Here is a 72089-nt window from a genome sequence, read left to right as displayed (position 1 = left end):
TCATCATTCACACAAGGGGATCTTGTGTCTCCAATCAAGGGTCTTGGTTGGTATGGGTATAAATTCATTATATTTTGTAAAATAGTGTATTGTTTACAATATTGTTGGTTTTTGTAAGATACATCTTTGAATATAGTGAAAGTTATTACCCTGGTTCGGGGAACCCAAGCACTAGCCGCCTAGAATGAGTTTCTAGGGCAGGTGAAGCTTGTAAAATTCTTGTGTTGAATCTTTGATTTTGTTCTTTTTATATTCAAGCTTAAATCAAGATAAAATCAATCTAAATATGAAAAAGATAGGTTAGACAAGAACTTGGAGTTTACAGATACGTACATTTTTGGAACATGGTAGTGCAATTGAGTGGGAGCGCTAAACATAGATATGGAATCTATAGCTTCTATCTAGCACATAGAAGTGAAATGATGATTTCCTTCGAGCTTGGCTAAACAGAGATAAATGGTTGAGTACTCATTTCAGTGATTATGTTTAGTTCAGTGAAATATCATTTATAGGTGGCTAAGTGTTTTAAGGATAAAATGCATTGAAGGGTGTAACGGTAATTTAATCCCTATACAATGTAAATCATCTATAGAGGATCATTGATTATTGGGATTATAACAATGGATAACTGATAGTGTATCTATATCGTGGAACATATAGAGCATTCTATATAACTGAGAGTGCAATCCCAAGTTCTATGGTGGATGCAACAAGGAATTAATAAGTCAGTGAATTTACTTGGTAAGTTCTGGGTCTGCTTATTGGAAGCTCAGATATGTAGGCCCATGGTCTCCATACTAGTTGAGACAATACTACTTGTAAGACTCAGTAAATTGATTTTGATTAATCAATTATAATTCTAAAATTAGACTATATCTAGTTTATGAATTTTCACTAAATAAGGGCTTAATTGTGAAGAAAGAGTTTCTAGGGTTTATTTGTTAATTAAGAGACTTTAATTAGTCTAATTAATAAATACATTAAATGACAATATTATTTAATAATTAATTTTTAGTTATTAAATAATTAAAATTGGCATTTAAGTGGTTAAATTGGAAAATTGGCATTTTTGAGAAAATAAGATGGAAAAATGAGAAAATGGCAAAATTGTAAAGTGGGGCCCATTATCCATTCTATGGCCAGCCACTATGTATGGATTTTATCATTTATTTTTTTCATTATTTTAATACCAAATAAATCTAACCTAACCCTAGGTGGTTTCCTATAAATAGGTAGTGATGGCTTTAGGGAAAAGATGATGCATCTCATTCCTTCAGATAAAATTTGAGCCTTCTTCCTACCCTAGCTGAAACCATCTCCCTCTCTCTTCCTCTCTTCTAAATCGAGCCTATAGTGAATGAGTGAGTGCCCACACACATCAAGTAGTACTCAATCATAGTGTGTAAAGTTGTGAAGAATCCAGATTCAAGAGAAGGAGATTCGGACTCAGATCTTGGTGATACTCTGCTACAGAAAGGATACAAGGGTAAGAGATCTGAGTGGAAGGAGACATTATATTCCGCTGCAACCACTGTAAGGTTTCTTATACTTTATATGTGTTTATTTCATACTGTTTTAGAAGTTCATATTTAGGATGTTAAATAACATATTTGTTAGTAAATCTAAGATCTTGGTAAAATAATTCCAACACTGCTCTGGTGTAAATAAATCACCCGAAGAGGACAATGTAAAAGATTCGAGTGAGAAAGGTAAGGAGCCAAATAGAGATGATATAGAAGGGGGAGACAAAGGAGGAATGGATCCTTCTCCCAAAAACAGTAAATGATATACTGTGTTAGTTTCCATGTTATATCTTTCTTTAAGCTTTTATGTATTAGCAGTATTTGTGGTTAATCTGAAATTTGGTTTATTTTGAAGTAGTAATGTGACTTTACTCCTTAATTAATTGTGGAAATAAAATTAAAGTAAACAATTTTTATATCACAAATAAGTTCAAAATAAAAATAGACTTTAGATAATAGACACTTTTACATTGATATAATAGTAAAACGATAGAGCAAACTTCTTATAGGGAATCTCATTAAATGGCATAACAAAAAGTTGTTCAACGACCATATGAGATGAGTTTTAAAATTAGTATTATATATAAAATATCACTAAATGAAACTTAACGGATGTTCAATCAAGTTGTATAACATAAGGGAACTTCTGTTAAGATAGAGGGCTACTGTCTCTAAACGGGGATTTATGTCGCGAAGGACATCCTTTTGGAGTAGGGTTTCTTGGTTCTTCTTTTGGATGGATTGGGTAATGAGGTATGGCGACCTCAGTGTAGTCGAGAATTTCATCAACGATATTCTCGAATTTTTCTCTAGAAGTGTTTGCATCTTGCATGGCATGGGCAAAATGGTACAAGTGCTCCGCAAGTCGCAATGATTCCTGTCTTGCCTCGGTTGCTTTTACATGTGCTTCCCTGATAAGTTTTGCATGTTCATGTAGAACACCCTCCAGCCTAGCATAGTTTACACATCCAGAAATTGATGTTGAACGGAGTCTAGGACTCCATGAAGGTGTACCTAAGGCTCTTGTTGGAGAATGGGGATGAGGAGGGGACTTTTCAGGACTTGCTTCGAAAGGGTTGAATTTTGAGTAAGGGTCCATTTTTAGTAGATGGTAATAGCTAATACAGGGTTTCAATAAATGCCTAGTTTCATAATCCAAACCTTTACTTATATAGTGGTTTAGTTGGTTGATGTACACGTATTGATGTTCATGTACAAGTAATGATTCGTTTTTCTGAATTATAACCATTTAATAGTTAAACAATGTGTACAATATAAATAAATCTCATTAGTAATATCTGATAATATCCCATTAGTAAAATAAATATGATGTGACATATATATTTTAAAAAAAAACTCGAAGTACGTTATTATAATAAAATAATGATTTGTATAGTTAAAATAAAAATAAAAGCATTTAAATTAGAAATAAAGAAGGAGGAGATCATGAAGAAAATCAATTGATAAGTCATAACCATGCAAAAAACTTTGAGTACCTTATTGAAATAAGTACAGGGGTAAATTTGGAAAAGTAAAAATTATGATAGGATATCAGCTTCTTTGATAAACTTAATGCCAATTCAAAATTGTTAAACTTAATGTCAATTCAAACCCATCTAATAATTACAATGACAAGTACAGGGGTAAAATGGGAAAAGTAGAAATTATTATAGGATATTGGCTTATTTAATAAGTCAACTATTTAATAAAAATTGACAAAATATTCGTTGTGGTGAGAAGATGAACCTTTTTGTGGTACATAAAAAAATTATTTTTTTGGCATTTATAACCTCTTAAAAAAACTTTCACATAGGTTGTTAAATAAATGTTTCCACGTAATTTGGTTAATCTTTTTTTCATATAATCGAATCATTTTAATTCTAACCTATTTTATAATTTCAAATTTTAATAAGAATCGGGTCATATCAGTATATCATAACTTAAAAAATACTATTTTAATTATTATAACACAAAAAAAAACCCCAAAGTAATATCAGTAGGTTTCGGGTTTTCATATAATAACTTATTAAATATGTAAAATAAAAATAAAATCCCATAATATCTGCAGGTCATCATTTAGTGAAATTGATTTGACATAACACTGTAAAAATCCTTACGTGCGTTATTGAAAATATAGGAACTTCCCGCCATTTCACCTCAGTAATTATACAATGGGGGGTGCAAAGGAAATTCTACAGTGATAAGACATCAGGTTATTTAGTAAGTCAATAATTTAATAAAATTAGAATAAATATTCGTTGTTGGTGAGGAGATTAACTTATTTAATAATTCTAATTTTTACAAAAATCAGGTCAATTAAGAATGGATACGTGTAAAAAATTAGTACAACTTCTCATAAATAAATTTTATTAAGTTTTGTTGGAATATTATTTTTCCATCAATTCATATCAGTAGGATGTACTATCTAGCTTCATAACATAAAAAGTAGAAATTTAAATATTATAACACAAAACTGTGAAGATAAATATGTCCGAAAATAATGTTTGAATTTAAAATCAAATCTCATAATATCCAAATATGCAGTAAACATGCGATGCCTTACTGAAATTTTGATGTCACGTACTATGTACAAACATTGAATTACGTTATTTTAAAACTTTAACTTATTGAAATATGGAAGGTCCAGATTATGACGTACCTTGAAATACGTTCTTAGAAAAAATAAATCTACATTATTTCTCTGTTAATATGAATGAAACATTGATTTTTATTTAATTTTTTCTTTTTTTCTGAACAAGGGCAGAAACTAGTAAGTTAGTAGTTTATTGTTTATTTTGTTTGATGAATCAATTAATTTAAGTTGATACAAAATTAGGCACCACTATGTGTGATATTTTTATTCGTTTTTTTTTTTTTTTGTTATTATTATTAAATTGGAATCAATGTTGCTACTGAGGGAGGCTAGTTTTTTTAAGAACCACTTTGGACACTTTTTGGAATACACGTGAAAATTGTAAAAGAATATCATGTTATTTTATACTCCAAAAATACCAATAATTTGCAACAAAAAAATACATATTTTGGACAATAAATATGTGGTGTGGTATAGTCCACTTTACTCATAGAATCATTTTAATACTAAACTATTTAATAATTCGAAATCATATAAGAATCAGGTCATATCAGTAGATCATATCCAAAAAAAAAAAATACTATTTTAATTATTATAACACAAGAAAAAAAATCCCTAATGTATATAATATCAGTAGATTTAGGTTTTTGAATTAACTCAATCATTGAAGGGAATAATGTCCACAATATTATGAGCATTGTCTGCCCTTAAAGTTTGCTCTGTGGCAGTTGTGGTAGTTTTTTTCTTTTTAACTTCTTTCTTTCAGTTTTCTTCATCACGTTCTCCTTTAACTCATCTCTATCCATGAATTATATACATCTCCTCTGTATTCTTCAGCGTTTTTCTGTGATTTTCATTGATCTCTTTCGGTTACCTATGGATTCTTTCCATTCTGATATCTCCCAAGCTCTCACTGAAAAGGAAAAAGAGGTCGTCAAATTCTCCAACATCTCTGCTCCACTTCCCCGAACTCAATGTAACAGAGTTTATTGCAAAATCTTCTCCAAAAGAGGCCATAACCCGAAGCAGTTTTTTAATTTTGTAACTAGGAATTGGACTGGCAGATTTCCAGTGGAAACTTCCTCTTATGATACTGATGTCTATATGATTTCTTTTGGTTGTCATGGTGATCTTCTCAGAGTCCTTTCCAAAGAGCCATGGCATTTTCAAAACCAACACTTGGTTCTCTGCCTTCCAAGTGTTCTACAAAATGCCTCTTTAGAATCTTTTACTATTACTCCTTTTTGGATTCAGGTTTATCGACTACCTTTTCTCAGCAAATCTGAAGATCTTGCTCGGAATATTGGTGGATTGATTGGTAATTATATAGATGTGCATGAGGATTCACTCAATGAGGGATGGGGTCCATTTTTAAGGATTCGTGTTGGGATCGATGTCTCCAAACCACTTCTGCGTGGCCAAATGGTGGCGTTTCCTTGGATTAAAGATGAACTTTGGCTTGAATTCCGCTATGAACGTTTACCGGATTTCTGTTATGAGTGTGGGATAATTGGACATGTTTTTGACAAATGTCAAGTGTACTTAGAGAAAATCGATGATGGTAAAGAGCCTGATCTTGCTTATGGCCCCTGGATGGAAGGTTCTCCTCTTCCAAAATCGCCTTATGATCGTTATAGGCAAGACTTCTCAAAGGCAGGTCCTTGGCCTTTTGTTACTCGGTTGGTTAGGAACACAATTTCTCCTATCATTAAGCCCCCACGACAGCCTCCTGCTCTTCCCCCGAACGTTACTGATCGAGAAAAAGGAAAGGAAATAATGCTTCCTAAGTTTACTGATCATGAGTACTCCTCTTTAACTCCATCCTTTGCAGCACTCTCTTGTGGTCTGAATCATGTTTCTACTGATGGGAACTCTCTCAATGATGCACCTATAACTGAGAAATGTATCTCAACACCACTTCCTAGTTCATCTTCAGTCAAGAAGGCTGCTCCTCCACAGTGCCAACCAATGTTTTCTCCGCCTGAATCATTTGGGGTTATATGTCCTACTACTACAACAATGATCCCTCTTTCGTCAAATTTTCCATCTAAGCCTGCTATAACTACCTCTCCGACAGTGGTGTTATCTACTGCTACTCCGCCAGCCTATTTCCATTTAAGTGAAGATCATTCCTCTGGTTCCTCCATGATGACCATGTCATTACCATCTGCCACTGCCATGTTTGCTCCATCAATAACCTCTACATCTCCGCATTTTGCTTCAGCAAGTATCACTCAGCAACCTGAAATTTCTCCATCTGTAGGAAATCGAATGGAATCACTTTTCTCCAAAAGACAATTAGTCTCTTCAAGTGGCAATGTCCGTCAAGTGCTGAAGCGTTGTAGAACAAGAAATGTTCCTTTTACTGATATCACCAATCTCAATGTCTCATCTCCAAACCTTGACTCTATCTCTGGTTCTTCCAACAACCCACTGACAGAGGAAAACGAAGGAGAATTTTTGGCGAAGGCTGTCTCACAGCCTCGCCAATCACCATGATTATACTCAGTTGGAATGCTCGAGGCTTGAGCAATCCGAGAGCGTTCCGTCAACTACGTTTGCTCATTTCACAGAAAAAACCTGATGTAATATTTATTATGGAAACTAAATTAAGTATAGGTTCTATTACTAGATTTAAGAATGCTTTTCACTTTCCAAATGGTATTGAAGTGCCTCGGGTGGGATTAGGGGGTGGGCTGTTGTTTCTTTGGAAAGCTGATGTTAATGTATCTATTATTAACTATGGAATAAACTTCATTGACTGCTATATCTCTGTTGCTGATGGCACTAACTGGCACTTCTCTGGATTTTATGGAGCTCCTAATGTATCACAAAGAATTTTCACTTGGGAACTTCTGAAAAAATTAAAAGATTCGGCTCCACTTTTGCCTTGGCTTGTAATGGGGGATTTCAATGAAATTATTTCTCATGATGATAAACTCGGCGGTGCTATTCGTAATGAATCCCAGATAGATGCTTTTCGTGACACGGTTGATCATTGTAACTTGACAGATTTGGACTTTGAAGGGGAGAGATTCACTTGGCATAACAATAATTCTAGAGGTGCTAATGTTAAAGAACGACTTGATTATGGCTTCATCAATGACAAATGGACTGATTTAATGGCCACGCCTGTGCTTAAACATCTGGATTTCTATGCTTCAGATCATCGTGTCTTGCTGGCGGACATTTCTCAATCCAACATACAGCAAGTCAGACCTTTTAAATCCCGTTTTAGATTCGAGAAAATATGGCTGAAAGAGGATGATTGCTTAGAGATTATTAGCAAATTCTGGAATAATCTAACAGTAAGTGATCCGACTGCTCTAACTTTGGATAACATCTCTTCATGCGCCTTTCACTTACAATCTTGGCATCGACAAAAATTTGGAGACTTACCGAAGAAGATCAAGCTTTCTCATGAAAAAGTTGAAGCACTTCAGAACTCTAATCACACTGATCATGATCATTTTTCACAACTTCTTGAAAGCGAGAAAATTTTAGATGATCTCTTGGCACAAGAAGAGGACTATTGGCACCAACGTTCGCGTTCCTCATGGTTAAAATCGGGAGATTCTAACACCAAGTATTTCCATCAAAAAGCAAGTTCGCGGAAAGCAGCCAACAAGATTACTAAGCTGACGGATTCTAATGGTATTGTGCACTCTACTTAACATGGTATTTCTAATATCATACAAGAATATTTCTGCAACATTTTCTCCACTGAAGGAGTTCATTCGGCTGCTATTCAAAATGTTCTTGCAACAGTTCCTTGCCTACTCACCATTGAAATGCAGGAAGCACTTTCGACACCTTTCACTGCTGAAGAAGTTTACCAAGCTCTGAAATCCATGACTGAGGATGGCAGTCCTGGTTTGGATGGCATGTCTGTCATGTTTTATACTAATTATTGGCAAATTGTTGGCGAAAGTGTTACTAAAACAGTGTTAAAAGTTCTCAATGAAGGAGGTGATCCTTCCTCTTTCAACTCTACTCTCATCACTTTAATTCCCAAAGTAAAGAAGCCAACAACTATGTCTCACCTTCGGCCTATTAGCTTGTGCAATGTGCTATACAAGCTGGTTTCCAAAACCATTGTTCTAAGAATGAAGCCTCACCTCAACTCAATCATCTCTGAGTCTCAAAGTGCTTTTTTGCCTTCCCGGTTAATTACAGATAATATTCTTGTTGCTTTTGAACTTATTCACTCTCTCAAGCACCTTAAGAGAGGCAAGCAAGGATTTGCTGCAATTAAGCTCGACATGAGTAAAGCTTTCGACAGAATGGAATGGCACTTTATTAAGGGCATGATGCTCACTATGGGGTTTCCTTCTCTGTTGGTCGATCTCATAATCAGGTGTATCTCTACAGTTTCATACTCATTTCAGATTAATGGAGCTGTCCAAGGCAATATTATACCTCAACGTGGTCTACGACAAGGAGATCCCTTATCTCCATATCTCTTTATCATTTGTGCTGAAGGTTTCTCACGATTACTACAACATGAAGAGTGCAATGGTTCTTTACATGGTTTCCAGCTTTCACGCCATGGTCCCACAGTCTCGCATTTATTTTTTGATGATGATAGTCTTCTTCTCTGTCGGGCTAACAGCTCCTCTGCAAGATCCATTCAAAGAGCAATTACCACATATTGCCAAGCATCGGGGCAGCAATTGAACACAGAGAAATCAGTCCTTTCTTTCTCTCCTAACACAAGGGAATCGGCTAAAGTTCTATTTCAGCAACTATTAAATATGCAAACTCAGCCATGTCATGAAAGGTATTTAGGATTACCATCTTATTCGGGTCGAGACAAGAGTATTCTTTTTGGTGAAATTAAAGACAAGTTGTGGAAACTTCTTTCTGCTTGGCAAGAAAAATTGTTCTCCATAGGAGGCAAGGAAGTTCTACTCAAAGCTGTTGCTCAGTCCATTCCTACATACGCCATGAGTTGTTTTCGGCTTTCTAAAAAATTAATTGACCAAATCGAGAAAATGATGAACAAATTCTGGTGGGGATCAAATGCAAATGGATCGGGAATACATTGGAAAACATGGAATGCTCTTTGCAAATCTAAAGGTGAAGGGGGTATGGGATTTAAAAGCTTCGTCCACTATAATCAAGCTCTACTTGCAAAACAAGCATGGCGCATCCTAGATAATCCTTCCTCACTTTTTAGTCGATTGTTAAAGCAGCGATACTTCAAAGATGGAACTTTCTTAAATGCAGGACTTGGGTCTTATCCTTCTATGACATGGAGAGGAATTGTATGGGGTAAAGAGCTTCTTCAACATGGCCTTAGGTGGAAGATAGGCAATGGATTGCAGATTAAGTGTGCGACTGATCCGTGGCTGCCTAGCCATACATCTTTCAAGCCATTGTTGTTTAAAGGGTCAGATTTCAATCTTACTGTAAGTGAGCTTATTGATTGTGATCGACAGTGGCATATGCCGAGTCTCAAATCAAATTTTCTAGATATTGATATTGACAAGATTCTGAGTATTCCTTTGTCCACTTTCTCTCACGATGATAAAATAATTTGGCATCATGAAACAACTGGGATCTACACAGTCAAGTCAGGTTATATATTGGCTTCCAAGTTTGCTGACCAAGAAGCTCCCTCTGTTTCATCTCATTCGACTCAGTTGTGGAAATATTTTTGGAAGCTAAATATTCCTTCTAAGGTCAGAATTTTTTTATGGAAAGCTGTTCAAGAATGCCTTCCAGTGGCTGCCATTCTGCAGAACCGCCATATTGCAGGCTCAGCTATCTGTTCCCTCTGCCGTGGCAACAATGAATCCATTGTCCATGCTCTTTTCCTTTGTAAAAGAGCTAAGAAAGTTTGGAGAGGATCCTCCTTTTCGATCGATAGAATAATTCATGAATCCTCAACTTTCAAGGACCTTTTCTTTAAAGCTTCGGAAACATGGCCTCAACAAGAATTGGAACAATTTGCTTGTATTCTATGGAGTATATGGACAGAGAGAAATAAAGAATATCATGGAACCAAACCTAAACCTCATGAAATGCTCCTTGTTTCTGCTCTTTCATATTTAGGGGAGTATCAAGCATCTCGACAGGCTACTCCCACTCATCTCAGGAATGAGGTTCACAGAAATAATGAACCTACAGTAGCGCCTAAGTGGCTCAATCCTCCTTCTGGTCGACTGAAGCTTAATACCGATGCAGCAGTAGATAATGTGAACCGTATTTCAGGTTTTGGTGCAATCCTACGTGACTCTGATGGTCAAGTGGTGGCTGCAATGTCTAAGCCTCATCCTGGTTGTTTCAAACCTGAAGTTATGGAAGCTTTGGCTCTTAGATATAGTTTGCAATGGCTTCAATCAATGAATTTACCTATACACTACATTGAGACTGATTCTCTCTTAGTGGTTAAAGGATTGCAAGCTCGGAGTCTTAATGTTTCTGATTTTCATAGTGTCTTAAATGACATTACTATTCTTATGTCCAATTTCCCTGGAGTGCAGATCTCACATGTTTTTCGATCTGCTAACACCTTTGCTCATATTTTAGCAAAGTATGCTCTTTCGGTGGACAAAGAATGTGTTTGGATGGAGGAAATTCCACCTCCTCTGATGACTATTGTATTATGATTTCATTTTAATATAATAGTTTTCTTATCTCAAAAAAAAAGTAGATTTAGGTTTTTTATATAATAACTTTATTAAATAATGTGTAAATTAAAAATTAAATCCCCTAATATATGTAGGTCATGATTTACTGAATTAATTTGACATAACACTGTAAAAACCCTGACATACACTATTGAAAGAATTGCAACTTCCGGCCATTTCAATTACTGTAAAAACCCTGACATAAGAACCAAATCTGACCTTTAATTAATGGGGAAGGTATAATAATTCCTGTAAATATCTCCTACGGGAATATAATCTCAATCTTCGAGTGGTGAATAAGTTTCGCTAACAATTTTTTTCAAATTTCTTCTCTTATTAATGTTCTGGCTCTAGGAAATCGAACATTGAAAGTCGTACACCACATCAAATTTAAATTTACACAAATAAGGAAGTCATACCCAATACAACACAATCTTGACTTAAGCTTTTGTCAACTTTGCCATTCTTTGTTATAGCCTTGAAACTGAAAAACACTTTAAAAATGACATTGTATTTCCAATAAAGTTTTTAAACAATGAAGTTGATATGACATATGTTTTTTTAAAAAAACCTTCAAGTACGATTTTAAATAAATGTTACTACTTGTTTAGTTTTTCATAAAAAGAATCATGTTAATACTATTTTCCCATCAATTCATATAAGGTCAAATCAGTAAGTTGTACTATCTAATTTCATAACCTAAAAAATACTATATTAATATTAAATATAAACACAAAACCATAAACAGAAACATGTTTAAAAATAAAGTGTAAATTTAAAATCTAATCTCATAATACCCAAATATACCGTAAACAGGTCATGCCTTACTGAAATTTAGATGTGACGTACTTTGTACAAATCTTAAAGTATGTAATTTAAAAACTTTCAACTTATTGAAATATGGAAGGAGCAGGTGAAGACTTACCTTGAAATACGTCATTAGAAAAAATAAATCTATATTATTTCTTTATTAATTTCAATGAAACATTTATTTAAATGATAAACGTTTTTTTTGTCTAATCAAGGGTACAAATTTATGTGATGTTTGCATTGAGGTAATAGTATTATGATGTTTTGTTTGACACTGTAATATAGATTGTAATGAAATAAAGTAACTTGTATATTTACGAAAATATCCTCACTTTTAATACTTTTAATATTTTAAATTTAAATAAAAGTGACAAGAAAGGGCAAAATAGTTATTTTTTAACAATGTAATCAACATCACAAAGTTTTAAAAATGAAAGCAAACAAGCAAACAACATTACAACATTACAACTAGGCACCATTAAATGGAACTCAATTCTTATGATCTTCTCCCTCGCGACCCGATTTTGTTCAAGTGTCTGGCGCGCCCATGGTCGGTACCTCAAATATAAGAATACTCATCCCACGATGGTATTGTGGACCACGAGAGGTCGAGCCTCAGTTGGGTGGTAGGTGTGACCGTGTTGGAAGTAGTTCCTCCTTACCCAGTCCACCCATTCAAAGCCACTAACAAAATTAACTGAAATTAAAATAGATAGGACATTCCTACAATTTTTATCAAATAAAAACTAATAATAGAGCGTTCAACTAAAAAGATATAAAGAGTTGAGTTAATACTGAAATGTTTATGAGATGATTTATTGGATTGTCAAAATTACATGTTCCAGCTACAAAACACGAAAGTAGTACATATCAATCCTTCTTTTTACAACTATTTACTTCACTACAACAACAATACATATTTTAATATTTTATATTTTATCCTATACATAATCTATAGATAGCGACTAACTTCTGTAGGCAAGAAAAAAATACTAAATTAACGTGTGAAGGAGGAAGGAGGGGTAGAGGGATATATATATAGTACTTGTGAATCTCATTGTGATGTGTGGTCTTGTCACAATATAAAAAATAATATTAAATAAACTTGATATGACTTAAAGGTAGATCTTGAATTAAGTTGATATTTTCAATCCCTTGAAAAACGTAATTTTAACAAACCCAATAAAATGGACGGTTTGGTTAAATTTGAATTGAAAAATTCAAAATGTAAATATGTTAAATATTATTTTCCCAAAACATCAAGAAATATCCAAATATGTGTTTCACATGTAATGATAAAATCCAAAATGTAGCAACTGAAGGATAATATTTTTTTATTTTTATGAGTACCACTTTGGACACTTTTGTCACTACTACGATTGTACATCGGCCCCACTAATTAGAGACTACTATTCGAAAGCGGTTAGTGATTTCGTTACGAAATTAGTGACACGGATACCCTACAACTATCTTGATTAAAGACTTTGTGTCCCGGAAACCCTTAACACCTACAGTGATAGTGTCACTACTGCGACTGTACATCGGCACCACTAATTAGAGACTATTGTTCGGTAGCGATTACTGATTTCATTATGAAACTAGTGACGATACCCTACAACTAACTTGATTAGAGACTTTGTGTCCCAGAACCCCTTAACACCTACAGTGATAGTGTCACTACTGCGTTTTTACATCGGCACCACTAAATAGAGACTACTGTTCGGTAGCGGTTACGGATTTTGTTACGAAACTAGTGATTCTGATACCCTACAACTAACTTGATTAGAGACTTTGTGTCCCAGAACCCCTAAACACCTACAGTGGTAGTGTCACTACTATATTGTTACATTGGCACCACTAAATGGAGAATACTGTTCAGTAGCGGTTACAGATTTCGTTACGAAACTAGTGACGCCGATACCCTACAACTAACTTGATTAGAGACTTTGTGTCCCCAATTATCCTTTCATGTTACAGCACCATATAAAAAAAATAACAGTTTTCTATATTGATTCTTTAATAGTATCAATCTAAAATTTAAGTAATATCCCATCCCTATTCTTAATTTATGTTTATGCAGTGAAAAATAAAGTGCAAGTTATCATAATTAATATTAGGAAGATGTATCTTCGATCAAATAAGATATTTCATGTAAGAGCACCAAATAATGTCGTTCATGTACAACAATCACTCTAAAGATTAAAAGCTATACCAATCAAAAGAACTAACAACACCATGACCCAAATTATATCACACATTTAAAACCCTAGTTATCCTTTCATGTAAGAGCAATAATTACACAGATTAAGAGAGATGTCTCTCTTTTAATATTACAGCACAACATAAACAGACTTAAATCAAGGGTGAGATCACTCTCCTCCATAGTTTTCAAAACTCATATATTTATTTTTAATGCTTATTACATGTTACTGTTGGATATTATTTTACCAGGATCTTAGATCTACTCACAAGTATGTTTATTAACATCCTAAATAAGAACTTTCTAAAACGATAAATTAAACACATATAAAGTTCAAGAAACCTTACATTGGGTGCAGCAGAATTAAATGACTCCTTCCGTTCAGATCTCTAACCCTTGATTCCTTTCTGTAGCAGAGTATTATCAAGATCTGAACCTGGATCTCTTTCTCTGAATCCTTGATGCTGAATCTCCTTTGCTGATGATCTTTCTTCACGATCTTCCTCACTATGATTGAGGTATTGCTTGATGTGTGTGGGCACTACTCTAATCACTAAGGTAATTTCGAAATTCAAAGGAAGAAGCAAGAGAGAGAGTGGCGGCTAGAGAAGAGAGAGTGGAGGCTCAGGTTTTTCTGATTCAGAAAGTGTAATTTTCCTGAAGCCTTCACTATCTATTTATAGCATTCCACTAGGGTTAGATTTGAATTATATGGCATTAAAATAATGAAAAAATCAACTTAAAATACCTATAAAGGTGGCCGGCCATGGCTTAGGTGGACTGGGCCTTGATTTTTGCAATTTTGCAATTTTAACACCTTTTGTATCTGATTTTCTCAAAAATGCCAATTTCCTAATTCAATCATTTAAATGCCAATTCTAACTATTTAATAACTATAAATAATTATTAAATAATATTGTCTTTTATCATATTTAGTAATTGAACCATACAAAGTATCATAATTAACAAATATGCCCATATTAACTCTTTCTTTACAATTTCGACCTTACTTAGTGAAAATTTCACAAATAGACATAATCTAATTTGTGAATTATAATTGATTAATCAAAACCAATTACATGAGTCTTACAAACAATATTATCTCAACTAGTGGGGGGACCATGGGTCTATATAACCGAGCTTCCAATAAGTAGATCAAGAATTTACCACTAAAATTCACTAACTTATTAATTCTTCGTTGAATCCACGCATAGATATTAGAATTGCACTCTCAGTATATAGAATGCTCTATATGTTCTACCATATAGACACATCATTAGTTATCCATTGTTATAATCCTAATGTGATCAATGATCCTCTATATGAATGATCTACACAGTAAAGGGATTAAATTACCGTAACACCCTACTATGTATTTTATCCTTAAAACACTTGACCCCGTATATATGATATTTCAGCTTATGTGAAATGACATCTCCACCATTTATTTTCGTTTGGTCAAGCTCGAAGGAAATCATCCTTTGCTTACTATTCGCCAGGTAGAAGCTATAGATTCCATGTTTATGCTAGCGCTCCCACTCAATTGCACTACCGTGTTCCCAAAATGTACGTATCACCCTGACCTAAAAGTAGGCTTAACTAACAAATCAAAGAACACGAATAGCCTTTCAAGATTGAGCCTAATCATAACAGGATTAAGATCATTTGATCTAGGATCAACTTGGCAATATTGACTTGAATAGATTTTACGGTAAGTTTAATTAAATCTAAGTCAAAGTTCAATATCGGTCCCTTCCGATGCATACTCCATGCATCCAACCTGAGCTTTACTGGAAAGAACATAGTATTTCTCCAAATACAAGTAAACTCTTGTTGTAGATTATCATATCAGTAAAACCCTGTGTCTGATAAATCTAGGAAACTTTATTCACATAGTCATGTTTACTTTCCAATGTGATGACAGCACAATAAACATGATCAAGTATGTGAAAAGGATTTAAGATGAAATTATAAATCAAATAGACAAGCTATTGATAAAGTGAACCAAAACAAACACAAATGAATGAAAAATACTTCTGTTTCTTTATTGATGTTGAATAAAATAGATTACATTGAAATGGAGTTTTATTTAGGGCATAAAACCTAACAAACTCCCACTTGCACTAATATAAAACTAATTAGTACATATCAATTAATCCTATATTCTGACGGTGCTTTTCAAAGGCTGTCACGGCCAAGACTTTGGTAAATGGATCAGCTAGGTTGTCCGCTGTGTCAACTTTCTCAACTAGTACATCCCCTTTTGCCACGTATTCTCTGATAATGTGATACTTCCTTTCAATGTGTTTGCTTCTCTTGTGGCTTCGAGGTTCTTTACTGTTTGCTATTGCTCCATTGTTATCACAGAGTAGTACCAGAGGCTTTTCCATTCCAGGAACAACTCCTATGCTGGTGAAGAACTTTCTTAGCCAGACAAGTTCTTTAGCAGCCTTCGCCGTCGCTATGTATTCGGCTTCCATAGTTGAGTCCGATATCGCGGTTTGTTTAGCACTTCTCCAAACCACTCGCTCCACCCCCAAGAGTAAACACCATCCCGCATGTAGATTTCCCGTCTTCAAGACTTGCCCGGAAATCAATCAGTGTAGCCTATGGGATTTAAAGCACCACCCTTGTAGACTAACACAAGATTCCTTGTACTCTTTAAGTATTTCAAAATATACTTAACTGCATTCCAATGTTCTTGTCCTGGATTAGACTGATACCTGCTCACGATTCCAACAGCATAACAGATGTCAGGTCTAGTGCATAACATTGCATACATTAGACTTCCAACTGCAGAGGCATAGGGAATTCTCGCCATGTCCTCTATCTCTTGAGGATCAGTCGGTGATTGTGCCTTAGATAGACGAATACCATATCTAGAAGGCATGTTTGCCCCATTGGTGTTTTTCATGGAGAATCTCTCTAAGACTTTGTCTATGTAGGTGGTTTGAGAGAGAGCAAGAGATCTGTTCTTCCGGTTTCTGATAATCTGAATACCAAGAACATAGGCTGCTTCACCCAAATCTTTCATATCGAATTGAGTGTTGAGCCATTCCTTAATGTGAGTCATTTTCTTGACATTGTTTCCAATGATCAAAATGTCATCAACATAAAGGACCAGGAATACTACTATTTGGTCTTCCTTGAGTTGGTAAACACAAGGTTCATCTTCATTCTGAAGAAAGCCGTAGGTCTTGATGATTTCATCAAACCTCTTGTTCCATGAGCGAGAAGCTTGCTTAAGTCCATAGATAGACCTGTTTAACTTGCAAACTTTCTTTTCCTGCCCAGGAAGAACATAACCTTCTGGTTGCTCCATATAGATGGTTTCTTCAAGTACCCCATTAAGGAAGGCAGTCTTGACATCCATTTGCCAGATTTCATAATCGAAAGCAACAGCTATGGAGAGAAGAATTCAGATGGATTTGAGCATGGCAACAGGACTAAAAGTTTCCTCATAGTCCACGCCTTCTCTTTGGGTATAACCCTTGGCTACAAGTCCAGCTTTAAAAGTTTCGACTTCGCCTCCAGCTCCTCTTTTCTTCTTGTAAACCCACTTGCATCGTATCGGATGATAGTCGTCAGGTGCGTCTACATATTCCCACACTTTGTTCTTTTTCATGGAATCCATTTCTGAATCCATGCCAGCTGACCATCGTTTCCGTTGCGGACTAGCCATTGCCTGTTTATAGGTTAATGGATCGTCATCAATACCGTCACCTACGACCATATTGATTTCACCATCCAAGCCATAACGAGCAGGTTTTGTTGAAACCCTCCCACTACGACGAGGTACGGTTGTCTTCTGAACAGAAACTTTAGTAGTAGATTTCTCAGTTTGTTCAACTGAGGGAGTGGGATTGTCCTCTTCACGTGTGGAAGGGAACGGAACATTGGAAGGACTTATATCTGAAAGCATTTCCTCCAACACTACTTTACTTTGTGATTTGAAATTCTTAATATAGTCATCTTTAAGGAAAGTGGCATTTGTAGAAACAAACACTTTATCATCCTTGCGACTATAAAATAGTCCACCCCTAGTCTCTTTAGAATTACCGACAAACATGCAAACTTCAGTACGTGACTCAAGTTTGCCGTCTTTCTTTCTTAAGACATGAGCAGGGCACCCCCGCATTCGTAATGGCGTAAACTAGGTGTACGACCATTCCAAAGTTCTAAAGGTGTCTTAGGGATTGATTTAGATGGAACAACATTTAAAATGTCAGTTGCCATCTGAATTGCATATCCCCAGAAGGACGTAGGTAGAGTTGAAAAACTAAGCATAGACCTAACCATTTCCAAAAGCGTGCGATTCCGTCTTTCTGCAACTCCATTTTGCTGTGGAGTGCTAGGGGCGGTTAATTGGGATTCAATTCCAAGTTCAATTAAATGATCTTTGAACTGCATATCCATATATTCTCCACCTCTATCAGTTCGCAAGATCTTTAATGATTTACCTAATTGATTTTGGGCCAAAGCATGAAATTCTTGAAACTTTGCAAATGTTTCAGATTTCTTATGCATAAGGTAAATATGTCCATATCTAGAGTAATCGTCAATGAAAGTGACAAAGTACTCATAACCACCTCGGGCTTTGACATTCAAAGGTCCGCAGACATCGGAATGCACTAACCCTAGAGGGATTTCGGCACGCTCTCCCTTCGCAGAGAAAGAACGTTTAGTCATTTTTCCTTCCAGGCAGGACTCGCAAACTGGCAATTCACCTAAGACGACATTTTTCAATGGACCGTCTTTGGTTAGCCTATTGAGTCTATCAAAGCCTATATGACCTAAACGTAAATGCCATAGATATGTTTCATTATCATCATCGATCTTTTGCTTTTTGTGGTTTCTAGGTTTAGCTACTTTAAAAAGTTCGTTATGTAGGGCAAATGGTGTTTCTGGTCTAAGAACATAAAGCCCCTGTTCCATGGATGCAACACAAATCTGAATGTCATTTCGAGAAATGGTAGAACCAGAATCCGAAAAATCTAATTTGTATTGTTGCAATTGTAAGCATGAAACAGAAACCAAGTTTCTACTGAAATTTGGAATGTATAAGACATTGTCTAATTCCAAAATTCTGTTTTGAAACTTGAGTTTGGCTTTTCCTCTAGCTCTAACCGAAACCATTTTGCCATTACCAACTTTAAGTTTCAACTCTCCGGATTTCAAATAATTCCAATTCTCAAGCAATTGCAATGAACAACTTACATGGTTTGTAGACCCAGAATCAAGAATCCAAATGGATTTATCATTCTCTAACACACATGATTCGAAGACTAAAGCATTACTGCTTATTCGTTTGTTAATTGTTGTTCTTACTAGTTCATTTTGTTGTGAAGTATAACTTGAGGAAGTGGAATCACTTTCTCTTATCTTCTCAACTAAGCTTGAAGTAGTAGGATTTATGGAGTTATGAACTATTTGCTCTTCAGAGTGAACAATTCCCAGCTTACCTGCTTTCTGGAATTTAAAGTCCATCATGAGCATATGTGAAGTATTACTCTGACAAGGAGTTTATAACTTCAAGTTCAATTGCTAAGATATTAACTAGGAGTGGAATGAGAAGGGGATTATAGACACTACAACACATCAATAAAACAGAAGTAAGGTTTTGGTTCAAAATTCATACACAAGTTCAGAAAATAACAAGTAATGACATATGTTATAGAAATACCAAATCTAACATCGTTTATTTTCCAAGGTTTCCAACATAATGAAATACAGTGTCCCGGTAGGCGAGAGTCAAAGATAACATTAGTTGAATAGAGTTGTCAGCTCATCTAAAATTAAACATTTTAGCAACCTTTTATTCGATCAAAATGAGAATCCAACGTTGTCCCGGTAGGCGAGAGTCAAGGTTATTCTCATTTTATGAGCTTCCACCATTGTTTCATGTTCTATGAGTTTATCTCTAAGTAGTCACCGTAGGGGAGAGTCTAAATAGAGACGAAAACTCACAAAACACTTATCAAATGAAATCTTACGGTGTTAAAAGTGTTCAACGAATAACCATCCATAGGGGGACGAAGTCTAGCGTCTCGAGGTTATATTGAATAAGTTTAACTATTGTAAGACCAACAATGGAGATCGAATATCTTTTGATTAAAAGCTCATTATTTAAAAAATATATATATGTATTTTGTATAATCATAATATTCGATATTATAATAATGAAAAATTACAAATTAAAGTTGGTTTAATTAAAAAAAAAATCAACTTTAATTAATTTTCAATTATTATTTATTTTGAAAAATAAATTCAAATAAATATCGAACAAGTTCCATAATATAATAATGAAAAATTACAAATCAAAGTTGGTTTAAATAAAAAATCAACTTTAATTAATTTTCAATTATTAATTAAATTCGAAAAATAAATTCGAATATTTAAATGGAACAAATTTGAAAATATCTCACTTAAGTTGTTTTAGAAGAATCTAAAAAAAATCAACTTAAATATCTTTCAAATTAGATTTAATTAAATTTAAAATTAAGTTATAACCACTTAATTTGAAGATATTCCATTTTAAGTTAATATTTGAAAAAATATCAACTTAAAAAATATCTAAAGAATCTTAATAACCAATGCCTAAAATTCCTCAACTTAATTTTAAAATTTTGAATTCAAAAAGATATTCAGATTTAAGTTGGTTAGTTGTAGATAACTAAATATCAACTTAAATAGGAATATTTAATGAAAAATTTAAATTAAGTTCCAGAAAGAATCTAGATGGTTATAATTCTATATTTAATTAAATACAAGAAAATACATATAGTTTAGCTTAGAATATAAAATTCTTTAAACTATGATTTTCTAAATTAATTTCAAAATAAATGAAATTAATTATGTTGCTAATTCAATTTTAATTAGGTTAAACTAGTGTAATTAACCTAGTACAGTCATTCAAATCAGGCAAATGGGCCTTCACAATTGGGGTGGTTTGTGTGAGGGGGTGTCAGTTCGGTATGTCGTACCCACTTCTATGGCTCCCAACTCTCACACAAGGCCCAAAAGAGAGGAATTTAACCTTAATAAGAACAACTGTTATTAATTGAATAGGCCCAAAAACTAAATGGGCCTAAATAAATTCTATCAAGAACTATGATAATTTATTTTAGCAACATTAACCTATATGCATCAATAATAAAATTAAACACATAGGCTCACACAGGCACACTTTGGATGGGTCTTATCATGTTGCTAGGTCATACACAGATGAAAGAAGATTGTAAATATACCTGTTACAAATTATTATCTTGACCAAGGGAGCCATCAGATCATTAGATCTGGCAAAAAGTAACCATGGCTATTTCCAATCAAGTAATAATAGGTTTTGAAAACTTACAAACAAGTTAAAAACACATACTCCTGCAACAAAGTTAGTTGGATAGTTGGATGTAGGATTTATTTAATTTTAAATTAAATATTTAATTTCGAAAATAATAAAAAAAATTCAAAAAATTTTAAAAAAAAATTTGAAAAATTCGAAAATTAAAAAAAAATTTAAATTTAAAATTAAACCTACAATTTTGAAAAATTAGGTTTCAACCAACCTAAATATCATTTCAAAAATTTGCTAACTACTTTTAAATTTTAAATGTTATTTTATAAATAAAAATTAAATAAAAAATTAGAAAAGATAAATAAATATCTTTTTCAAATTTTAAATGTAATTTAAATAAATAAAATAACAAAATTTAAAAAATTAGCAAAATATCTTACATCTATTTAAAATTACATGATTATAAATATCTTATTTTAAATTTAAATAAGGTCAAAATATTTAAAAAGATTTAATTTAAAAAAAAATCTTAAAAGATAAGATATAATTAAAAATATCTTAAAAGATAAGATATCTTAAAAATATCTTAAAAGATTTTATAAATATCTTATAAAATCTGACCTTAAATTTAAAAAAAAAAATAAGATATAATCAAATTTAAAAATAAGATAGATTTTTTTTTTTTTAAACAAGAAGATAGATACTAATTCTATTCAAATTCAAATTACACTAATATCTTGAATTAAACTTAAAAAATATTAAATTAATTCAAAATGATAATTAGAATTGAATTAGGAATAGTAATAGTATAAATACAAAACTATACAAAAAAATTGGAAGTTAATTCCATGAAAAAGCATGAAAAATCGAAGAAAAACAAAAAAATTCGAAACTGTACGGACAGATTTGCGATCGCAGGAAAATATCGACACAGCCCCGATTTTTTCAAATCTTCAAAAAATCATAACTAATTCAAATAAAATCCAAATTAAGTTCTGTAAAAGGCTAACTTGCTTAATTTTTTCCATACTATCCAATAAAAATAATTCCAGAGATAAAATCACAATTATTTTTCACAAAAATTTTACAAACATCAATCAATCATCAAATAACACTCAATACAACATGATACCATCCAAAGAACATACAAACAATCGTTTTAAAGTCCAAATTTCTTGCAAGTAAATCAATTACCATGGCTCTGAGGCCAGTTATTGGATATTATTTTACCAGGATCTTAGATCTACTCACAAGTATGTTTATTAACATCCTAAATAAGAACTTTCTAAAACGATAAATTAAACACATATAAAGTTCAAGAAACCTTACATTGGGTGCAGCAGAATTAAATGACTCCTTCCGTTCAGATCTCTAACCCTTGATTCCTTTCTGTAGCAGAGTATTATCAAGATCTGAACCTGGATCTCTTTCTCTAAATCCTTGATGCTGAATCTCCTTTGCTGATGATCTTTCTTCACGATCTTCCTCACTATGATTGAGGTATTGCTTGATGTGTGTGGGCACTACTCTAATCACTAAGGTAATTTCGAAATTCAAAGGAAGAAGCAAGAGAGAGAGTGGCGGCTAGAGAAGAGAGAGTGGAGGCTCAGGTTTTTCTGATTCAGAAAGTGTAATTTTCCTGAAGCCTTCACTATCTATTTATAGCATTCCACTAGGGTTAGATTTGAATTATATGGCATTAAAATAATGAAAAAATCAACTTAAAATACCTATAAAGGTGGCCGGCCATGGCTTAGGTGGACTTGGCCTTGATTTTTGCAATTTTGCAATTTTAACACCTTTTGTATCTGATTTTCTCAAAAATGTCAATTTCCTAATTCAATCATTTAAATGCCAATTCTAACTATTTAATAACTATAAATAATTATTAAATAATATTGTCTTTTATCATATTTATTAATTTAACCATACAAAGTATCATAATTAACAAATATGCCCCTATTAACTCTTTCTTTACAATTTCGACCTTACTTAGTGAAAATTTCACAAATAGACATAATCTAATTTGTGAATTATAATTGATTAATCAAAACCAATTACATGAGTCTTACAAACAATATTATCTCAACTAGTGGGGGGACCATGGGTCTATATAACCGAGCTTCCAATAAGTAGATCAAGAATTTACCACTAAAATTCACTAACTTATTAATTCTTCGTTGAATCCACGCATAGAACTTAGAATTGCACTCTCAGTATATAGAATGCTCTATATGTTCCACCATATAGACACATCATTAGTTATCCATTGTTATAATCCTAATGTGATCAATGATCCTCTATATGAATGATCTACACAGTAAAGGGATTAAATTACCGTAACACCCTACTATGTATTTTATCCTTAAAACACTTGACCCCGTATCAATGATATTTCAGCTTATGTGAAATGAGATCTCCACCATTTATTTTCGTTTGGTCAAGCTCGAAGGAAATCATCCTTTGCTTACTATTCGCCAGGTAGAAGCTATAGATTCCATGTTTATGCTAGCGCTCCCACTCAATTGCACTACCGTGTTCCCAAAATGTACGTATCACCCTGACCTAAAAGTAGGCTTAACTAACAAATCAAAGAACACGAATAGCCTTTCAAGATTGAGCCTAATCATAACAGGATTAAGATCATTTGATCTAGGATCAACTTGGCGATATTGACTTGAATAGATTTTACGGTAAGTTTAATTAAATCTAAGTCAAAGTTCAATATCGGTCCCTTCCAATGCATACTCCATGCATCCAACCTGAGCTTTACTTTAACCAATGTTCTGGAAAGAACATAGTATTTCTCCAAATACAAGTAAACTCTTGTTGTAGATTATCATATCAGTAAAATCCTGTGTCTGATAAATCTAGGAAACTTTATTCACATAGTCATGTTTACTTTCCAATGTGATGACACCACAATAAACATGATCAAGTATGTGAAAAGGATTTAAGATGAATTTATAAATCAAATAGACAAGCTATTGATAAAGTGAACCAAAACATACACAAATGAATGAAAAATACTTCTGTTTCTTTATTGATGTTGAATAAAATAGATTACATTGAAATGGAGTTTTATTTAGGGCATAAAACCTAACAGTTACACAATCAAGTACTTTAAAATGATGAGAAACTCATTTACATTTGAAATAATTCCAATATTTAAAAACAAAACAAAACAAAAACCATTCCTAGAATTTAGACATGAAACACAACATGGACAACCAACAAACACATATGATAAGTATTGGGTTTTATGCCCTAAATAAAACTCATTTCAATATAATCAGATTTACTTATTAATAAAGATCAGAATAATATTTAATGTTGCATGGTTCACATGATTTATTTCATGATTATATATATAATGTATAAATTCCTATTAAGTCCAGAACATATGAATTTGTTAATGATTATAGTGTTGTCAGCACAGTGGAATATAATCTTAATTATATGTTCAAAAGTTTATTCCCTAATTTGTCAAAACATGGATTTAGACTGGCATGGTATAATCAGCGATAGGTATTCTTACATCTTGGATAAGCGTTATGTCCTTTCCAGGGCATTGGCAAAGTTTACCAGTATCGGATGTATGGAGTATACATCAGAAGGGACCGATATTGAACTTTGATTAGATTTGTTAAAATTTACCGTAATATATATTCAATTCAATATCACCCGTTGATCCTAGATCAAATGATCTTAATCCTGATATGTTCAGGTTCGATCTCAAGAGCATTATACATGTTCTTTGATTTGTTAGTTAAGCCTACTTTTGAACAGCCAGGGTGATACGTACATTTTGGGAACATGGTAGTATAATTGAGTGGGAGCGCTAACATAAATATGGAGTCTATAACTTCTATAGGAATTTAGAAGTGAAACGATGATATCCTTCGAGCTTGGCTAAACAGAGATAAATGGTAGAGATCTCATTTCACTTCGCTGAAATATCATTTATACGGAGCTAAGTGTTTTAAGGATAAAATACATTGAAGGTGTAACAATAACTTAGTGCCTATTCAATGTAGATCATCTATTAGAGGGTCATTGATCAAATTAGGATTACAACAATGGATAACTAATGACGTATCTATATCGTAGAACATATAGAGCGTTCTATATGACTGAGAGTGCAATTCTAAGTTCTAAGTGTGGATTCAGTAAGGAATTAATAAGTTAGGGAATTTACTTGGTAAATTCGGTTCGACTTATTGAAAGCTCAGAAATATAGGCCCATGGTCCCCATACTAGTTGAGACCATACTGCTTGTAAGACTCAGTTAATTGATTTTAATTAATCAATTATAATTCTAAAGTTAGACTATGTCTACTTTGTAAATTTTCACTAAGCAATGTTGAAATTGTAAAGAAAAGAGATTCTAGGTTTATTTATTGATTAAGAGACTTTATATGTCTAATTAATAAATATATTAAATGACAATATTATTTAATAATTAATTTTTAGTTATTAAATAATTAGAATTGGCATTTAAATGGTTGAATTTGAAAATTGGCGTTTTTGAGAAAATGAGATGCAGAAATGATAATACAGCAAAATTGCATAAGTGAGGCCCATTATCCAAAGCCCATGGCCAGCCACTCTTATAGGCTTATCATTTATTTTTTCATTATTTTAATGTCAAATAATTCTAACTTAAACCTAGGTGGTTACCTATAAATAGATAGTGATGGCTCTTATTCAAACTTAACTTTGTCAGATGAAATTTGAGCCTCATATTCTTTTCTCTATAGCCGAACCACTTTCCCTCTTCTTTTCTTCTTCAATTTCAAAATCCTTGAGTGATAGAGTAGTGCCCACACACTTCAAGTGGTATCTCAATCATAGTGTGTAAGACTGTAGGAGATTCCAAACAACAAGGAGAATCATTATCAAAGGAATGAGAGAAAGAGATCCAGGTTCAGATCTTGATTATGTTCTGCTACAGAAAGGAATCAAGGGCTAGAGATCTGAACGGAATGAGTCATTATATTCCGCTGCACCCAATGTAAGGTTTCCTAAACTTTATATGTGTTTATTTCATTGTTTTAGAATTCATATTAGGATGTTAATGAAACATACATGGTAGTAAATCTATATCCTGGTAAAATATTTCTAATAATAAGTAACTTTATTAAGTCTTTTTACAGAGCTATAAAAATTTCCCTAAAGAGAATGACAATCCAATGCTTTGATATTAAGCAATATTAGTCAAATCTACCATGGCAGCTACTCTATAAGATTTGAAAAAACATATATTTCAACCAAATTAAATGAAGAAAAAGCTCCACATCTAACAAGAGTATGCAAATCTATTATCACTAAATATTAACAATTTCTTACATAATTTTGGTTATGAGTGACTAATGTACCTAATTTTTAGTGATAAGGAACTAGGAAACTCCGCAGCCCGAATCTACACTTACAGAAGCAAACTTTTTTTTTTCTACCACTAACAGTGAAGATAAAATAAGCTTCAATGGATGTTGTGTGTGACTTTTTTTAAAAACTATTTTATATAAGTAATTACCATTTTTTATTCCATAACAATTTCTTACATAATTTTGGTTATGAGTGACTAACACTAACACTAACACTAAACTCCTTAGGACGAATATATACTTAAATAAGCGAACTTTTTTCTTTTTCTAACACTAACAGTGAAGTTAAAATAAGGTTTTATAGCTGCTGTGTGTGAATTTTTTAAAAAAATATTTTAAAAGTGCTTAACATTTTCTATTTCATAACAAAATAAAATAGCTTCCCCTATGTTAATTCTTTAATGGAATCACTATTTACAGTAGTCTAAAATTTTAGTATATCCCTATGCTTAATTACATATATATAGTGAAAAAGAAGAGCAAGTTCCAATTTTTGTACTTGTATCAGTAATACTATATGATTCCACGCCAAAATCAGAGATAAATCAACCACATTTAAACCTAAAATAAAAACTCATAATCATTCCTTTCCACAAATACAGGAACACATATAGATGAAAATCAAGTTTTTAATAAACTAATTGAAAATCCAAACTTTTGTTTCTCCTAAACTCAACCCAATATTGATCAACCCAACTCCATTTATCTGTTGGAATGTCTTTTACGAGGATCTAGATTTACTAACAAGTATGTTTCATTAACATCCTAACATGAATTTCTAAAATAATAAAATTAAACACATATAAAGTTTAGGAAACCTTACATTGGGTGCAGTGGAATAATATGTCTCCTTCCACTCAGATCTCTAACCCTTGTATCCTTTCTGTCGCAGAGTATCACCACGATCTGAGCCCGAATGTCCTTCTCTTCAATTTGATTTTCACAATCTTCCAGACTATGATTGAGATACCACTTGATGTGTGTGGGCACTCACTCTATCACTCAAGGTTTTGAAAATTGAAGAAGAAAAGAGGGAGAGAGAGGTTCGACCATAGAAGGATAGTTATATGGCTCAAATTTTTCTGAAGGCAAAATTTATGATTTTCAACTCTTATTAAGTGTGAGTCATCACTATCTATTTATAGGTAACCGCTAGGTTTAGGTTAGGAATTACTTGGCATTAAAATAAGAAAAATAATAATTGAAAAAAAAAACTTCACAAGTGGCCGGCCATAGAGTTAATGGGCCCCACTTGGTATTTTGTAATTTTGATAATTTTCATTTCTATTTTCTCAAAAACGCCAATTTTCTAATTCTAACCATTTAAATGACAAAACTAATTATTTGATAACTAAAATAAAATATTAAATAATATTGTCATTTAATATAATTATTAATTAGACTTAATAAATAAAACCTAGAATCTCTTTTCTTCACAATTTTGCTCTTGCTTAGTAAAAGTTCATAAACTAGACATAGTCTAATTCTAGAATTATAATTGATTAATTAAAATCAATTATCTGAGTCTTACAAGCAGTATGGTCTCAACTAGAATGGGGACCATGGGCCTATATTACTGAGCTTCCAATAATCTGAACTGGAATTTACCAAGTAAATTTCCTAACTTATTAATTCCTTGTTGCATCCACTCTTAGAACTTGGAATTGCACTCTTAGTCATATAAACGCTCTATATGTTCCACTATATAGATACGCTATCACATTTAACCATCGTTATAATCTCAATAATCAAAGATCCTCTATATAGATGATTTACACCGAGTAGGGATAAATTCACCGTTTCACCCCTCAATGTATTTTGATCCTTAAAACACTTAGCTACCTGTAAATGATGTTTTAGTGAACTAAAATATAATCACTGAAACAAGAGCTCTTCCATTTACATCTATTTAGCCAAGCTCAAAGGAAATCATCATTTAACTTCTAAATACCTATAGAAGCTATAAACTCCATATTTATGTTTAGCGCTCCCACTCAATCATACTATCATGTTCCCAAAATGTACGTATCACCCTGACCCAAAAGTAGGCTTAACTAACAAATCAAAGAACATGAATAGCACTCCTAAGAATGAGCCTAAGCATATCAGGATTAAGATCTTTTGATATAAGATCAACTAGTGATATTGCCTTGGAAAGATACTGTTGGGTTTTATGCCCTAAATAAAACTTATTTCAATATAATCAGATTTACTTATTAATAAAGATCAGAAATAACATTTTATGTTGCATGGTTCACATGATTTATTTCATGATTATATGTATATAATGTATGAATTCTTTTTAAGTCCAGAACATATGAGTTTTTTAAAGATTATAGTGTTGTCAGCACAGTGGAATATAATCTTAATTATATGTTCAAAAGTTTATTCCCTAATTTGTCAGAACACTGGATTTAGACTGACATGGTATAATCAGCGATAGGTATTCTTACACCTTGGAAAAGTGTTATGTCCTTTCCAGGACATTGGCAAAGTTTACCAGTATCGGATGTATGGAGTATACATCGGAAGGGACCGATATTGAACTTTGATTAGATATATTAAAACTTACCGTAATATCTATTCAATTCAATATCACCTGTTGATCCTAGATCAAATGACCTTAATCCTGATATGGGTAGGTTCGATCTCAAGAGTACTATACATGTTCTTTGATTTGTTAGTTAAGCCTACTTTTGGGTCAAGATGATACGTACATTTTGGGAACATAATAGTATAATTGAGTGGGAGCGCTACCATAAAGATGGAATCTATAACTTTTATAGGAACTTAGAAGTGAAACGATGATATCCTTCGAGCTTGGCTAAACAGAAATAAATGGTGGAGATCTCATTTCACTTTGCTGAAATATCATTTATACGGAGCTAAGTGTTTTAAGGATAAAATACATTGAAGGTGTAGCGGTAACAGTAGTGCCTTTTCAATGTAGATCATCTATTAGAGGGTCATTGATCACATTAGGGTTATAACAATGGATAACTAATGACGTGTCTATATCATGGAACATATAGAGCGTTCTATATGACTGAGAGTGCAATTCCAAGTTCTAAGTGTGGATTCAATGAGGAATTAATAAGTTAGGGAATTTACTTGGTAAATTCGGTTCGACTTATTGGAAGCTCGGTTATATAGACCCATGGTCCCCATACTAGTTGAGACCATACTGCTTGTAAGACTCAGTTAATTGATTTTAATTAATCAATTAAAATTCTAAAAGTTAGACTATGTCTAATTTGTGAATTCTCACAGTTTAAGGATGAAATTGTAAATAAAAGGGTTTCTAGGTTTAATTATTAATTGAGAGATTTTGTATGTCTAATTAATAATTATTTTAAATGACAATATTATTTAATAATCTATTTTAGTTATTAAATAATTAGTTTTGGCATTTAAATGGTTAGAATTGGAAAAATGGCATTTTTGGAGAAATAGAAATAAAATTGAGGAAACAGCAAAATCCAAGTGAGGCCCATAACACACCATGGCCGGCCACCTCTTTGCTTGTTTTCCAATTATTATTTTCAATTTTAATTGCCATTTAATTGCTAATCAAACTCTAGCAATAATAGGAAAGTGGTGGATCACACTAAATAAGGCAGTTAATCAATTACATAGTAAAAAAAGGAAACTGCTTATTTGGAAAGTTGAGCTCTCCCTTTTCCCTATATAAAGCAGCCCTTGTTCTCTTCTCTTGAATGATCATAGCTCACAAAATTAAGAGAGAAAAGAAGAGAGAAAATTTCGAAATTCCTTGAGTGAATGAGTAGTGCCCATACACATCAAGTGGTACCTCAATCGTAGTATGTAAGACTATGGAAATTCTGCATCAAAGAAGGAGAAAAGAAGATCCAGATTCAGATCTTGATTATGCTCTGCTACAGAAAGGAATCAAGGGCTAGAGATCTGAATGGAAGGAGTCATATTATTCCGCTGCACCCACTGTAAGGTTTTCTAACTTTATATGTGTTTATTTTCATTGTTTTAGAATTCATATTAGGGTGTTAATCAAACATACTTGTTAGTAAATCTAGATCTTGGTAAAAAATTTCCAACAACTGGTACCAGAGCCATGGTAATGATTTACTTTCATGTAATATGAATTAAAACGATGATTGATATGTTTTTGTGTTGATTTGGATGGTTTCATGTTGGTTTATATGCTAGTTGATGAATGTATATGTTGTACAGTACCTTTTTCCATGAAAAATATTTTTTCGATTTTTGAAAATATTTTATTTGGATTCCTTGTGAAAAATTGAGCAATTTTTGTTTTTACGGAACTCGATTCCGATAAAAATTGAAAGAGTTATGATTTTTGGAAAATCGGGGTTCAATGGTGTCCCCACAAATTGCGAATTTTTTGGGTTTTTTCTCCAAAAATCCAATTTTTTAATGGGATTGTTTCCCCAAATTCATTTTTCTAATTTTAAATATTTCTAAATTGAAATATTTCCAATTTTAAAATAGTTTCAATTTGGAATTTTTCTAATTTTAAATATTTCCATTTTGGAATATTTCTAATTTTAAATATTTCCTATTATGGTCAGATTTAAAAATTTGTTAACTTCTAAAATATTTATTTATTATTTAATTATAAGATTAGATTTTTTTATATTTGACGTATTTTAAATTTAAAGATAACTTTGTCTTTTTATTTAAAATATTATATTAAAATTATCTTATATGACAAATTAAATAATTAATAAATTTGAATTAACATAGATATTTTTTTAGATATACTTACCATAATATTTTCAAATTCAAAATTTGTTATTTTGTTAAATATTTAATTATTTATAAATTATAAGTTTAAAAATGATATTTTTCTATATATATCATTTTTTTTCTTATTGGAAATTTATAAATCATATCTTAAATATTTAAATAACCTAGATATTTTGTAGAAATTTGAATATTGCTTAATTTGAGATATTTTGACATATAATTATGGTAATTATTATTCATTTATTATTTTATTCCTAAAATAATAATTATCTAACCAAATTTATTTTAAAAATTAGTTTATTTTATTAAATTATAAGATCTAAAAGTAATATTGAAGATTCTTTCCTTTCAAATCATTAATCTTATTAGATATTTAATTTGATTCAAAACCTAGATATTTTAAAATTAGTTTCCTTTATTTGGTTAGTTTAAGAATAATAATTTGATTATATCAATATCTTATTTCACACATGAACAATGTTTGTTTATTTTATATTGTTTATTCAAAAACTTTTTTTTAACAAACCTATTATTTATCTGATCTAAATTGCTATGATTAACTTGTTGACAGATCCAATGATCTGATTTTAATCATAGTTCAATTGACGATAGATCTTATAAATAATTTGTAACAGGTAAATTTTGTACTTCTTTCATCTGTGTAAACCTAGTAACATGATAGGGCCCATCCAAATCATTTGACCTGTGTGAGCCTATATGTTTGCTATTGGGCTTAGATGCATATAGGAAGCCCATTTAAGTTTTTACTAAGTAAATGGACTAGGTTGCTAAAATAAATTTTGACATAAGTAAATTTATTTAGGCCCAATTAGATTTGGGCTTATTCAATGAATAACAATTATTTATTTAAAGGTTAAATTCCTCTCTTTTGGGCCTTGTGTGAGAGTTGGGGGCCAATAGAAGTGGGTACGACATACTGAACCCAGCTCCCCCTCACATGAACTACCCCAATTGTGAAGGCCCATTTGCCTTATTTAAATAATTGTATTAGGTTAATTATATTAGTCTAACCTAATTAAAATTGAATTAGCAACATAATTAACTTTTAAAATATATGAAATTTATTTTTCATGCAATATTTTAAAGTTAATTTTAGAAAAACACTTAGTTAATGATATATATTCTAGATAGTTATTTCTAGTACTAATTATTATTTCTAATATTAAATAGGAAAATATCATAGATTGTGAAATTAATTGTTTCATAATTAATTTTGGTACAATCTAAGTTTAGAATATTTTCCTAGTATTAAACTAGAATTAATAATTAAGTTTCCTCTATACTTAATTATTTATTTCTTGAATTTAATACATTTAATTAAATTGAAAATTCAATATCTAAGTTGATTTTTAATCATGATACTTAAATATTGTTATTTTCATGTTATTTAATTAAAGTTGAAAATTATCTTAAGTTTGGAATCTTATTTCAGAATAACTTAAAGCTGAATAATTTTCAAAATATATTTTATTTTATTAATCATTTCCCAAAATTTCGAAATTGCATCACTTTGATGTAAAAATTTCGAATTTTATTTGAAAAATAGATTAAAGTTAAAAATTATTTATTTTAATTTTGGACCAACTTAAATCAATGATTTTTCATTTAATGATTAATTAAATTAAATGAACTAAAATATATTATAATTAGAAATTGAATTAATTAATCTATGAAAGTCTAGATAGATATTATTTTTTTGCTTGAAGTATTTTTCTAGTGTATTTAATTAAATAGAAAATTAATATTTAAGTTGATTTTTAATCATGATACTTAAATATTTGAAATTTTTCTTATATATTTTAATAAAATAGGAAAGTTATATTTTTTGTTGAAAATTAATTTTATTAATTAATTTTGGGCCAACATAAAATTAGAGTAATTTTCCAGGATTTATTTTTATTTTATTTTAAAGCATTTTCGAAAGTAGTATTCTTATACACTTTATTTTTTGAAATGCAATATATATTTATAGAAGATTAAATTTGAGTTGTAAATTAATTTAAATTAATTTTGAAACAACTTAAATTGAATAATTTTCTAAATATTTATGAAAATTATTACTAAGATGGAAATAATTCACGTTATTTTCATATCCATCTAATTATCATTTATAAATATTAAATTAAAATTATATTTGGAATTTTTAATTCTAAATTGGAAATTTTAATTAAATAAATATATATTTAAAATAAATATTAGAAGAAAATACACCTTCATTAAATAATGAGTTTTATTATTATAAGGATATTCGATCTCCATTGTTGGTTTTACATAGCTATTGTTTTAGTGAGTAATTCTCCCTAATGGAGGAACGTTCATTAGCAAGTTAGCACCGTTTAATCTCGAAAGATAAGTAATCTTGTAAGTTTTTTATATGGTTTTTGATCACCCTAATGGTGGCGACTGTATAAGACTTGTAAAAATATGAAACAATGGTGGAAGCTCATAAGATAGAATAGTCTTGACTCTCGCCTAAACGGGACAACGCGGATTCCAATCTTGATCGAATAAAAGGTTGCTAGAATGTTGATCATTTTAGATGAGCTGACAACTCTATTCAATGGATGGTAGCTTTGACTCTCGCCTAAACGGGACACTGATATCAGTTTGTTGAAAACCTTGGAAATTATTTAGGATTGAATGTTTTAGTATTTTCACTTGTCATTCCTACTTGTTATGTGCTTTATAATTTTTGAATTGTGTATGAATTTGTATTGAACCATGTTATTTTCTGTTATTAAATTGTAGTTTAATTTCGAATCTTCATTGTTGGTCTAACTTGGTTTGTTTTTCTAATGAGATAAATCCCTAATGGATTTTCACCATTAGACTAACATAATAGTGTAAGATCTCGAAAGATAAATATTGTATATGCAACATCTAGCTGTTCATCAATTGATGACACCTTAGACTAGTATTTTACAATATGAAACAAGAAGATTGAATAAATAAGATTACTTTGACTCTCGCTAATCGGAGCATGGTTGGATTCTTATTTAAAACGAAATTATCCTAATTCCTCTTAGCTTATTCATTTCGAATCAGCTTAATGACATATCATTGGATGAATTGTCTATAATTCATATAAAGTCATTCCATATTTTCTCTTACGAAATTAAATGATGCATATGATTATATTCCCGAAATTCTATCCCAAAATGATATAAATCCTCAATCTTAGAAATCTCCTACTTATATGGGCAAATCAAACTTAGAGTTAGATTAGTAGTGGTGGTCCAAAAAAGAATTACTCATTATACAGTTACACTTTCACAGGTGTTTAGTAACCATTTTCTTTCAGTGGATTTCAACTGTATGAGTTTAGTATTCTGTGACCAGAATCCACTTGCACTATTCTAAGAACTCTTTGTTGTAACTAAAAGATACAACCACATTTTATAAATCTATGGCATTTGTATCTTGTTCATAGTGGTTTTGACAAGATCATTCTCTGCAAAGAGTTAATATGCCTATATCCACTGAAAGTAAGTTCATCTCATTCGCAGATAGATGTACATTCAGGGGTGGATATGAGTTTTCGTTGTATTCTTAAAACGATCACTCTAGATTTTACCTTATGCAAAAGAAATTTGAAATGTTTGAAAAATTTCATGAAAATCTAGCAATGGTAAGTGGTTAAAGATCTTGAGAATTGATAGGGGTGGAGAAAAAGTTAGTAGATATGCAGTTCAAAGATCATTAATTTGATTTTTGAATTATATCCAAACTTACCTCCCCAGAAATTCGAGTTGCATATTGATGATTAGTTACTAGTCGTTGCCTAAATCCTTCTATGGAAATAAAATTTCAGAATGATGCAATGGTTGTATACTTAATGTAAATCATTACTAGATTCATGGATGACCTAATCGAAATCTTAAGAAAAGCTAGAACTGCTAACCTTGGTTTGCATGTTTGTTAGCTATTCTAAGTGATTAGGGGTGGACCATCCCATAGTCATTAGACAACAAAGTGTTTATTTAAACAAATACTACTTTTCTAAGAAAATGACTAAGTCTGAAAATAAAGTAGCAAATAAAGGAGATAAGTTTTTCTTGATTCCATAAGTGTTCTATCATCTTATTCGTTACAAGATGATCCCACTGCCTCTGTTGTTTTAACACAACCGAAGAGGTCAATACCATTTAGTTTTCTTAGACATAATTCACGGTACCTTGTCGTAGTGGGAGAGTTTCAAGGAACTTTACCTTCTCATGACTTGGAAGATACTAGTGATTAAAATTCATTGTGAGTTTAAACAAGTAATGGATTGTCAAGATAAGAAACTAAGAAGAAAGCTAATAGAACTATGGTTTGATCCATTCACATGGAGTAACCTAAAGTTTTCTGTTACAAGGACATGAAAGGAAATTTTTGTTAATGAGTCTATTCAATGGACTTAACAAAACTTCATGTTCCTAGTATTATAGGTTTGAGTTTATCTAAACCTATGGCTTGTGGTATACCTGGTAATTACTTACTCTAATGCAAGCATAAGATGCTGGAGCATTTTCTTTCCAATGGCAATCTATAGAAGCTTCACAACTTCTTAGATATAGATTATATTTATCTAAGAAAAAGTCTCAACTATTCTACAAAAGATAAAGCCATGAAAGAATTTCTTGAATCAACAGTGAGAGGTCTCAGATATGCTTTAGTATGCCTTAGACCAGACACCTGTTGTTGAGTGGGAGTAATGAGTAGGTATCAGATTAATCCAGGTGAGGAACATTGGAAGACAATCAAGTAAATCTTAAGATTAAGAAGAGGAACTATATGTTAGTCGATAAGGGTGGTTTTAAAACTCTTAGACTACACCACATCAGATTTTGAGACTTGCCTGTGTGCTAGAAAGTCTGTTGATAAGATGGTGATTACTTTGGGGGTGGAGTAATGATTTTGGAGAAGTGTAAAAACCTATCTGAAATCTCTTAGTCTACCAGAGAGAGACTGAATGTTAAAAGTTGCAGGAAAGATACTTATTCAGTCTAAGGAAAGTTCTATACATTTGTGGCACCGTTCCAACTTGCCTTAACTACTAGGGTTACTTCCTGAATAACCAAGAAGTAGTTGCCAAAAGTATAGAATCCAGTATCCCAAAAGAGTAGACATATAGAGAGGAATTTCACAATATCAAGGATTTTGTGATTAAGGGAAAGTAATGGTGGAGAAAAGGTTGTTGTTAATTCAACCTGTCAGATCCCATTACGAGGAGTTTACTACTACTACACTTGATTCGTATATCAAGGTGTTAATGATTATTTGAAATGTACTTTTTGTTTTATATTAGTGCAAGTGGGAGTTTGTTGGGTTTTATGCCCTAAATAACATTTTATGTTGCATGGTTCACATGATTTATTTCATGATTATATGTATATAATGTATGAATTCTTTTTTAAGTCCAGAATATATGAGTTTGTTAAAAATTATAGTGTTGTCAGCAAAGTGGAATATAATCTTAATTATATGTTCAAAAGTTTATTCCCTGATTTGTCAGAATACTGGATTTAGACTGACATGGTATAATCAGCGATAGGTATTCTTACACCTTGGAAAAGTGTTATGTCCTTTCCAGGACATTGGCAAAGTTTACCAGTATCGGATGTATGGAGTATACATCGGAAGGGACCGATATTGAACTTTGATTAGATATATTAAAACTTACCGTAATATCTATTCAATTCAATATCACCTATTGATCCTAGATCAAATGACCTTAATCCTGATATGGGTAGGTTCGATCTCAAGAGTACTATACATATTCTTTGATTTGTTAGTTAAGCCTACTTTTGGGTCAGGGTGATACGTATATTTTGGGAACATGATAGTATAATTGAGTGGGAGCGCTACCATAAAGATGGAATCTATAACTTCTATAGGAACTTAGAAGTGAAACGATGATATCCTTCGAGCTTGGCTAAACAGAAATAAATAGTGGAGATCTCATTTCACTTTGCTAAAATATCATTTATACGGAGCTAAGTGTTTTAAGGATAAAATACATTGAAGGTGTAGCGGTAACAGTAGTGCCTTTTCAATGTAGATCATCTATTAGAGGGTCATTGATCACATTAGGGTTATAACAATGGATAACTGATGACGTGTCTATATCATGGAACATATAGAGCGTTCTATATGACTGAGAGTGCAATTCCAAGTTCTAAGTGGGATTCAATGAGGAATTAATAAGTTAGGGAATTTACTTGGTAAATTCGGTTCGACTTATTGGAAGCTCGGTTATATAGACCCATCATCCCCATACTAGTTGAGACCATACTGCTTGTAAGACTCAGTTAATTGATTTTAATTAATCAATTAAAATTCTAAAAGTTAGACTATGTCTAATTTGTGAATTCTCACAGTTTAAGGATGAAATTGTAAATAAAAGGGTTTCTAGGTTTAATTATTAATTGAGAGACTTTGTATGTCTAATTAATAATTATTTTAAATGACAATATTATTTAATAATCTATTTTAGTTATTAAATAATTAGTTTTGGCATTTAAATGGTTAGAATTGGAAAAATGGCATTTTTGGAGAAATAGAAATAAAATTGAGGAAACTGTAAAATCCAAGTGAGGCCCATAACACACCATGGCCGGCCACCTCTTTGCTTGTTTCCCAATTATTATTTTCAATTTTAATTGCCATCTAATTGCTAATCAAAGCCTAGCAATAATAGGAAAGTGGTGGATCACACTAAATAAGGCAGTTAATCAATTACATAGTAAAAAAAGGAAACTGCTTATTTGGAAAGTTGAGCTCTCCCTTTTCCCAATATAAAGCAGCCCTTGTTCTCTTCTCTTGAATGATCATAGCTCATGAAATTAAGAGAGAAAAGAAGAGAAAAAATTTCGAAATTCCTTGAGTGAATGAGTAGTGCCCACACACATCAAGTGGTACCTCAATCATAGTATGTAAGACTATGGAAATTCTGCATCAAAGAAGGAGAAAAGAAGATCCAGATTCAGATCTTGATTATGCTCTGCTATAGAAAGGAATCAAGGGCTAGATATCTGAATGGAAGGAGTCATATTATTTCGCTGCACCCACGGTAAGGTTTTCTAACTTTATATGTATTTATTTTCATTGTTTTAGAATTTATATTAGGGTGTTAATCAAACATACTTGTTAGTAAATCTAGATCCTGGTAAAATAATTCCAACAGATACAACGGTAAGTATTATAATATCTTAACTAAGACCAATATCGGTCCAGTCCAATGTATACTCCATACATTCGAAGCTAGTATACTTTGCCAATATTCTGGAAAGAACATAACACTTATGCAAAGTGTAAGTACACTTTATCGCTGATTATCACATCAATGTAAATCCAATGCACTGATGAAACAGGGACTTTGTCTTTTGAATCATATAATCACAATCACATTCCACTGTGTTGACATCACTGTAATTGTAAATGACTTATATGTTCTGGACTTAACAGATTTTGTATATATATTAAACCATAAACATGAAAACAACATGTAAACATAAATGACTCTAATCTTTTATTGATAGCAAATCAGATTAGATTGTAATGGATTTTATTTAGAGCATAAAATCCCAACATTATCCAATCCCCAAAAAATAAAAATCCAACCAAATCAACAAACAGAGATTTCTTTAATCAAATTAAACAATGCAAGTCTTATATTGCACTAAAATACATAAATCAAAATACAAAATAACAGATTCGTTCTTCACTGTGGGTAATGAAAAATTAAACAATGCAGTATAATGCACACTTCAAAATCAGTACACATGCACGGAGAGAGAGAGAGAGAGAGAGAGAGAGAGAGAGAGAGAGAGAGAGAGAGATACCTCAACAGAGAAATAATAGGTCACTTGAATCCCTAATGTCGTACTTGAGAGAAAATGAGACTGTTAAAACTACACCACTTGTATTAATGGAGTACACGAAAATGGACCTCAAAAAAGATTTTATTTTTTTATTACCCACAGCGAAGAACGAAAAGCATGAAAAGTAGAACATGAGAAACTTACTTGTAGAACCAACCGTCGACACCCACGACTGTAACAACCACAAAAATGGTAGAACACGAATAATGTACACCACACACTTGCTCCCTCAGAGTATGTACACGAAAAGAAGTGAAGAAAATAGAAAATGGGAGCTTTACCTAAGCTAAAATGAAAATGAAAAATGAAGTTTTTGCCCTAATGTAAAAGAAAGAAGAAGAAGTTTGAAGTAGAAGATGTTGATGAGTGAAGAAGGAAGAAGAAGAGTGGAGGACGGTTGAGGTTGATATGACTGATGGTGGTCATGTCAATTTTCACTTTTTTAAATTTATTAATTTTTTATTACAAAAACTTAACCGGTTACCAATTTCTTTCACCCTAAATACCCATATATGCCCTCAAATCAAATAACCAATCCATCTAACGGTCATGGTACATCATAGAATAAATCCCATTAAATACACTAACAAGACAAAATCGTGTCTCTATATATTCTCATTATATATTTTTTTATTTTGAGAATATATAGAATATATATTTATTAAAAAAAATAAAAAATATCTCACAACTAAAGTTTCAAAATAACAAAAAAAAAAATATCTATATATGTATATATTTTTTTATGACGCGTTCTAAAATAGCTTTATTCAATATTTGGTAATAATTATCTGGTATATTTCTTTTATTTAGTGATGACATCTATTTTGAATATTGTGACGACTACAAATATAATAATGATAACGATTTTAAAATAGTAGTTAGAGTTTTTTTTATATATATATAAATTTATATTCAAATATCTTTGGGAAATTTTTATATATATACATTATATACATTAATATTACAGAAAAAACGTTAAATGAAAACAATCCATGTGTATGCCGTGACACGTCATCAAGCTTACCGTGATTAGCTTCAATAATTTTGGAACCACCGGCGATGAAGGAGACGCGCCCACAATTCCATATTTCTCGGCCATCTCTGCGCGTGGTTCTACTGTTTAAAACAGAAAGCTATAAATACCATAGGAATAATACACGAAAACGAAAAACAGAAACCAAACCAACCTTGAACGAAAAAACACCATTGACGGAAAAATACAGACCTCGACGAATCTGAAAATTAGAGAATCGATCATCATATCTCTCAAAACTGTTGCTGTATACAACAAGCAAATCATCGTCTCTCTAATTCGACCTACAATTCAATCGATCAATAAACCTATGAGCTGATCACAACAAACAAAAAATCGAAAACCAGAAATCGTTGCTTCGAGGAAGAAGAAGAAGTCCGTCAACTACAACATCGAAAACTAAATCTGAATAAGGTACCTATTATACATTACGATACATACTACTGCTTATAACACATTACACCTTCCAATTCCTGAAAACACCTAAAAATCCATCATGTTTGTTAATTCTGTTAAACATGATTATTTGACAATTAATCAGTACTAATCAGATAGTTTACCAGTTGTAATCATAACTGATAGTAAACTAATCAATACTAAGTACTTTAAAAAATACAGTACACTATAAACCTTCGTAATTGTAATCGCTCCAACATTATAGTTCAACATATAGTCATCTAATTAGTAAAACTGCATATAAACCTTACTATAATAAATATAAAATTTAGTTTATGAACATCACACCTATTACATGTTTATTATTTTTGTATATACATAATGTTTACTGTATACAATACTTAACATGATTAAACTAAACAAATCACGCAGGAACATGGATGTTAGAACAGTGATTCTTTTTTACAATGGAACTTGGGTTGACAAAACAACATACGTTGATTATGAAGTCGAAGGTATACTAATTCCAACAGATTGTTCACATTATGAGCTTTCTCACATAGTATACGAAGCTTTGAATTTGGACAAACAAATATACGATTGATCTTCAATTTCAAGCAACTGAAGGCATACCACCAATAAGAATCAAAGACGATAGTGGATGCAAGTTTTATGAACAAATACGAAGGAAAAATGATGATGAGACCAAATATCCTATACTCGTGTTAACATCTCAACATCCACAACCGACAATGAACACAATGATAGAGTAAACTATACCTACAATGGGGAAACTAGTTTACAAACAAGGCAACTGCTACCAACAAGAACAGAATATGCAACAAAGATGGCAGATTATGTGATTGAACAAACTCAAATATCGATGGAAGAAAGCTCCGAAGAAAATCAAATAATTTTAAATCCTCAAGTTGCTGAAATACACATTGGCCAAGTTTTTGCAAACAAGGAAACCCTCCAACAAGCAGTAAGCCTTCACTCAATAAGATACAATCAACCTTTCAAGGTAAAAAGATCATCAAAACTAGACTATAAACTAGTCTGTATTGATGATAACTGCAACTGGACATTCTTAGCATCAAAACATGGAAAGACTGACATGTTTATCATAAGAAAAATAGAGCATACTCATACATGTTCATTGGACATCACTTCTGGAGACCATCCTCAAGCTACAAGCAACCTGGTTGGAAAGGTTATAAAAAACAAGTTTGTAAACCCAAAAAGAGATTACACTCCAACAGAAATTGTGGATGACATGGCAGATGATTACAGTGTCTCTATATCTTACCAAAAAGCATGGAGAGCTAGAGAAAAGGCAATTGTGGATGCTCGTCGCTGCCCACAAGAATCATACAGTGAGATACCATCAATTTTATACATGATGCAAATATCAAACCCAGGTAATAAAATACTTCGTCAACATAAAGTACTAATATGCTATATAGGAATTTATACTATAAACTAATTGGTTACTTTTGAAACAGGAACAATCACAGACCTAGTAACAGATGAAGATAACAAATTCAAATATCTATACTTTGCAGTAGGTGCTTCAATAAAAGGTTGGCAACACTGTACACCAATAATAGTCACAGATGGAACCTTTTTGACAAACCAACATGGAGGCACTTTGTTGATAGCAAGTGCACAAAATGCAAATAGACATATATTCCCACTTGCATTTGCAGTAGTAGATTCCGAAAATGACAGCTCTTGGGAATGGTTTCTTCACAAAATAAAGGAAACTTATGGCGAAAGAGAAGGTCAATGCATCGTATCAGATAGACATGAGAGTATACTAAAAGCAGTAAAAGAGACCTTTCCAGATATAATGCATGGGGTATGTTGTTACCATTTGATGAAGAATATAAAAATGAAATTCAAAAAAGGAGGTGATGAGCTCAAGATTGCATTTAATAGTGCATCTAAAGCTTACAACATAGAAGATTTTGAAAAGAGCATGCAAGACTTGGACAATATAGATGTAAGAATAAGAGATTACTTGGTGAATGAAATTGGTGTCGAAAAGTGGACAAGACTATATGGCATGAACAGGAGATACAAAACAATGACATCAAACATTGCTGAATCACTAATGCAGCCTTGAAAGCAGTAAGAGACCTACCCATCGCAACTCTACTAGAATGCCTACATTCATTGGTGCAAAGATGGTATTGGGAAAACAAGAATAGAGCCCAAAAAACTACAACAACACTGGCAAAAATACCTGAAAAAACATTAAAGAAACAAAGAGATATGAGTTTAAAGTACAAGGTAATTATGTATACAGAAAAATAAAAATTGCTTACAAACATATTTACTCTGTTGTAAACTTAATAATCGTTTACTTGATTAATACAGGTTGAAACAGCAAACCTTCTGGTATACCAAGTACACGACAACAACAGATCTCACATAGTAAACTTGGAGAATAAAACATGCAGCTGCCAACGATTTGAATATGATGAAATGTCTTGCTCTCATGCAATGGCTGTACTAAGCAAAAGGAACCTGTCTTGCTACAAATATTGCTCATACTACTATACGAAAGAAGCTTTTATGGCAACATATGAAGACAGTATACTCCCATTAGGTGAGGCAACATCATGGAATATACCAGATTTAATAAGAAATATTGTAGTCCTCCCACCTAAACATAAGAGAGGCTTCTTGGGAAGACCAAAGAAACAACGATACAAAACTGGACTTGAAGCAAAAGCACAAGTGGTATGCGGTCAATGTCGCCAGAGAGGACACAACAAAAGATCATGTAAAAATGACCCAGTACTAAAACCACCAAGAAAAAGAAAAAGATCATAAGATCCTGAGGTAAAATGAATAAATGTTGGTAACCATCAAACATGGTTACTAAATAGACAGTATACAAAAACAATTTACAATGATAATTGTTAGTTGATAAAGCTTTTCAATGTATTAATACAAACTTTTAATAAAATGATTACAATTCGCTTAGATTCAAGTAAGTTTTTTTTTTTGCCTCCTCTATATGAAATAAAATGTTAAAAATAACAAGTTACCAAATATATGAACAGTTACTAACTGTAATTTATTTACAACCATTTTAAAGGTTAATAAACCATCACATTGGTTTATACCACTTAGAATGGTATACAGAAATGTCATTGGTTTATAAGATCAAACAAAATTAAACAAAAATCACATAAAAAAAGCCAGAACACTAAAACTAATTTCTAAATCCAAAAAATTAACATATTGTCTCACAGAAATACATAACATAAAAACTGCAAACATACTGTGCCAGTAAACCAAAAGGTTACTTCAAAATTAAAATAGGCAAGAGTCTCCTAAAATATTACTGTTCCAAACAGTTTCTTAAACAAACACAAACATAAACCTAAAAACAAAACAACATGACATAAAAATACACATAAAGTTCAAAAAAATGTAAACTAGGTTTCCAACATGTTGTTCTATTACATAAAACTATGGCATCCTTCCTGGATGCTCCGAAGTAGACTCGTACCCACCCAACTCCTTCTTCTTTGCATGAACAAACAGATCAACACACAACTTCTTACGAGTGAATGCAATGTCCAACTTCTTAGGAATCTTATCAATCAATCCATGCATAAAGAAATGAGCATACTTTATGATAAAAACACCACAATCACTACATCACAAAAATAAACCCATAGCAATTGTCAGATAACAAAAAATAAACAATAACATAGAATCATAAATATAAAAAAAAAAACAAAGATAGTTACCTATCCTCTTGTTGTGGCAAATTATCAACCACGACAATATCAAACGCATCAGTATCTTTTTTACCTTGCCAGTGCTTACTACTCCTGTCAATATCTTTTCTCCCCTCATAGAAATTAACATGTGACAGTAAGATAGGAATTATTACAGAAAATGCACGAACAAAACTCTCTGAGTTGTTCTTGTACCTCCCAAACCTCATAGAATTCAACACTTTTAAGCATCTCATCTTAATGTCAAGAATACACAATATCCAATGAGCAAGAACAATCACGTTAACAGGCATTAGTACGAAATCAAGCTCAGCCCAGGGTTTATTGCATAACATATAAAAACCCGCTATGTATGCAGCTGCCTTAGAATCCTTCTTAATCGAATCAACATTTTCACCACTTGCAACAAACTCATTATATAATTCAAAAATTTGAGAAGCAAAGAAGCAATCAGTAGTATTACCAGAAATTTTCACAGACTGGTCATACTTTAACTTCTTTCTCAAATAGTAGAAACAAACATCAATATGCTGCAATAAACATAAAACAATCCAAAGTTATAAACAAATATACAGAAAAAGTATACAATAAACAAAAAAAAAATATATATATAATAACACACTAACCGAGCATGACAAGTTCTTCCCAACAGTAAGCAAATCATAGAACCACATCTTATCATCAATTTGACAAACCACAAAATCCAATGGAACCTTAAGCTTCCTATGACATTCTTTAAACTTCTTCACTTTGTTTTTATCATTAAACCCAATCTTAAACCACTGATCAAAAGATTTAGCTTGCACATCATCAATCACATTGAAAAAGCCAAATCCAAAAGCACATGATCCAGGACGTCCACCTTTTGGTTTACTAATACTACCTGAACCAAATTCTGTGGCATACGGACTGTTGTATACAGAACTAGGTTTCCTCTCACTATTTCCAACTGTAGGAGTTTCTTCCTCCAATTTTATAGACTTTCCCTAGCATTCAAAACAATTACAAACAAATAAAAAAAAAGTAAGTGAAAAGAAAAAAAAAAAACAAACTACCAAATAACATAAACAAATAAAAATAAACTTTTTTCAAACTGTCTTCATAGGAAACCAAATGATCATTAACAACCTCCATGGTAGATACAGAAAAGCTTTCTTGAGAACCATGCTTCTTCTCAACACCAACAACATCAGTCTTAAAATATCATGCAAAAAAAAAACAAAAAATATGTAAACATAGTAAACCAAAAATCAATACTCAGAACATAATCAAGAATAAAAAAAAAAGTAAACAAACCTTGTCCAACCCATAGGTAGATAAAACATCAGCATTTGTTGCCTCTAATTTATTTAAAGACTTATCCTAAAAACAAAAAATAAAAATAATTAAACATGACAAAATGATTCAAAATATAAAATAAACTAAATAAAAAAAAAAGTATACAGTAAACAAAAAATGACAAACCTTTTTAATGCTTCCCTCATAGGCATCAATCTTTTCATTTATAATCTCCAAAGGCATACACGGTGATACTATCCTCGTTGCCTTGACTATCAAACAACTTTCCCTTACTAGAAACACCTTCAACATCATTTACACTTGCATCTACATCAACTGCTCTGCCCTCAACATTATCTTTATTACTCCCATCTGCAACATCTTTTGCTTCTTCAGTATTCTTTCCCTCAACATTGTCTTTATTTGTCCCATCTGAACCAATAGCTTTAACAGCATCACCACCCCCCAAACCCTGTAAATATACAAAACAAACATAAAAAACATTTGACAGAGACAACAAACAACATAGTAACAAATCATCTAAATAATGAAAAAACTAAAAAATAAATAAACTTGCCTGGTCATCACCACCATCATCTTCATCCTCCTTAGATTTTTTAACAACATCCTTAAATAGGCCATGATCATCAACAACCTGTTCTTCATCATTCAATTTATCAGTATTCTTTTTTTCTTCAGTAAACCTGATTGGTTTACTAGAAATAAAACTCATAATATCAAATGAAGGAGCATCATCATTAAAAACCTACAAAAAAATAAAAAAAAAACCCATTAAACAATAAAAACATTAATAACATAAAGAAAAAATATTCAAAAAACAAAAAATATTTAATAAACAAAAAACAATATACTAGTTTACAAAACAAGAATAACCTGAGTATATTGAATATTCTCATCGAGTCCAACAGTTTCAATTGCATCTTGACTTTTCACATCAAAAACTTCAACATCATTTAAATCATCATTCTTGCAACAAAAAAAAAAAAACCAACAAAATCAAAATAACATATGAAAAAACAAAGAAACATCTAATAAACTAATAAAATAAACATAATCAAACCTTGCCATCGCTCTCATCAGGACTATCATTTCCATCTTTAGAAATTTTTGCATTTTCAATAGCTTCCTTCAACTCATTAAACTTCAATTCCATAAAAAAACCAAGCCTTCACTGATCTTTGAGTCAATATACGACTGAAGACTTAACTGCAACTCCTTGAATCTACCCTCCAACACATTATTCAATACTTCAATAGACTCATCGCCTTCTTTGCCTAGAAATAAACTCCTTCATCTTACGCATCACACCATCGACATCAAACCCACCAGTAAACTCCTTCTGTACACCAGAAGATCCAACTCTATCAACATTAAACTTTGAGAATGGAACATCATCAAAGTCATCATCTGACTCTTCTCGGCCAATAAACTCCATTCCGAAAGAAGCTACTCCAATAAACCTTTTATTTCATTTTCGCAGGCACAATATGTTTTCCTTTCGGCTAGCAAAATAAGAAAAAATAATTAGTTTACAAAATATAATAAAAACAACAAATAAACAATTTACAAAATATAAAAAATACCTTATTTGAAGATAGAACTTTCTTCTCAACTTCACTTGAATTAGGATTTCCAATACTCTTCCATCTACAAAACCTATATGGTTTACCAGAATCATAGGAACAAAACTTTGCCTTCAAGCACAAAGGAATGGTTTCATACAACCAAACCAAAAATGCAAAAGGTAAACCAGTAAGTTTATAAGATCGAGGACCCTTTTCCAAATGTTTCCCTTTAACCTTAGCAAGAGGCTTAGCAACACCTTTTCCCTTCATAACACCCCTCGTACCAATCTTTAAATTGTGCAAAGTTAATTCAAACAACTGGTATACCCCATGGAAAACTACCATACTCATCAACCCCAATTATGTTCAAAATCTCAACAGAACTTTTTTGAGTAAACACTACTAATCAAACAATTAGTAACAAGGTACAAAACGACCATCTTCACAAGATACTCATCCGACTTGAAATCACTATACATAAACCTATGCTCAACAAAGACTAACGATCCTATTCGATCACAAAAATATCGATCAACAAAAGCATTTTCTCTGTGTGTATACTTACTCAAATCTCCAAGATCACCAACACACAAGAAACCAGAAACAACAGCAAACTCAGCTAAACTGAATCTGAAATTCTCATCACCAAACTTAAACCACATTTCTTTTTCATTTTTCTGATATACCTCCCTATGTAAGGCATTATGAACTAATTGAGACTGAAACCAACAGGATGGCTATCCAAAAAATAACCAAAACAAGTATCACGAAACAACTTACGTTGATCTTTAGTCAACTTGGAATTAATATTTTTGACAACAATGTTATCCTGATTAGGGAATAACATCACTTTTCCCTGAATCTTTTCACCGACGCTTGAAATATAAATCCCATTCCTGTAAAAAAAATGATATACAAAGAAATCCACACATTAAACTAAAAATAAACATCAATAAACAACTTCACAGGATACAATAATCATTTAAATTTGTAAACCAATACTTTCCACTGTAAACAAAAAAAAATTCACATCAATACCTAAAAAACTATAATAAACCATAAACATACAAAAATAAACCAGTAAGCTTAAACATAAACCTAAATAAACAAAATCGAAAAAAAATTAACAAATAAACTAAAAAACCAATAACAATAACCTGAAAACAAATAATCAAACCCTATAATAAACAAAAACAGAAAATATATTTGTAAGCCAAAACTTTCCATAGTAAACAAGAAAAATACCCATCAAAAATCTAAAACTCAAAAATAAACCATAACCATACAGAAATAAAACAAAATAAACTTAAACATAACCTAAATAAACAAAATCGAAACAAATTAACAAATAAACCAAAAAAACACATAAACAGTAACCTAAAAACAAATAATCAAACCTATAATCAACAAAATAGATTACAAACATCATGAAAAATAACAAAATAAAAACAACACCCAAAAAACCACAAATAAAAACCGACTACAATATAAACCAAAAAAAATATTACAAACAAACATCAAAAACATTTAAAAACATAAAACAATAAACTATAAAATCTAAAAATAAATTAAATCCCTAAAAATCGTAAACCCAATACAACCAAATAAAAAATTAAAAATCATAAAAATACCTTCAAATCATTACGAACTTCAACCTCCAAGTCTTCACTATCATAATCCTCAGGCAAATCTTCAAAGAATCCTTGCTTCATCTTTTTCACATTTCGAACATCTTCTTTCTTCACTTTATCAACAACTCTTTTTCTCTTTTGCAATGCCGAGCCACGGCTACCATCCGATGATCCACCAGAACCACCAGAACGATCAGAATCATCACGATCTCCATCATCAGAGACATTTTCCATTTTCTTCTTATCAGCAGCTACCTTTACAGAATGCGAAGGAGAAATTGAGGAACGAGTTTTAACCATTTTTTAGGTTTACAGATGATAATAACAAGGCAATAAACGAAAATGATGCACTCAAACTCTCTTGCTAACACAAAAATAAACCACCCCAAGAAGAAGAAACCATAACCCCTATACTTTGTATAAAACGAAAACAGAGAAAAAAAAAAGCTCAAAATAAATATTTATAAAACAAACTTACTTTCCTTTTATACAAACACTTAAAAAACCATAAAAATGGTAAAATACAATATAAAAATAAAAAAAAAATGATTACAATCCTCTAAAACCGTCCATAATTTGAATTACACATGCAAAAAAAGTGGCGCGTGAACAGTTGAACACTACAACATGGAAGACGTGCAGGACGTGATGTGATGACGTCATCACACATCACACGTCCCATCCAGTTATTTAAAAAAAAAATTGAATTAAATTGATAACGGTATAAAAAACGGTACATTTTCATATATAAATGACAACACCATATTTTTGTAAAAAGAATGCAATTAAAGTACTGGAATGTAAATTTTCCAATATCTTTTGTATATCTCTATTTTTTTTTTTTGTGATAATTTATCAATTTTTAATATATTCTTTACTATAACATTTGTATAAAAATTTACTAAATTATAATTTATATTATTAAAATATATATAAAAAATATCAAAATTTAAAATTTGTTATACTCTTATAATTTAATTATCATTAAATAAAATACCAAATTTTTACTAGTGTTATTAATAATGATTCTCAAAGAGAGATTTGGACAATTAATATATAATTAGTGACGTGGCCTATTAACATTGGATAAGTTGCGTTGGCATATTCTCCCAACTTTCTTCACCTTTTCTCTCCTGTTTTAATTTATTTTCATCAACAGAACCCTCCATCCAATCTTTTATTTTATTTAAAATATTCATTAAAAGTGAAAGTGACTTTTGTTTCCAAACAAAGCTGATAGATTAAAATAAATAAATCAGTAGTCTTATTTTGTAAAAAAGATTAACTAAAATGTATTTTTTCCAAATTAGTATATTCCTAACTTGTACCAATGGATATTTTTTTGTGTAAAATATTTTTTTTTCTTTCTTTTTATTTTTTTTAATGGCTTTATAACAGTTTTGTAAAATATTTAGAAAACTGATATTTTGTTAAAAAAAAAACTCAAACTGAAATGAATATGTCTACTTTTTATAATAACTTAGATAAAATGCAGGTTGGAATTTTGTTGTTTTTGGAAAAAATCAATACTTGCATTACTTATTTATCAAAAAAAAAAAAAGAAAGAAAATACTTGCATTAGAAATGTACCACATTATGATTCAAATCTCACCTTTTTTAATTTGTGAAAATGGAGATCCTATATTGTTTATGTCAATGTCAATAATATTAATATTAATTATAAATTGACACATTTAGAAGAGTGAATGGCTAAATAAATAGTAGAGATATGATAATTACCCAATTGGATTTTCATTTTAATATTTTTCAGATCGAAACTCCCACGTTTGTATTTTATTTTATTATTTTTTTGACAAGAAAAAAAAACTAAATAGTTCTATTTATTTTTAATATTTTAACTCATCCGAATCCAAATCTCCTATTATTATTATTTCCAGTTTCTGAGAATAGTCTTCGAGTTTCTCTCTCTAAAAAAGCTTCTGCTACGAAAATCTTTCCTTCTTCTAGAGAGAGAGAGAAAGAGAAAACAAAGAAAGGAAGAAAGAGGGGAGCATTTGTGAGCCGTACGGTCAGGGATATCCATTCGTACCCTTATTTGCTGGTAATGTCTTCTTCCACCCTTACGATTTCTCATTTTGATTTGGGTTGATCTCTCTGCAATTCATTTTTTTCTCTCCCTATCACATTTGAGAAATATACGGTCAACGATTATTGATGTCTTATGTGTAGTTGAGGTCCGAGGGATTTCGTTTCCCAGATCTTTTTGGGTATGGAAACTGGAATTGATTTGGTTTCTATTTTTTTTTTTTTCATGTCTTCATTTTGCTTTGTTTCTTTTTTATTTGTTTTTGGATTTATCATCCCCAGGTGAGCGAGCTATCCGTTAATGTTGTTCGTTTTTCTCTTGCATTTTCTTGGAAAGTCAAATGAAGCATATGAATTTTTGTGTTTAATATTGTTGTCCGTGAATTATTCAGTGATGGCGATTGTTTTATATTTCTATATTGTTTATAACTTTCTTTTTTGAAGGATTTTTAAGCATCTTTTCAATCATATTTTGAAATTACCAAAATTCCTTTTAATTCACTTCTTGTTTTTCCAAACCAAGTTTCTAATCCATAATGTGTTTTTATATTAAAGTTATTCGTGTGTAAACTTGCAATTAGATAATATGTATCTGTGAGACCTCACATAATGAAATTCAACACAACTTTATTGTTTGCCATTACGGATTTTGTAAAACAAATTGAAAGTTTGAAGTACAATACCTATGGTTAAATTCCTATGACTCTTATATCACATACTGAGTTATAGAGAGACATTATTTTGATATCTTTACGGATGTAACATTTTGCTCATTGTTTACAAAATCTGAATGGTGACTCTTTTTTAAACTGGGAAGTTTTTTCTGCATTTTTAGCAATAAGTCTTAACTGTCTTAACTGTCATATGACATGTATGAAGAAAGTTGCTTCTGAATTCTGATACATTAAAATTTGACTATCAAACTTAGCTAGTCATTTTATTCTTTACTGATATCAACAGAGTGCTGTTTCTAATTTCGTAGGAATTGGCTCAGCAAAGAAGATCTTTGGAGAGATATTACCATAATAATTTTTAAGTTATTGAGGGTGGCAGCTGATTGATTAACGTGTTAGTGCTTCGACACTTGCATCAGGTGAAATCGCACTTGAATTTTTCTGGCTAAAGAAAATTTTCAAAATTCAGCGACCAGGTTCAGGGGGTGACTTGCCCCAAAGTGGCGAGTACAACCCTTTTCCTGTAGCTCGAAGGGCAAATTCAGCCCATACAATGATCATGGGTGAGGATTTGGAGGGTGGCAATCTAGGGTCTTACCAAGACAAGCCAAGAACATTTCCCAGTATGCGTAGCAAAGCTTACACCCCATGGGTAGTGATCTTACAACATTTTTGTTTCACGTATTCCTACTTTGCCAGAAACTTATATCTATCTTTCTTTCTTTTTTTCTCCTCATGCAAGCTTTGCTTTCTTTGTTATACACTTGATAAAAATTTGTGTGGTTTTCTTTGTCATCATTGCACCCCATGGGTATTTCTGTTACACGGGTTCTTATGTTGAGTTCATGAAACTTGTTTGTTTGTACAGATTTTCCGAGTCCTACTTGGAATAAACACTCGCGTTCTTTTTGTAATTTTGCTCTTGGGGTTAGGAGCAGTGTTTTATGTAGGGGCACGTACTTCTCCCATCATTCTGTTTGTCTTCTCTGTTTGTATTGTCAGCTTTCTTTTGTCAATATATCTTACTAAGTGGGTACTCGCCAAGGATGAGGGGCCTCCTGAGATGGTCCAGGTATATCTACTTTAAATGAATTAGTTTTAAGTATGGCCTCATTCTGTTTGTTTTTCTCAATTCACGATAATCAATGGGTTAAATACCTAACTTATTTGGTATTCTTTTGTTTTTTCAGATATCGGAAGCTATACGTGATGGAGCTGAAGGTTTCTTTAGGACCCAATATGGAACTATCTCTAAGATGGCTTTTTTGCTAGCTCTAATTATCCTTTGCATATACTTGTTTCGCGATATAACTCCTCAACAAGAAGCTGCTGGTATTGGGAGGTGATAATATAACTCTCCTTTCACCCTCTTCTTATTTCTTCCATCAAACCCTTTGCCAATAAATATTTATGTTTCCAATTGCTGATGTAGGTATATTTCTGCATGTATCACCGTAGCTGCATTTCTTTTGGGAGCTTTGTGCTCAGGTGCTGCAGGGTATGTTGGGATGTGGGTTTCTGTCCGTGCTAATGTTCGAGTATCCAGTGCTGCAAGAAGATCTGCAAGAGAGGCGCTGCAGGTTTGTTTTCAGTGTGACTACTTCTTAAAAGTGTTTCAGAGTTTCAACATATGGGAAAATGTTATGTGCAGATAGCTGTTCGAGCTGGTGGTTTTTCTGCTATGGTTGTTGTTGGTATGGCTGTAATTGGCATAGCAATTCTGTATGCCACATTTTATGTTTGGCTGGGGGTGGATACACCTGGTGGAATGAAGGTTACTGATTGTAGGTGTCACCTTTCTTTCTTTTTTCTAGGCATAAATTTTATTTTATCACTCCAAATAAAGTTGCTTACTCTCTTATAATTCTTATTTATCCTATTCTGCTGGAATAGATTATATTGTAATGCTACATGTTACATCTTTCAATCAAAGTATTCATATTGCAAATTTTACATCATTAAAGCAAAGTGGAATTCTGTGTGTGTTTAATTACTATTTGTTCTAGATCATTGGAGCAATCATGTTAGCAGATTTAAATCGATAGTATTGTCTATCTACCTTTTAGAAACTTTTCACTGTCATTTAGCTGTTATTAGTATGTTAGTAAACTAATGAGCTAGTGGTGACTAATTGCACTCACGTTCCACCTAGATCACTGTTGTAAATACCAATTTGCCTCTCCATGTTTCTTTCTTTCTAGAACTAGTATCAAGTGCTATCACTATTATGGCTTGCTTGTCACATGTTATTTTGGTTTTCCTTGCGAATGAAATATGGACATGTGGTCTTAGCTTAGCTTATCCCTATTATAGTTTTTTTTTTCACACTTGTTTTCTTTGACTTGTATATGTCTGGATTCTAGTTACCATTTCTATTATATTACATAACATGCCCTTGACTTTGAGTTATTGTTTTCCAGTGCCTCTTCTTCTTGTTGGATATGGTTTTGGAGCTTCTTTTGTTGCCCTGTTTGCACAATTGGGTGGTGGAATATACACAAAAGCAGCAGATGTTGGAGCTGACCTTGTTGGGAAAGTAGAGCAGGGCATTCCTGAAGATGATCCTAGAAATCCTGCTGTTATTGCAGATCTGGTAATTAGTTTTGTCATTTTGGCTTTTTGTTATGGAGCCATTGTATTAATAAAGCCACCCTCAACTCAATCAGTTACACTGTAACAGTGGTTTGTGTGTATTTGTCAAGTGGTACATGTGGCATTTTAGATTGAGCTGAGTGTGGGATGTAGGTGAGTGCTTTTTTCTTTTAAAGAAAATATTTCAGCTAAAAAAGAATGACTTGCTGATGTAGAAAGAATGATACGTCTAATTGGGAAAATGGAACTTGGATGAGTTTTGTGAAAATGTTATTGAAAGTGAAATCTTAGTGAATAATGTTTCATATTTTACCTTCCTCCTCCAACCTTTTCCTCATATATATTGCTTTTAAATTTGCCTTGAAACTAGACATCCTTCCATAATTGTTCAGATACACTAGATACCCATAAGTACAATAACATTTTAATGTCTATAGTAGCCTTACGCGAGAACTATTTTCCAAGCAGATTCTGTTTTTGCGTTTTTTGTTTAATTGTTTCTGTTCTCAATTTGCTGATTTGACTTTGGTCTTTAAAATAATTACATGAAAGGTTGGGGACAATGTAGGCGACTGTGCAGCTAGAGGTGCTGATCTTTTTGAAAGTATTGCTGCTGAAATAATCAGTGCTATGATTCTGGGGGGAACAATGGCTCGACGTTGTAAAATTGAAGGTAATGTGTTTTTTACTTTTTTTAATTTTACTTGAGGATGTCGACTTTGACCGATTTCATAAAAGGCCCTTATTTTAAAGACTTTCTGTATTTGTGCAGATCCAACGGGCTTCATATTGTTCCCTCTTGTTGTTCACTCATTTGATCTTGTTATATCATCTGTTGGAATTTTCTCAATTCGGGGTACTCGTGATTCTGGTGCGAAAGGTGCTATAGAAGATCCCATGGCAATTCTCCAGAAAGGATATTCTATCACTATTGTGTTAGCTGTACTGACCTTTTGCCTGGTAATACCTCATCTACAACTAAACATATTTATTTTTCTTTGATATCTTAGTGTGCTGCTGAACTGCTTTCTACTAAAAATTATTTATTCAACTGAAAAAAAGAAAGTGAAACACTTGTAAAGTAGCAATATTATCTGGCCATTTTCATCCTCCTCCCATATATTTTAATGCTGTGGTTTCTCAAATCATTCAGTCTACTCGCTGGTTGCTTTACACTGAACAAGCACCTACTGCATGGTTTAACTTTGCCTTATGTGGGCTAGTTGGTATCATCACAGCTTATGTTTTTGTCCGGATTACCAAGTATTACACTGACTACAAGCATGAACCTGTACGCTCTTTAGCTCTTTCTAGCTCCACGGGTCATGGGACAAATATAATCGCTGGTGTCAGTTTGGGTCTGGAGTCAACTGCTCTTCCTGTTCTTGTTATTAGTGTAGCTATTATCTCAGCCTTTTGGTTGGGTCAAACCTCTGGACTGGTAGATGAAACTGGAAATCCAACTGGTGGGCTCTTTGGTACAGCTGTAGCAACAATGGGAATGCTTAGCACTGCTGCATATGTTCTTACTATGGATATGTTTGGTCCTATAGCTGATAATGCTGGTGGAATTGTAGAGATGAGTCAGCAGGTAACCTTGGAATTTGTAATAAACAGAAATTTATCTATTCCATTAGTATAGAGGGATGAAATCTTTATATATATTATTTTCATTTAATTGGCCTATCTAACATAAGAACAAATGTGTCCTTTCAGCCAGAAAGTGTTCGAGAGATCACTGATCTCTTGGATGCAGTAGGTAACACTACAAAAGCAACAACTAAAGGGTTTGCAATTGGATCTGCAGCACTTGCATCGTTCCTGCTGTTTAGTGCATATATGGATGAGGTTTCTACATTTGCACGTGTACCTTTTACAGAGGTAACAGAATTGTACATTAGACGTTTTTTTCCCCTTATTTCAAGCACTTAAATTGGTCAACTTTCATTATATTTTCAGGTAGATATTGCCATTCCAGAAGTTTTTGTTGGCGGGCTATTGGGTTCTATGCTTATTTATCTATTTAGTGCATGGGCCTGCTCAGCAGTTGGCCGTACGGCTCAAGAAGTTGTCAAAGAAGTGAGGAGACAATTTATTGAGAGGCCTGGTATAATGGTGAGTTTTCTTTATTCCCTTCCCCTAGTGGTATGTGGTACTTTATTTGTTTTGATCTTTGTATTGTTTCAAGATGGAATTCTAACCTTATAATAACCACAGGACTACCAAGAGAAGCCTGATTACGGTCGTTGTGTTGCTATTGTAGCATCTGCATCTTTGAGGGAAATGATAAAACCTGGTGCTTTGGCTATTATTTCACCTATAGCAGTTGGTGAGTTACTACTGTTTCTAGTTTCTGTTTTAAGTATATTGATGAACATAATTTGAGTGGGTTTGTGATTGTATTCTTTCTTTGTTGTTTTGTTTTTGGCCTAGTGTTTCTTGCACCTCATTGTTCTTACAGAATGTTTTCCGTCTACAATATTTAATATTGACCTTTTCTGTAGCATTTTCTTCTGCTTACAGAAAAGCATTCTATAAAGAAATTTGTTTATACCAGAATTTTGGCAAAATACCACATCAACACCTTTACATATTACCTCTTTATATGTGAAGTAAATAATGGTGTGATTGATTAGTCTGTGTGGGGAACATTCAATTTGTTTCAGCTGGTGATTTTTGGTATTTATTTGGGTTATGTTCATTTTATCACTTGAATGAAACTTTTATTTCCTTTCGACTTAATTCCACTAATTATTTTCATCCTTTTAGGGATTGATAATGCATCGTTAATTTTTGTTTCTTATAAGAAAAATGAAGGAAATAATATGTTTGCTAATCTCACCTGCAGGTCTTCTGTTCCGGATTTTGGGATACTACACCGGGCAACCTCTGCTTGGGGCTAAAGTTGTTGCTTCAATGCTGATGTTTGCAACAGTTTCCGGTATTCTCATGGCTCTTTTCCTGAACACAGCAGGTGGTGCTTGGGACAATGCAAAGAAGTACATTGAGACGGGTGCTCTTGGTGGTAAAGGAAGCGAATCTCATAAAGCTGCAATTACTGGAGACACGTAAGTCTTATTTGTTCTCTTTTCTATAGTATTATAATTTCATTGGCCCTAAATTATACTCTCCCCTAATGCAGTGCCTTTTCTTTTTCTTCCATCTTTATTCCAATTAGAACTGCTCTTTTTGTTTTTTCTCGTTAATTGTTAAGAACTTGAAATGAATTGGACTTCTACTGAAAAACAAGGGTGAAGAATACTGTTTTATATGACTATAAGAAAACAACTACTACCAACCAATCTACATTTTTTGGGGGCCAAAATATGATCAATTTGTCCTATGTATCTATGTTCTTTTTCTTTTTTTCCTGAGAAAGAGATATCTAAGTTATTTTGCTGAATACTATTGAAGAGTTTTTGACAAAAATCCTGATGTCATTAGTTTTTTTGGTATTGATTCACCAAAAATAAATTAGAAATGAAATTCAAATACACTGTAAGGGATTATTATTGATTGCAAAGTGGAGGATGGGATGACAGGCTCAAGTTTTGGCTAGTTTTATTTTGTTTCCCATTTATCTAATGATTGCAACTCAAGTTTAACATAATGGTTGAGTTCATTGATCTTGTTTTACATTTTTCTCACTGGTGCTGCAGTGTTGGAGATCCATTCAAGGACACAGCGGGGCCTTCCCTTCACGTCCTTATAAAAATGCTCGCAACAATTACGCTTGTAATGGCTCCTGTGTTCCTGTGAGTAGTGGTTATATCGACCATGGTGTCGTCACCGGCATATTATATTGTATTTGTTTTGCACCCATTTTTCTTGGCTATTTAGATGTTCTTTTTTGCAAATACACAGATAGGTTTTTTGATGTAGAATGAGGGGTGCCTGATTTAGTGATATACCAAATTTTCTTTACCTTAATTTGAATAAAAGAGATATTTAACTGCTTCATTTAGTGCTTAAACTTAGTTATCACAATTGTAATTTTATCAAATTAAATATCAACTTCAATATAACATGTTATAAACTTAAAAACTGTAAACTTTAACCAATAATGCACGATGTTTATTTATATTAATAATTTGGTAATTTATTAGGTAGCATGGCTTTTTTAGAGATGGAATTTGCAGTGTAAATAATAAATAAAATATGAGAAACAATTTCGAGAAACGCTGAGAGAAACAAGGGAAATTTGAATTTCTATACTTACAATACTTTATAATTTTCTCCCTAAATGCATACTTATTAAAATTGGTAATATATGACCATTTTACTAATTTTTCAAAACTACTCCTCCCATTTCAAATTCTAATTTTCCTAATCTCAGCTGGCTCTCTCTCAACTCACCAACCCCCCACGACCCTCACCCACGATCAACCTACGGCACCCACGACCCTCACTCACGATCAACCCACGGCACCCATGAAAACCCCAACCCCAACGACCCTCACCCACGCTCAACCCACGGCACCCACGAAAACTCCAACCCCAACGATGCTCGAAGCCCCAGCCCCCCTCTCCACCGCGTACGACCGAAGCCCCAGCTGCCCTCTCCACCGCGTACGACCCAGAGCCGTCCAGTTTCACCATCGCGTAGGACCCGAAGATCGGCCCGTCATCCCCTCATCACCGCCGGTCCATCAAAACCGAAATGGCGAAGGTAAGTTCGACCCTTTTTTTTTTGTTATTATTTGTTTGAGTGATTATGACTTAGAGTATTGATTTTAGGATTTGATTTGAACGGATTTGTTAGATTTAGGGCTCGATTTAGGCTAAGATCTCCGATTTGGGAAAATCGGTTTTTGGGAAGACAATGGTCCGATGGGACCCCGATGGGTCCGATGGGACCCCGATGCATTGGCTTTGATTTTAAAAAAAATTAATCTGGGTCCGACCCCCCGATGGGTTCGATGGTCTTTACTGTAAAGGGTTAGATTTGGGGAATTTTTTTTTAATTTTTTGGCTATGGGTCCGATGTTCCGATTGTAGGCCCGATGGGTCGCCATCGGACCCGATTTTTTTTTTTTTGGTTTTATTAATTATTAATTATTTAGTTATTGTTTTAGGTATTATTTTATTTTTAATGATTTATTAAGTATTTTTTTAATTAATTATTGTTTTGTTACCAATTAATAATTATTTATTTATTTTTAATCGTTTTATTAATGATTTATTTATTTATTTATTATTAATTAATAATTATTCTTTTAGTATTAATTATTAATTATTGTTTTAATTTTTATTGTTTTATTAATTATTAGTTATGTTTTTTTAGTAATTATTAATTATTGTTTTAGTATTAATTATTGTTTTAATTTTTATTGTTTTATTAATTATTAGTTATGTTTTTTTAGTAATTATTAATTATTGTTTTAGTATTAATTATTAATTATTTTTTTAATTTTTATTGTTTTATTAATTGTTAGTTACTTTATTTAGTAATTATTAATTATTGTTTTAGTATTTATTATTAATTATTGTTTTAACTTTTATTGTTTTATTAATTATTAGTTATGTTTTTTTAGTAATTATTAATTATTGTTTTAGTATTAATTATTAATTATTTTTTAATTTTTATTATTTTATTAATTATTAGTTATTTTTTTAGTAATTATTAATTATTGTTGTAGTATTAATTATTAATTATTTTTTTAATTTTTATTGTTTTATTAATTATTAGTTATGTTTTTTAGTAATTATTAATTATTATTTTAGCATTAATTATTAATTATTGTTTTAATTTTTATTATTATTTATTATTAGTTATGTTTTTTAGTAATTATTAATTATTGTTTATTATTAATTATAAATTATTGTTTTAATTTTTATTAATTATTAATTATTGTTCTATTTTTTATTTTTTTTATTAATGATTGTTTTATATTAATTATTAATTATTAGTTAATGTTTTATTTTTTATTGTTTTAGTAATAATGATTAATTATTGTTTTATTATTAATTATTAATTATTGTTCTATATTTTTATTAATAATTATTTTATATTATTTATTAGTTATTGTTTTATTAATTATTTTTTATTATTAATTATTTTATAATAATTATTAGTTATTGTTTTATTTTTTATTAATAATTATTTTATTAATAATTTTTATTATTATTAATGAAATAATTATTGTTTTATTTTTTTTATTATTGATTATTAATTATCGTTCTTGGTTTTTTTTTTTTCAGGGAACTCCACATCTAATAATTCCAGTGTCAGACCATTACACAGGTCGTGTCACATGGTGCGGCGGTAGTTATTACTACCGGAAGATTAAGGCTAAATTTTAAGAATTCAACCTATGGGACAGGGTGAGGGAATCCCCTTTCAAACAGTTTTTCGAGAGAGAGCCTATACAATTTTCAGGAGCATTTTTTCATCAATTGATGCTTCACAAAATCAAATCTGAGAAGCCGGACGGGTACATTTTTATGTGGGAAGGAAGAGATGTAGATTTGGTAGGGTGGAGTTCGGCTTGGTGACCGGGTTAAACTTGTTGCCCGACCCTACTGAGGAAGACATCAAAGAGAAAGGAAGTTCTGACCGGTTGATTATGGAATATTTCAACGATAATCCTTCGATCAGCTTCGGCCAACTACGCAGAGTTTTTGAGAGCTGCACAGAAGTTGATGATGTCTACAAGCTGGGGATGGTCTTGTTTGTTATGGGCGTTCTCACTGGTAAGGAGGAGAAGACTGTCGTTCCTCCTTTTGTCATAAGAATGGTTGATAACCTTCCATTCTTCTACGAGTACCCCTGGGGAAAGATTTCTTACACTAAGCTGATGGAAACTTGTAATAAGGACTACTTGGATGTGAAGAATAAGATGTTGAAAAAGATTGAAAAGTGAGTTACTCAGAAGGAGGCCAAATACTCATCTTACGGCTATACTGCAGCGTTGCAGTATTGGGCATACGAGGCCATCTTACAGCTGGGCAACGAGTATGCAGTGAGGAAGTCGCATCACTTTCCGAGAATGGTGAACTGGGAGAGTAAGCCGAACACTACACTCGGGAAGGATGAAGTGATCAGATTATTTGCTAGAAATGTAAGTTTGTTACGCTTTATGTTTAATTCATGTTAATTTCCATATATTATATTAATATATTTATTTTATTTTTTCAGTTGACAGTTTACTCCATGTTATGTCCCCGGCCGAATGAGATTGAGTTTGTGAGTTACATCACTGGGGGTCAGCCGCCTTTATTTGTTGACTTGGAGGAACTTGTGTTGGGTGAGGATGGGCAACCTACACAGGATGCTTTGCAAAGTCAGGCCGAAAAGCTTGCCTCCACATTGGAAGAACGAGCGGACGCAGCCCGAATATTTAGAGACTCTACACCACCTCCACCGTCTCCACTGTTGGAAATATTTTACCAGGATCTAGATTTACTACCATGTATGTTTTATTAACATCCTAATATGAATTCTAAAACAATGAAATAAACACATATAAAGTTTAGGAAACCTTACATTGGGTGCAGCGGAATATAATGACTCCTTCCGTTCAGATCTCTAGCCCTTGATTCCTTTTGTAGCAGAGCATCACCAAGATCTGAACTTGGATCTCTTTCTCTCCTTACTTTGATGTTGAATCTCCTTCTTGTTGATTGGATTCTTCACAATCTTCCACACTATGATTGAGATACCACTTGATGTGTGTGGGCACTCACTCATTCACTCAAGGTTCGAAATTGAAGAGAAGAAAAGAGAAGAAGAGTGACGGCTATAGAGAAAGAATAGGAGGCTCATGTTTTATTATTTAACTTGAATTTAATTTACATACTTTTATTTATTTACTTTTTATTGTCTCATACAACGGTGACTACGGGATGTATGTGATGGAGCACATCGAGCATAGTATGCTAGAGACTACGTTTGATAATGTGCGCGATGAAAATATGAAGAAATTTAGAGAGCAGTGGTGTGTAGATTTGTCTTACCAGAATTTAGCATGAACAAATATGTTTTTTTTTTTAATTGGTATTTATTAAGATAACAATGTAACTAGTTTTTTTATTGGTATGTTTATATTTTTTTAAGAGTTCATACAAACTTTATGCCTTTCTTTCATGCAACAAATTATAATAATTATGTAAATATAAAATATCACAAATTCCAATGTTTAAAGTAGTCCAACATTAATTCAATAACAATACATAATAGTCCAAGACATCACAATACAAATAAACTAAAAATTCATTTTTAACCCCGGTAGGTGCAAGTGCTTCTGTTGTGCCCCTTGGCACCGCACTTGCTACAATTTCGTGATTTGATAATCCTTTCACCGTTACAAGCAGTTCGGTTGTTCTTAATTCTTCCAACCTTTTGCTTCTTGGGTCGCCCTACTGGTTGCTTCTCAACAGGCACTCCAACTATCATGTTCTTTATGTCATCAGGCAATTCCCAATCATCCTCGTCACCAACTGGCATAATTGTCCCTTCATATGTCCTCCTCCAATATTCTGTTGTGTAATATGGCGAGCATAGTGTGTACGCGCTAATACTTCGCTCCTGAGATGCAGCACATGCATGAGGACAAGGAAACTTCATGCACTGGAACAAGCCGCAAGTGCAAGTATGTTCCTGCAAGTCCACTACGCCACCTGTCATAACTGTTCCTCTAGGGTGAACCTCCAAAATGCAATGTCAAGTCCTCCTCCATTTCTGGTGCTAGGGTTTTCGTCCACTTGTCAGCTTTTTCTTTTCGTGAAGCAAACCACTTTTGGACTTTGGACCTCAGGAATGCTACAACAGCAGTGATCAGGAAGTCTCTTGCATCCTTAGTTGTGTTGTTGAAGCTCTCAGCCCAGTTGCTCGTCATTACATTGTAACTATTGCCCCTGATTTTGCCCAATATATGTGGACCAACCAGACAAGGACGCGTGGATCAAACAACTTAGCATTCAAACTATTTGCTAAGTCTTTATGTAATAAGGCAGCATCCGGGACATGCCTCCCGGAGAAGGCATAGGGAGCCCCATACGCTCCCGGGAGCCCAAGTAACGCTAAGGCATCTCCGCGAGGTGTCAGGCTTTCCCTGAGCAATCAACTCGCATTTAACGCCGCATGGGAGGAAGCGTGTTGGGACTGCCACACGCAATAAAGTCTGACGGCACAACCCTCAACCTGCAGCTACAAAGTAATGATCATTTAAGTCTATCGACCATGCATTACTCATGGTATATTCATTGGGAATGCCCAACTTTATGGATACTTACAGATGCACTTGTACAATAGTTCTGGGGATCACCCCACCAAAAACACTATAAATACCCCCTCAAAGCTCATTAAATGGGGTCGAAAATCTTGGGTTGCACAAGAGCAAGAAGAGTAAATACTCACCAAGAACATTCTCTGTATTTATAAGAGTGAAACACTCACCACACTCATTCTCTGTATTAAATACATCCATAAATAAGATAGACTCGTGGACTAAGGCTCATTAACACCTCAACCACGTAAAAATCCTTCTCTAATTTTCTTACAGCTCTATAATCTTATAATATTTTATTGGTTTCCGAAAACCTCGGTCAACATTTTGGTGCTTTCATTGAGAGCTAAAGAAAGCTTCTGCAAAAATACACTTCACTTTACAAAAATGGTAGAGACTAGAAGTACTCGTCAACCTCGCCCACTAGAAGATGCTCAAGATCCAAATGAGGAAGATGTAGCCTCAAGAGCAGCTGAGGGTTCTGAGGAAGAAGAAGGAATTCCTGATGATGACTACGAGGGAAACCTCGATGAGTATGCCTACGATGAAGGTAGCTACTCAGAGTTGGTGCTTCTCAGGCAAAAAGCTATCGATCACGAAGCCGAGATCGAAGCCCAAAAAGCACAAAACCAAAAAATGCAAGAAGTGATGCTGGCCATGCAAAAGGCCATGGAGGCGGCTGGCATCCACGTGCATCCCAAGGCAATGACTGCTGGACTCGGCAAGGAACCAGAGGAATCCTCGCCTAGTACCCAACAGCAAAAGTCTAGGGAACCTAGCCCCATAAGGTATCCCGCTGAAGGGAACCAAAAGAAAAACCCTACCTCTACCCCTGGGCGAAAGAAAAAGGCGCAGGATCCGCGAAAGGTCCGCTCAGATTTCCCTAAAGGGAAAGGTCCGCAGAGGGGCAAACTCCAAAAAGGGAGTCTTGGCCCTCAGGATCGAGAGGACCGGAAAAGCGTTTCCGTGCACCAGGAGCCCGGAGGTAGAGGAAGAAGAGGACAGAGATTTCCTCCCGTTGATTTGAGAAATCAAATCAATGGGAATCAAGGTGACCTCCGGGATCACCTTGACCAAAAAAGATACGGGCCCGCGGTCTCCACAGGTACTTTGAATGAAGGAATTATGGCAGAACTCGCCATATTTCGAAAAGACATTGCCTGAGTCTCCCGAAGACAAAAAGGGGATGACTCCGACTCAGACTGCAAGGACCGGGAGCCATGTGCAAAGCACATCCTGGAGGCTGAGCTCCCCAAGAACTTTAAGATGCCCGAAATGGCAGCTTATACCAAGAACTCCGATCCAAGCGACCACTTGTCGCGGTTTAACCGTGTCATGACGATCATGAGAGTCAGCAATGACGCAAAATATCTGTGCTTCCCGCTTACTTTAAGTGGGTCCACGGAGGAATGGTTCAAGAAGCTGGAACCAGGATCTGTGGGCTGTTGGAACAAGTTACAGACCAACTTCCGAAGACAATTTGTCGCCGCAAGAAAGGTCAACCTGGAGGTCAGTGCCTTGACTAACATCAAGCAACTGCCCACCGAGACTTTGAAAAACTATATGAAGAGGTTCCGAGAGGAAGCCTCGAAGACAAAGAAAGTTGATGACGGACAACAACTTGCCCTTCTCCAGGCAGGCATCCGTACACGGACTCCCTTCTGGAACGAACTACAACAAGAGGGGGTTGCTGGCCTTCAGGACTTCCAGAAGAGAGTCCAAAAATACATCAACCTTGAAGAGGCCCACATAGTGGCCTATGGAGGATACTATCCCACCGGGATAGCAGGGTACATGCCCAGAGCACCGCCCTCGGGTACTGTCCCGACCGCGGCTCCACCAATAAGCGGCATACAGTTCTCTGCCACCCCCGGATATAGTCAGGGCCAAGCCTTGGCGCCCGCATCATCTCATTTTGGAAATCCCTCGGGGATAAATGAACAAGCTCCCTTGCACTCCGCTCCAACCGCTAGCCTGGCAGGCCCTTCCCAGGGCTCGAGGAGCAAAAGATCCTCCAAAGGCAGCACCAGGACGGGGGAGAAGCGTCAAAAAAGAGGGTACACTCCCCAGTACACCCAGTACACGGAGCTGACGGACTCCCAAGAGCGTGTGTACTTTGCTACTAGGCAAAATACGCATTACCGGAGACCACATCCTTTATACAAAGATAGCTCCCAGAGGGATCCAAGCAAAAGATGCGAGTACCACAACGACATTGGTCACAGCATCAACGAATGCAAGAATCTCAAAGACGAGATTGAAAACCTGATCCGATTGGGCCACCTCTATGAGTGGATCAAGAATAGGCTGCCTCACCTCAATCCAGGCCAGGCGACAGGAGTTGTGCCCCAGGGAACACCGGGGGGTGCAGCAGGAGTATTGGCTCCAGCTGCTCCCGCGGGCGATGCCCAGCACATCCCCGGTCTGCCGCCCCGACCCAACGGGAGGGTGGCCATGATCTCCGGTGGTCCTCATATTGGAGGAACTACCCGCAAAGAGCTAAAGTGGTATGCTGGGGTCGTAAAACACAATGAGGTTTGGGAGGTTACTCAACTCCTAGCTCAAAGGCCCCGGCTGATGGATCAACCCATCACGTTCACGGAAGAAGACGCCAGGACGATGCGCTTCCCTCACCATGACCCGTTGGTCATAGAGACCCCCATCGCTAATAAAGTGGTGGCCAGAGTCTTGATTGACAACGAAAGTTTCGTGAATCTACTCTTCAAGGAGGCCTTCGCTGTAATAGGCATGACGGACCGAGACCTCTCACCCAGTGGTTCCCAACTCACAGGGTTTAATGAAACGACGCTTATCCCAATGGGAAAAGTAAGACTCCCAGTCACCTTGTGTCCGGACACCCCCCAGAGCACATTCAAGTACTGCACTTTTGTGGTGGTGGACTGCCCGACCGCTTACAACGCGATCCTCGGCCAACCGGCCTTGGTAGATTTTGGCGCAGTCACGTCCATTCGGCACTTGTGCTTAAAGTTCCCTACCCAGGAAGCTGGAATCGGGACGGTGAGAGGAAACCAGGGGGAAGCAAGGCAATGTTACAATGTTGCAACCCACCTGCCCGTGCTGATGGTCCGGGAAACCATTGAGCCAGAAATGGCTGAAGAAGATGAGTTGGATCCCCGGGTGGGGTCCGAAAAAATTGTAGAACCAATGGAGGATGTCGAGGAAATATCAGTGTGCGACCTCGACTCCACCAAAGTACTCCAGCTGGGAAAGAGCCTAGATCCGGAGGAAAAAGAAAAAATAATAAAAACACTGAAGGGCGCCATCGACATTTTTGCATGGCGCCAAGAGGACATGACTGGCATAAGTCTCCACGTCATCACCCACGTTCTCAACGTCAATCCGGACATTCCACCAGTCCAACAAAAGCGATGCCCTCTCGACTCGGTGAAAGCCGAGGCTCTAGAGAAAGAGGTGGATAAGCTTCTGACCAACGGCATGATCCGCGACGTATACTATCCGGAATGGCTAGCCAATCCGGTCCTGGTGCCCAAGCTGAACGGAACTTGGCGAGTTTGTATAGATTTCACTGATCTAAACAAAACTTGTCCGAAGGACTGCTTCCCGCTACCCAGGATCGACCAGATGGTAGACGCCACTTCTGGATTCAAATTACTATCCTTCATGGACGCCTACGCCGGGTATAACCAAATAAAGATGCACACGGCAGACCAAGAATGCACTAGCTTCAGGACCGATAAGGGGGTATACTGCTACCTAGTCATGCCTTTCGGACTGAAGAACGCCGGAGAAACCTACCAAAGAATGGTCAACCGGATGTTCAAAGGCCTCTTGAGACGAAACATGGAGGTATATGTAGATGATATGCTCGTCAAGTCCAAAGCATGCAATAGCCATGCAGACGACTTAGAGGAGTGTTTTGTGGTAGTCCGGAGATACGGCATGAAGCTCAACCCAAAGAAATGCACCTTTGGGGTCAGGTCAGGGAAGTTCCTGGGCTTCATCGTCAGCCAGAGGGGGATTGAGACAAACCCAGAGAAAATCCAAGCTCTCCTGAGCATGCCATCCCCCAAAAAGCATAAAGATGTGCAGAGCCTAACCGGAAAGGTTGCTGCCCTGAGCCGTTTCATCTCACGGTCTATAGACAAGTGCATCCCCTTCTTCAACATACTGAAGAAGTGTCAAAAGTTTGAGTGGTCGGACGAATGCGAGGAGGCATTCAAAAAGCTGAAAGAACATATGGCCAAGCCTCCCATCCTGTCAAAACCCGTTCTCGGAGAGGACCTATTCCTATATTTGGCCGTCTCCGAACACGCGGTCAGTGCTGCCCTAGTCCGGGAAGAAGAGAAAACTCAACATTCCGTGTACTATGTTAGCAAGCGCATGATAAGAGCGGAAACAAGGTACCCCATCATCGAGAAACTGGTTTTCTGCCTCCTGATGGCCTCAAGAAAATTAAGGCCATATTTCCAAGCACATCCGATCAAGGTACTAACCAACCACCCGCTCCGGCAAGTCCTCCAAAAACCTGAAGCGTCCGGAAGGCTCCTCAAGTGGGCAATGGAGTTAAGTCAGTTCGATTTACACTACGTTCCCCGAATCTCCATAAAAGGCCAAGCCTTGGCAGACTTCATTACCGAATGCAATGAAGCCGAGGCAACCGCAAATGCACCAACACCATCGGTTCCCACATGGAGAGTGTTTGTGGACGGAGCCTCTAATGAAAATGGATCCGGAGCAGGAGTGGCAATGATATCTTCGACCGGACTGCGACTCGAGGCAGCCTTACGGTTCGACTTCCCAGCTTCGAACAATGAGGCAGAATACGAGGCCTTGATAGCAGGGCTGAGGTTAGCAAAAGCCGTAGGGGCCAAAAGAGTGGAAGTCTATAGCGACTCCCAGCTGGTCGTAAATCAAATATCGGGAGAGTACCAAACACGCGGCAAGCGAATGGCCGCGTATGTAACAATAGTCCGGGAGCTACTCCACGAGTTCACGGACTACAAAGTAGAAAGAATCCCCCAGGAAAAGAACGCTCACGCAGACTGTCTGGCTAAGTTAGCTTCAGATAGTGAAATCGAAGGGCTAGGGGTAGTACCAGTGGAACGCTTGGCAGAGCCAAGCATCAAAGTAAAAGAGGCCATAATAACGGTTGGGCAAGAACCCAGCTGGATGGTCCCCATCATAGAATACATAACAAAAGGTGAGTTGCCCCAAGAAAGGGCACTGTCTCGAAAGATTTAGTATCAGGCTCATCGTTATGTAATGATGGATATAATTCTCTACCGAAGAGGACTCAGCATGCCTTATTTAAGGTGTGTATCGGACCCTGAAGCTAGACAAATCATGCTAGAGATCCACGAAGGGTTCTGTGGAGATCATACAGGAGGACCCAGTCTCTCAAAGAAAATATTGAGACAGGGATACTTCTGGCCAACAATGAAAAAAGATTGTATAGACTACGTCCAAAAGTGTGATTCGTGCCAAAGGTTCGCGAACATACCGAGAGCTCCTCCCAATTAAATTAACCTCATGACTAGTCCCTGGCCCTTCGCGGTTTGGGGAATAGATCTTATTGGGTCCCTGCCAACAGGAAAGGGATGAGTAAAGTATGCAATAGTAGCAGTAGACTACTTCACCAAATGGACGGAGGCTGAGCCCATGAAGACTATAACTGCTAAAAAAGCACTAGACTTTGTTATAAAAAACATAGTGTGTCGATATGGCCTGCCTCACAAAATAGTCTCTGACAATGGAAAGCAATTTGATTGCGAAGAATTTACTGACTTCTGCAACCAACACGGAGTAGTGAAAAGCTTCTCCGTGGTGGCAAGACCGCAAACAAACGGTCAAGCAGAAGCAGTCAATAAAATCCTAAAGGTCACCCTGAAGAAAAAGCTGCTGGCCTGCAAAAACAACTGGCCCGAAGAGTTGCCAAGAGTGTTATGGGCCTACCGGACGACCCCTAGAACCACGACCGGCCACTCACCTTTTTCAATGGCGTACGGTTACGAAGCGATGGTCCCGGTAGAAACGTTATTCCCGTCCCACAGGAGAACGACTTACGATCCAGCCACGAATCAGGCTTTGCTTCAAGAAGCTCTGGATCAAGTTGAAGAACTCCGGGACGAGTCTCAAATACAGATGGGAGCTTATCAAAAAAAGGTGACCAAATATTTTAACTCCAAAGTTAAAAACAGAAAGTTTGCTATTGGGGATATGGTCTTAAGAAGAGTCTTCCCAGCCACCCAAGAACCCGGAGTGGGGGTACTTGGGCCAAATTGGGAAGGACCATATGAAATCGAGGACGAAATCGGTGCAGTCACTTACAAGCTAAAAAGGATGGACGGAACCATCGTGCCAAGGGCCTGGAACGCCGATCACCTCAGAAAATATTACCAATAGCCAAAAGTGTTACTTAGATTTTGTTTAAAGAGTTTGTACCGTCTAAATGTATACAACCTCCGCATGTTAAATAAAACTGAGTGCCTTAAAAACAAAGTTTCTATGCCACTCAGGGGGGTACTAAGGTATACCACACGGACAGACAAAAAAAAAAACTAAGTAAAATATCCTGACCCAAAGGGCAGGTCAAAATATCCTGACCCAAAGGGCAGGTCAAAAAAGAGTATGCACAAAAAAGAAAAATGAAAAGCATATGTATAAACATCCTGACCCAAAGGGCAGGTCCAAAAAAAAGATATGTGCATCAAAAAAATCATATATAAATATATAAAAATCCTAGCCCTAAGGGCGGGTCAAAATATATACAAAGGGCCCGGGGACAGGCCTTAAATATTGTCTCCCCCTTTAAAAAAAAAAGCTATGTAAATAGAAATTGTCTTAAGTACAAGATAATTATCTGTAAATAAAAAAAAAAAAAGAGAAAGTAAAATCTTGGTTGTACTGGGTGGAACTCAGGGTGGCCTAGTCGATACGAGGAGGAAGGCGAGGACCAATGTGCGCCTCCAGCATGGCATCAAGTTTCTTCTTCTTCTCCCGGAATTTTGCAATCATCTCTGCGGGTTTGGGATAGAAGTTAAGCTTGATATTCTGGTCATTTGTAGACCAGGCCATGTAAACGCCATCATCGAAACGCTTGACGCACCGGCTGCAGGAAGTGGGAGAAAGGAGCTCATCATTCTTTGCCTTCTTCAAGGCTTGGTCTTTGAAGTCCTTGAGCTCCTTCAGCTCCACGACCAGGTTGGCCCTAGACTCCAAGTTTGCCTGGTGAACTTCCTCTAAGGACTTCACCTTGGCAGCCATTTCATCCAAGGCTTCCCTAGCCTCCCAAAGCTCACGCCTGGCCTTAGCAGCAGCTTCGCCCTCCACTCTCAGCTCCTCCTGGTGCCTGGCCTCCAGCCTATCCCTCCGAAGGGCCTCCTCCCGGATCATCGCCTCCGCTTGTGCCTCCCTCCGCCTGGCCTCTTCCTCACTGGCCTTGGCAAGGGCCTCCTGGCGCTCGACATCCTCCTGATAAAGCCGCCTTTCAGCAGTCAGGTCCTGAAGGATCTTCTTAACTTCGTCCATGCCCCCAAAGTCGGACAGGACGAAGCCATGATTAATTATGTTCTTGGAAAGACAGCCGGCCTCAGCAACAAGCTGGGAAAGGATACAAGTATGAGTAAGAATCCTTAAGGGAAAAAATAAGGAGAAAAGTAAACTACAAAATACTTCCCACGGTGAGGGAGTGGCTGAGATCCTGGACTTGGAAGATGGAATTCAAGGATGCACAAGCAGCGAACCGCCTGGGTGCACACCGGGTAAGCTGGGACGCAAACTCGCCGGTCATCTCCGCGGCAAAGGGAGCTAGTGTGGGCCCGAGGAAACGACCGAACCAATCCGACAAGGGATCCAAATTTAGATCCCATGGATTCTGAAAGTTCGGGTCGTTGAGAGTATTTTGCATCTCAACTCGCAAAACTCTCTTCAGAGCCTCCACGTCAGCATACCCCCGGGAGTATTCATCCATGGCGTAGTTGTGTTTAGCTATCCGGAGCTCCTGTCTCGCCTCATCTCCAGGAACCGGAGTCAGCACAATGTTGGGAGGGGCCGTGTGTTCCTCCATCTCGGGAGAGATCCCGCCGTCAAGACCATGGGCCGGAGTATCAGCTCTCCGTTGCCGTTTGGGCTCTTCCTGGGCAACCATCTTGCCCTTGCGCTTGCGAATCAGAGCAACTTCTTGCTCTTCTTCACTTTCTTCAACTTCCTCAGGAAGAGCCCGTTGCTCTTCTTTACCTTCTTCAACTTCCTCAGAAAAGCCCCATTGCTTTTCTTGACCTTCTCCCGGAAGCACCTCCTCATCCACTAAGTCAATAGTGTCTGGAGGGGCACTGGAAGAAGCTTTCAAAGGGGTGGCCATCTGGGAGGAAGTTAAAGGAGGGGGAGCATCAGGAGTGTGAGCCCCGGCAAGTTCGGCCAGAATGGCATCCATGGAAGTACCTGCTACAACAAAAGAAAAAAGGCAAGTGTTAGAACATCCATGGAAAACAACAAACACTCAGATATAGCAATCAAGCTAGTCCTACCCTGACTCTCTAATTCGGCCATAGCAAAGTTCTGAATCTTAACGCTGGCAGCATCGTCTCTGAGATAGCTGTCCGAAGGCCGGAACCAGCTGGAAGAAATGTAAGCCGAGGGTCCAAGGGAACGGGCTCCGGAGGACCAGAACCCATCCGGGACCGACCTAGGAAATCTCCTAAGTTGGAAAAATAATATTCCTTCATATGGTCTCCCCACCGGAACGACGGCATCCTAAACCTATGGAGACGCTCATCGAACCCTACAGGCCTAAGACTGGCATATTCGCCCACGG

General features: G+C 34.3%; 4 protein-coding genes across 6 annotated transcripts; 2 read left to right on the top strand and 2 right to left on the bottom strand.

Moving 5' to 3' along the window:
• Positions 1–41231: 41231 nt before the first annotated feature.
• LOC133029088 (uncharacterized) lies at positions 41232–42908 on the top strand. Of its 2 annotated transcripts, XR_009687274.1 has the most exons (3): positions 41232–41921; positions 42006–42795; positions 42883–42908. XR_009687274.1 is itself a non-coding variant. In XM_061113368.1 (2 exons), exons 1-2 carry the CDS (start codon positions 41348–41350, stop codon positions 42626–42628), a joined length of 1197 nt encoding a protein of 398 aa, XP_060969351.1. In that variant the 5' UTR covers positions 41232–41347; the 3' UTR covers positions 42629–42908. The 2 variants fall into 2 exon arrangements, 1 of the variants encoding a protein (XP_060969351.1); XM_061113368.1 differs by having other exon boundaries at positions 42006–42908.
• An 888-nt stretch (positions 42909–43796) lies between these two features.
• LOC133036694 (uncharacterized) lies at positions 43797–45778 on the bottom strand. Of its 2 annotated transcripts, XM_061113367.1 has the most exons (5): positions 45726–45778; positions 45558–45623; positions 44888–45455; positions 44271–44791; positions 43797–44173 (listed from the first exon to the last, which is right to left on the bottom strand). In XM_061113367.1, the coding sequence occupies exons 3-5, from the start codon at positions 44933–44935 to the stop codon at positions 43987–43989; spliced, it is 756 nt and encodes a 251-aa protein (XP_060969350.1). In that variant the 5' UTR covers positions 44936–45455; positions 45558–45623; positions 45726–45778; the 3' UTR covers positions 43797–43986. The 2 variants fall into 2 exon arrangements, with proteins under 2 accessions (XP_060969350.1, XP_060969349.1); XM_061113366.1 differs by having other exon boundaries at positions 45558–45770.
• A 4691-nt stretch (positions 45779–50469) lies between these two features.
• Positions 50470–58028, top strand: LOC115712638 (pyrophosphate-energized membrane proton pump 2). The gene is made up of 15 exons (XM_030640943.2): positions 50470–50818; positions 51785–52128; positions 52345–52548; positions 52667–52818; positions 52909–53056; positions 53128–53260; positions 53897–54069; positions 54621–54741; positions 54841–55028; positions 55222–55659; positions 55785–55949; positions 56028–56183; positions 56286–56397; positions 56917–57136; positions 57728–58028. Exons 2-15 carry the CDS (start codon positions 52030–52032, stop codon positions 57825–57827), a joined length of 2409 nt encoding a protein of 802 aa, XP_030496803.1. The 5' UTR covers positions 50470–50818; positions 51785–52029; the 3' UTR covers positions 57828–58028.
• Positions 58029–62286: 4258 nt separating this feature from the next.
• On the bottom strand, positions 62287–62694 carry LOC133036819 (uncharacterized). Its single transcript, XM_061113572.1, has one exon. It carries the CDS (start codon positions 62692–62694, stop codon positions 62287–62289), a length of 408 nt encoding a protein of 135 aa, XP_060969555.1.
• Between the last annotated feature and the right edge of the window lie 9395 nt (positions 62695–72089).

Source organism: Cannabis sativa, chromosome 4 (genome assembly GCF_029168945.1).
Source record: "Cannabis sativa cultivar Pink pepper isolate KNU-18-1 chromosome 4, ASM2916894v1, whole genome shotgun sequence".
In the NCBI taxonomy this organism is placed as follows: Eukaryota; Viridiplantae; Streptophyta; class Magnoliopsida; order Rosales; family Cannabaceae; genus Cannabis; species Cannabis sativa.
The sequence above is the reverse complement of the archived record's forward strand: the minus strand, read 5'-3'. Positions and strand labels throughout refer to the sequence as shown.

Bases quoted from the DNA above. Each gene is read 5' to 3' on its own strand.
- LOC133036819 (XM_061113572.1), bottom strand. From the start codon at position 62,694: ATGACAGGTGGCGTAGTGGACTTGCAGGAACATACTTGCACTTGCGGC.
- LOC115712638 (XM_030640943.2), top strand. From the start codon at position 52,030: ATGATCATGGGTGAGGATTTGGAGGGTGGCAATCTAGGGTCTTACCAA. The intron at 53,057-53,127 runs GTTTGTTTTCAG...TGTTATGTGCAG, and splicing joins CTGCAAGAGAGGCGCTGCAG to ATAGCTGTTCGAGCTGGTGG. The intron at 54,742-54,840 runs GTAATGTGTTTT...GTATTTGTGCAG, and splicing joins TCGACGTTGTAAAATTGAAG to ATCCAACGGGCTTCATATTG.
- LOC133036694 (XM_061113367.1), bottom strand. From the start codon at position 44,935: ATGTGGTTCTATGATTTGCTTACTGTTGGGAAGAACTTGTCATGCTCG. The intron at 44,792-44,887 runs GTTAGTGTGTTA...TGTTTATTGCAG, and splicing joins GGAAGAACTTGTCATGCTCG to CATATTGATGTTTGTTTCTA. The intron at 44,174-44,270 runs GTAACTATCTTT...TTTGTGATGTAG, and splicing joins TTGCCACAACAAGAGGATAG to TGATTGTGGTGTTTTTATCA.
- LOC133029088 (XM_061113368.1), top strand. From the start codon at position 41,348: ATGGCAGATTATGTGATTGAACAAACTCAAATATCGATGGAAGAAAGC. The intron at 41,922-42,005 runs GTAATAAAATAC...CTTTTGAAACAG, and splicing joins GATGCAAATATCAAACCCAG to GAACAATCACAGACCTAGTA.